This window comes from Rana temporaria, chromosome 2 (assembly GCF_905171775.1).
Source record: "Rana temporaria chromosome 2, aRanTem1.1, whole genome shotgun sequence".
NCBI lineage: Eukaryota > Metazoa > Chordata > Amphibia > Anura > Ranidae > Rana > Rana temporaria.
Window position 1 is genome coordinate 100810243 of NC_053490.1, and position 72089 is coordinate 100882331.

The following is a 72089-nucleotide window of genomic DNA, read 5'->3' on the forward strand; positions in this document are numbered from 1 at the left end:
CTGATAAACTTCAATAAAAATATTGAACAAGAAACATATATTTTCAAAGGTCATTTTTTTATTTTAATTTTTTTAATGTTTAGCTCTCATTCAAATATTATCTGGTGATCCTGCCATCATGGTCTTTTTTCTGGTACTTCCTTTTATAGGGTGATACTCGGTCTCTCAATTGCTTTCCTGTGTTTCACCCTGCCAAATGTGCTTTCAGTGGAGACTATGGGCCATATCCACAAAAGAGATACTCCGGCGTAAGCCGTCGTATCTCTGGTTCTAACTTTGGAACTGATCCTCAGAAGCAGTTTTCCTAAGTTAGGCAGAAGATCCGACATCTGTAAGGGACTTACACTGCCGGATCTTAGGATGCAGTACCGCATCCGCCACTGGGGGCATTTCGAGTCGAAATGCCTCTGTTAGTATGCAAATTAGCACTTAGGGCGATCCTCAAAGCTTTTGTACCTAGTTTTTACGCCGTAAGTGTTAGTTTGCCTGGTGTAAAACTAGGGCTGCTTTTACAAAGTGTAAAGTTAGTCACACCTTGTAAAGGCCCATTCAAGCGACGGCATTTGGTATGCATTCCCGAGGGAGAACTCCATGCCAATTTTCAATGAAAAAAACGGCATGGGTTCCCCCTCAGGAGCATACCAGGCCCTTAGGTCTGTTATGGGTTGTAAGGAGACCCCCCCTCCGCCGCAAAATTGACGTAGGGGGTCCCCCTACAATCCATACCAGACCCGTATCCAAAGCACGCTACCCGGCCAGCCAGGAAGGGAGTGGGGACGAGCGAGCGCCCCCCCCCCCCTCCTGAGCCGTGCCAGGCCGCATGCCCTCAACATGGGGGGGTTGGGTGCTCTGGGGCAGGGGGGCGCACTGCGGGCCCCCCCACCCCAGAGCACCCTGTCCCCATGTTGATGAGGACAGGACCTCTTCCCGACAACCCTTGCCATTGGTTGTCGGGGTCTGCGGGCGGAGGCTTATCGGAATCTGGGAGTCCCCTCAAATAAGGGGGCCCCCAGATACCGGCCCCCCACCCTAAGTGAATGGATATGGGGTACATCGTACCCCTATCCATTCACCTGGAGGCAAAAAGTAAAAGTTAATAAACACACAACACAAGGCTTTTTGAAATATTTTATTATTCTGCTCCGGACGCCCCCCCTGTCTTCGTTATTAGCTCAATTACCAGGGGGGGCTTCTTCTTCCACTCTCCGGGGGTCTTCTCCGCTCTCCGGGGGTGTTCCGCTCTCCGGGGGGGGCTTCTCCGGACTCCGGGGGGGCTTCTCCGGACTCCGGGGGGCTTCTTCCATCTTCTCCCCTCTTCCGCTCTTGACTCGGCGAACCCCGGTTCTTCTGCAGCTCTCCGGTGCCTTCTTCTTCAGCGCTGGCTGCCTGCTATGTTTGTGTGTTAGCTCGATTTCAAACAGGCAGCCGGCGCGGTCTTCTGTGACGTCAGGGTCTTCTGGTCTTCTGTTCTTCCTATGTTGCCTCGTCGCCTCTTGTCGCTGTAATGATGGAAGCGCGCCTTGCATCACATTTATATAGGCATCGCCGTCCCATCATGCTCCGGTAGGTACCCACGTGGTGGGTGCCTACCCACGTGCACCCACCACGTGGGTACCTACCGGAGCATGATGGGACGGCGATGCCTATATAAATGTGATGCAAGGCGCGCTTCCATCATTACAGCGACAAGAGGCGACGAGGCAACATAGGAAGAACAGAAGACCAGAAGACCCTGACGTCACAGAAGACCGCGCCGGCTGCCTGTTTGAAATCGAGCTAACACACAAACATAGCAGGCAGCCAGCGCTGAAGAAGAAGGCACCGGAGAGCTGCAGAAGAACCGGGGTTCGCCGAGTCAAGAGCGGAAGAGGGGAGAAGATGGAAGAAGCCCCCCGGAGTCCGGAGAAGCCCCCCCGGAGTCCGGAGAAGCCCCCCCCGGAGAGCGGAACACCCCCGGAGAGCGGAGAAGACCCCCGGAGAGTGGAAGAAGAAGCCCCCCCTGGTAATTGAGCTAATAACGAAGACAGGGGGGGCGTCCGGAGCAGAATAATAAAATATTTCAAAAAGCCTTGTGTTGTGTGTTTATTAACTTTTACTTTTTGCCTCCAGGTGAATGGATAGGGGTACGATGTACCCCATATCCATTCACTTAGGGTGGGGGGCCGGTATCTGGGGGCCCCCTTATTTGAGGGGACTCCCAGATTCCGATAAGCCTCCGCCCGCAGACCCCGACAACCAATGGCAAGGGTTGTCGGGAAGAGGTCCTGTCCTCATCAACATGGGGACAGGGTGCTCTGGGGTGGGGGGGCCCGCAGTGCGCCCCCCTGCCCCAGAGCACCCAACCCCCCCATGTTGAGGGCATGCGGCCTGGCACGGCTCAGGAGGGGGGGGGGGCGCTCGCTCGTCCCCACTCCCTTCCTGGCTGGCCGGGTAGCGTGCTTTGGATACGGGTCTGGTATGGATTGTAGGGGGACCCCCTACGTCAATTTTGCGGCGGAGGGGGGTCTCCTTACAACCCATACCAGACCTAAGGGCCTGGTATGCTCCTGAGGGGGAACCCATGCCGTTTTTTTCATTGAAAATTGGCATGGAGTTCTCCCTCAGGAATGCATGCCGAGCGACGCTGTCATTTTTTTTTAAAATTATTTGTTTTCCCGGCGCGTCTTTTTTTCACCCGTCGTAACTTTAGTGTCCCGTCGCAATCCACAAAGCCGCCCGGCGTCAATTACGTTCGCGCGATGCACGTCGGGAAAATGACGTCACGCGCATGCGCAGTACGGCCGGCGCGGGAGCGCGCCTCATTTAAATTGTAAACGCCCCCCGGAGAGGAGGAACGCCTTACGACGGCGGCACTTAACTTACACTGCTTGAAATTTTTACGTAAGTGCTTTGAGGATCAGGCACTTAGGTAAAAACTTTAAGTCAGTGTAACTTAACTGCTGAAAGTTAAGTTACGCCGCCTGGCTGAGGATTTGGCCCAATGATCTCATTGTGCAGGCACTGTCCATCATTGTCACTATGTAAATGAAGATAAAATTGAAAATAGTATTTTCCAAATAGAAAATGCTAATATTTATGTCCTTTAACGAAACTGAATATCATGAAGTTAAGGTTTATATCTCAACTTCACCTTTATACAGTCTTATAAGGTGACCATTAATCTAATATACCTTTGTCCAGGATTGGTATGGACTTTATTGTAAACCACAATATAAACTATCCACCTAGGTTAGTGGAAAATGTAAGGTTATGTACACTTTGAATATCTAATTGTGTAAGGGAAATTAAAGAAAATCCTTTTTACTTGTACAAGATTGGATGACTGAAGTGAATTTAGCTGCACCTCATTTACCAAGTGAATTTTTTTTCCTTAAATAATCTTTATGTATTTAGAAATTGGAGGGAGGTAAATTGATACTTTCCTTCAGCATTTCAGTTCATATTAGACATGTGCATTCGTTTTCTTCAGAATGCATTTTCGTCCGAATTTCAGGGATTTTCGTGTTCGTTTTAACAAACAATAACGAATGCGCAGAATCCGAAATCCGATCATTCCATAAAAAAAATGCTTTATTTTCGTATCATTGTGACAACAGTTCGATATGGATAGAAGATTCGACATGACAGTGACAATAGCGATTTGTGTCTGTCGAACCTGCGGTTGAATGTGCCTAACCTAACTCTATTAGTCCAAGATTATTCAACATAGAGAGAAAAGATTAGACACTATAGAAACATGAAGATTCGACGAAGCAGCTAAAAACATACGATTGCCCCGAGCGGATATTTACAGTCAAATGCTCCGCCCATAGGCTATAGAAGAATTCTAACCTTGTTTGACTAGTAATAATAATTAATTAATATAATTATTACTAGTCATGCAACATTAGAATTCTACTCTAGCTTGTGGGCAGAGCATTCAACCAGAAAAGTATGATTGCAGCGTCGTACAGTTTAGCTGCTTCGTCAAATCTTCTTAGAACATTCGACAGACACCATAAGCCTTCAATGACAGATTTAATTTGGATTTACGGACTAATGCATTTTTTAATGAAACAAAATAAATAAAAACGAATTTCGGGAGTAACTAAATAAATGTATTTTTCGTCCGAAATCTAAATTCCGAAACATATATCATATTTTAAGAGCAGTTGCTCACCACTACAGTGATGCATTACAATATTTCAGCTTTGGAGTCCTGGGTTCACTTGTAACTTTTCTCTGTCAGTATGTAATTGTTTCCTTCCACAATAAAAAAACAAAAACATAATGGCAGTGCTGGCAATTCTGAAATGTTTCAGAATTCCTGGACTGGTCAGGCCCAAGATTCTATACATACAAAAAACTAAAATAACAGAATAAATGACATGCAAATTCATCTATGTATTTCCCGCTTAAAGGGGAGCTACACCCAAAAGGTGAAGTTCCGCTTTAAAGCCTCATTCCAATTTTCGCTCTGACTGCTTAGGCAATCAGAAGCTGAAGTTCTCCTCCTCCCCTCCCTCTTGCAGTCCTCTGGCACACATGACAGGTCCCAGAAGACTGCAGGACCATTTTCAATGTGCAGCGCTGCTCGCGCATGCGCAGTGGGCACGCAGTTGTCAAGCTGCAAGATGTCAAAGTCGGGTGACCATAGTTAAAATACCAGAACCAGGAACAGAGGATACAAGACAAAAACAATGTAACCTACCTATATTTGAGACCCAGGGAAGATCAATTTTATATACCGGTACCCTTTGTTCTATGCATCAACATTATTTTCAATTATAATCTTAAAATGAAAATAATAATAATAATCTTAGCAGGAATCCTAGGGTGCCACAGAACCATGTTAGAGAAAGGTTATTCTAGAGCTGATTGTTAGCCCCATTCTGGTCCGGCTGCAGTGGCGTCTCCAGCTTTCATATTTAGGGGGGGGCACATGGGGGGACAGGGACAAAAGTAGGGGGGCCAACTATAAAATGCAATTATATATATATATATATATATATATATATATATATATATATCCTGGGGCCCTTTACTACGATCCCACTATGGGCCCTTTCACATGTTCTGCAGTGAGCTCCCTTCCTACTATACTGGGGCCCCCCAGGGTGGCAGAAAACAAGAGATATGTCACCAGCACACCAAGAAAATATAAGGGTCCAAAGCAGTGGGAGAACTATCAGGGTTGCAAAGGTTGTCTTGCCACCGGGCCCTGGTGTTCTGCCACTCCCCAGCTGTCCTGTCCCTGCTATCTGGTCTGGCGTCTGTCTCCTTGGCAGCGGCAGCAGTCTATTAGGACCTAGTGCTGGTGACATTATGGGTGCATGCAGGGGAAGGCTGGCACTATTGGTTATAGAGAGCCGAGCCCCCAGCTGGTCACCTAGCAGCAGTAATGCTGTATAACCTTCTCTGTTGACATGCTGATCGGCATGTGATCCAGGTAATGCTCCCAGTCAGATCTAATAAACACAGTATTTATTAGCATCAAGAGTACAACCACATAAATATAATCAACCGTATGATCAGCAGCCATGTGGGCTCTATGCCTGTAAAGTGTGGGCTTTGATCAATAAAATCACTGATATTTATGACTAGGATTTGACTGGGAGCATCACCTGGATTGCATCCCGATCAGCATGTCAGAGAAGGTCCACTGCTGCTAAGCAACCTGCAGGGAGCTCAACTGTCTACAACCAATAGAGATGGGCTCGGGTGTGTTTGAAATCCCACATGCCCGATCACGCCAGGAAGCCGACACTCCACAGGGCTAATCAATGTATGGGCTGCCTAAGAGCTAAGACCAGCCATAGACAGTTTAAATCTCAGCAGAAACTGGCTGAGATTTGAACCATTAATGAGCAGATTCTCTTATAATTATCACTAGTGGTTGCTGTATAGCCACTAGTGATAATCACTGTTTGTCGGGAGAATACAATTGCTGGGCAGGAGGGATACCACTGCCTGTTGATGGGGGAATCATGCAAGTTTCTTTCCTGCAATCTGTGGATGCAGGAAAGAAATTTGCACCATATATTATCTGCCTAACTGAAAGTGAAAGTAAATTGTGAATGTTTTGAAAGAACAGAAGAGGGGGAGGGAGACAGATCAGGGGGGACAGAAGGGATGGAAATAATGTAGTTCAGTGATTACAGTGTACTGCAGTCTGCAGTGCACACACTTAAACACGGCCCAGGCTAGAATATCTGGTTGTGTGAGTGCTCGCATTATGCAGTGTCGGCGAGCACAGGGAGGGGGAGGAATTCCCCGCAGAGCTTACCGGGGACACTCTCCCTCTCGGGGAGAAAAATATAAAAATTGAAAAAAAAAAAAAATTTTTGGGGGGGGCACATGGTGGGGCACAGCATGATGTTGGGGGGGGTCAGGGCCCCCTCTGCCCCCCCCTAGGGACGCCTCTGTCCGGCTGGTAGGTTAATCTGCATCTACCAGGGCATGCACTAAAGTGTGTGAATGGGACATGAAACAGTAGACTTTAATGGGACAAGAATTACTGACAATGGTAAAATATGCTTAGCAGACATGCATAATATGTGTTTTCTGTATAAATGTGGGTAATATAAAGGGGGAATGAGCTGAGCTTGTCTCTTCATCCATTTTTATATTCCCAGTGGTCAAAATTAGAATTGTAAATCAGCAACTACTGTAAATGTTCTCTGGGAAATGTAATTTAAGCTAGTGTCAAAATTTATAATTACAGCAGTTGTCGGAACATGGATTACTGTTTATTGAAGCATTTACAGCATACAATGTCACAAATATATACAGCAAACATTATATTTAGACTACACTAATAAGCAAGCCAGCACCCCTGATTCATATATACACATAATATGAAAATGAGATTTCTACATTTCTAAGTAGGCTTTTATGCCTTGCATATATTGAGCAGCTTCATCATATCTCTGTATATAGGTCTTCACTTTAGCAGTGATGTCTATGGCTGGAGTGATGCTTGCTTATGGGGACATGGCTTCTGGAGCTGAACCCTCCCTTATGATGATGGTGGTGCTGGTGGTGGTGGCCACTAGCTTCATGGGACTTTCCTGAAGAATGGTGTTTTCCTCCACAACTGGAGTGCAGGACAGCTGAAATAAATGGATAGGTTATGTCAATATGGTAAGATTTGTCAATTCAGGCAATATGTAAACATGTCTAGGCAATGTAATTCAGAAGACAATGTGCTACTTTAATTAAAGATTCATTAACCCACCCTCCCTAGTCCTTTTATCTCTATATTTTAGAATATAAAGATAGATGTAGTTAGTTTCAGGTGGCCTGTGGTTGGCTGAAATTAAAAACTGTACATCATGATCTGTGCACAGTATTATTAATCCCAAAATCATTAACACATAATAGTTTAAAGTATAGTATCTGTGGTAAAAATAATTAATATAAATGATAAATTATTCATTAGTAAATAAACTATAATTCCAAATTTTCCAACACTAATGCCGCGTACAGACGGTCGTTTTTTGTGATGAAAAAAAACGACGTTTTAAAAAACGTCATTTAAAATGATCGTGTGTGGGCAAAACGTCGTTTTATGTCTTCAAAAAAACGACCAAAAAAAAATTCGAACATGCTCGAATTTTTTGTGTCGTTTTTCAAAACGTCGTTTTTGTTTCACAGAAATTGACCGTGTGTAGCAAAAAACGACGTTTAAAACGACGTTTTTAAACCCGCGCATGCCCAGAAGCTAGTTATGAAGTGAGCTTCAATGGAAAAAAGTGGTGAAACGTAACCTCACTTTGCTAGAGCATTGTGAAAAAACGATGGTGTGTAGGCAACATCGTTTTTGAAAATGATGTTTCAAAAACGTCGTTTTATTTCATGATTTAAAACTTCGTTTTTTTTCATCACAAAAAACGACCGTCTGTATGCGGCATAAATGTGGGAGGCATAGAATTCACATCAATACTGTATGTGAATTCGCACATAGGTTTTTATTATAAATGGAACTAATCGTTTTACTTACAAATGTTTACATGTCCCTCTGCACTTATCCTGAAAAAAGAGAAAATTTATAAAAAAAATTAGCATGAATTTAATTTTGTAAAAAAATTCTTACACCTATGAACATTAACTGGTAAATAACAAATAAACAGACTATCAGGCAGAAATCCAGATAACAAGCAATTGTGCTGCAAGTTTGAAAATGACTTGCTAAGCTATGGCTAGACTTGCCGGGCTTCACAACTTTGTTGCACAATTGCAGCAAGTCCGCATTGCAGGGCTCCAGATCAACTTTCTTTGCAAACATTCTGCAGTTCTGCTGCAAGTTCTGGTTCAGTTATGTTGTGCAATAATCATCCCACCACAGGGGTCACTGTGGCTAAATGTTCATGCTGTAGACTTGCAGAGCTCTTGCAGTAGACTCACCAATGCAACTTTGCTCTTGTTAGAGAATTGCGATGCTAATTTGCTACAAATTGGAAGTGTCAACTCGAACTTGTGCTTCAAGTGCTCTGCAAGTGTACAACTTGCCGGTGAAAATTTGCAGCAAGTTAACAGACTTACAAATCAACACTGCCACAAATTTGTGGCAAGTTATATTTGCTATCTTACACATAAGAAAATACAGACTCCTCGCTTCTGACCCTTACATACAGTACCTGTCCATTTGAATATTGCTGCCCAATTGTGACAGATTAGCAAACATATTTATGTCTGGAGGAATTTATAACTTTTGCAGACCCCCAGATTATTACTCTTGAGGTCCATACTGACATTTACATTCTGGCTCTGCCACACAGCACAGTCAGGATGGTGACCTGACTTTCTCTGATGCAGCTAAATAACACAGCTAGGCCAACTCCCTACCCCAATCCAGGCATTGGATATTAAAAGAGCAGCAGAAGACTGATGAAGTAATCTCTTTGTTTTATCTCCCAGTTAGCATGTTCCTTGCCTGACATCTGAAGTACATACCTGTGCTCTTCTCCTTCCAGCATTTTCTTATATGTGGCAATCTCAATATCCAGAGCCAGTTTAACATTCATCAGTTCCTGGTATTCTCTTAGTTGGCGAGCCATGTCCTGTTTGGCCTTCTGTAGGGCAGCTTCCAATTCAGACAATTTTTGCTTGGCATCCCTGACAGCAGCTTCACCACTTTCCTCAGCTTCCCTGATGGCAGCTTCAATTGCAGCACGCTAGAAATGATTAAATAACATGTATTCTTTTTTTAATCTGATAAATTGAGTATCTCCTGTTTTGTTTTATTTGTGTTCAATAAGCTTAACAAAATATTGATGAGCAAAAATTATCTCAATAAAACAAGTGCTGAAAATGTTCCATTTATATCAACAAGAAAACAATAAACTACAAATTACAAAGAAATTATACTTTTTTATATATCCAATCTAAAAATGTGAAACAAAAGACATTTCTGGTCAGTCTAAATCTGGAAAAAGATAACATTAAACATTTATCTAAACAAGCGCAGTGAAACTGTTAAAAAAATGAAATCAGAGGCGCTAACAATATTGTAAAGTTGGTCATACAATTATAAAACAAACTCTGGATTTATACCTGTGATTTGGCACATTCAATTTCACTTTTAAGTTTCTGAATTCTCCGATTGAGATCCGCAATCTCATTTTGGCTGTTCTGTAGATCATTTCCATTTCTTCCAGCTGCCATTCGCAGATCTTCAAACTGTGGATAATAAAAAAAAAAAAAGAAGAAAATTCTGAATATTTGTGGACACCAAATGTTTTATTTCCATTTGTTATTCCATGCACCATTTTATTTGAAGGCTCATGTCTTATAGGAAAACTGTTTTTTTTTTTTTATTATATCAAGATATAAAACTACTATTTTATATTGAATTATCATAGGTAGAAGATATCACCAGAAAAAAAGATTAACCCGGATGTTTAAATTATATCTAACCCACCCCCCTCCCAATATATATATGTATCAGATTACCAGTACTTTGATGTGGTGGCTGCATTCATTTTTCTTTTTCATGCTGAAAACATTTTCAGAAAGTAAAGAAAATGTGTTGGTCTTGCCAGAAATGCAGTGTCTTGGTTACTTCTAGTGAGTTGAACTGAGCGCACAAACAATGTTTTCTTCATTCTGTAAACTACTAATCCCATCCACTTACATGTAATAGAGATAGATATTTGAAGTAATGGTAAAAACTATGGCTCCCTGCATAGAAACAGTAGAGTGAGGGAAAGAATAGTTTTTTTTGCAGTATTGCCAAGTGAAAAAAAAGGAAAAAAAGGGCAAAATTAAAACAAATGCAGGCATCACATCTATGGGTCTGTAAAATGTGGTATAATAAATGTTTTGGAAGAGTTGCTCTTTAATGCATTTTAACTTTGGGCTGAACTATACATAGCATATTATGTTGTTTTTAAGGAAAAGGGTTGCCTGAAATCAAAATTTTAAATTATGATCTATTATACAGATGGGCTCAAGCTACCCGGGTGGCAGCACATTAATAATGTTTTTACACTGGATAACTGTACTGACAGCATTAGTCTCATTAAATTATTATACTGTTTTAAAATAAACCATGGCAGAATATCGGCAGTGGTGAACATATACCATTTTTCTCTCAAGCACTTATTCAAACTATTCAACTATTCATAACTGCTTACATCTATTCTGAATTACAATGAATGGTGATACCTGTTGCCTTGTAGCTCCAATTGTAACAAACTCACCCTGGATTGGTACATGGCTTCAGCCTCGGCTCTACTTCTGTTAGCAATCTCTTCATATTGAGCTCTGACCTCAGCGATGATACCATTGATGTCTAGGTCTCGGCTGTTGTCCATGGACACAAGAACTGAGGTGTCTGAAATCTGAGCTTGGAGTTGATTGATTTCCTGCAAATTTAGAAAATATGTACAGCAACTACAGTACAGCTTTATAAATAAATTAAGAAATGTGCTTATGACACGAAAGGATCAATATTTACCGCATCATACAGGGTCCTAAGAAAGCTGATCTCATCGCTCAGGGAGTCAGCCTTAGCCTGAAGTTCAGCTTTAGTCATGAAAGCAGCATCAACATCCTAAAGTTAGATATACAGAGTTATTTGTTTTATTAGTGTTGCTTTAACAGACAATACAGAAAGCTGTGACTAATTTTAAAATGCTTACCCTCTTCAGAGAAACAAACTCTTTCTCGGCACCTGTTCTTCTGTTGATTTCATCTTCATATCTGTAAAAAGACAAATTTTTATTTTTACATATGTCCTTTACATACTAAACAATCTGTAAATTATTAACTGTTTCTAAACCACTTGAGTCCCCAGTGCCAAATTAAAATGGTGTGAGTAGAGTGACTATTTGTAACAGCACTGGTGAAGGGGAGTGAACCACAACTGCGGATGCAAGGATTTCAATGCGATTCTCTATGTGACAACTCAGTATTAGCCCCAGGCGTCACTCCTCACAAACAGGAGCCTGGGGGATCTCTACATCATCTCTCTGTCACATAAAGAAAGGCGTTGAGCTACTAAAAATGGACGCATTACAACATGCGACCAGAGGTTAGCGTTTAAAATTATATTATGCACTAAAAGATTGCAATGCACAATTGTACGCTAGTGATTATGAGTGTTAAATAGCATCGTGCATTAGGTGACTAAGGGAGAAGGTATAGTATACGTCAACCCCTAGCATAGAAAGTTTAGGCGAACATGTTCCGCAACTTTAGGGGATAGGCCCATATACACGTAGCACTTATGTCAGCACGTAGTAAATAAGCGTTGTTGAGACAACTAGTAGTTACATATTAGTAGCAATTTATAGTTTAGGTACTTTGAGAGTACACATAGTAAATAGGAGTTGTAGCGACAACTAATAATTGCATCTAGGAGGCAATATAGCTCAGGTAATAATAGTTGCATTTGAGAAGCAAATATAGCTGAGTTAGTAATAGTTGCACATGAGCGGCAAATATCGCACAGATTATTTGAGGGTAAATGTCCCTTTAAGATAATCATTAGAAAACAGTCCTTAGCACAACAGTATATCCAAAATAGTATGTTGATAGCCACAAGACATAATAAATAACAGCAATTGTTTTAGATGGAACACAAGCAGTAGATCTTCCTATGGCACAATAGCTACTTATCCGTGTGTAGGCTTCAGTGTAGAGGATAGGGATTCCGTGGTGTAGGGTATTCAGCAAAGGCCTCAAGGTTGTCCCCAGCAATGTTGTGTAGTAGTAGGTGCAATAGCACTAAAGAGGTAGTTGTTGCCTGGAGCGGTGTTGCAGCATGGGGAGCGAAGGCCGCCTCGACTCAATAAGGCTCTGATGCTAGCTGGCCATAATGTTGCCCATTGTAGTAGCGTGGCCGGAACGGCTGACAATAATAGAACAGGGGCTGTATCTCCTTTGGATGCCTTTATAGGCAGGAGATCAGGTGCAGTGCATCGCACTGAATTCAAACAAAGCGCCATGTACGGGGCACGTCCGCGTTCCACGCTGGAACGCTTCATGGTGCGGGGCGATGACGTCATTGCATGAGCGCCGTATGCGCTCCAGCATGGAACGCATTACGGCGCCGAAGGCGCCTGTTAATAGAAGGAACAGCCAGCGAAGGAGCGGCTGTTACACTATTTGTCCCAGTGCTGAAACTGAAGGCTGTCAATGACAGTCAGCATTCAGTTCTAAGCCCTGGAGCTAAAATGATCATCTCCTGGACCTCTGATGCTTCTATAGTCAATTCCTTAGCAGCGTACTGCAGAAACGAATGCCAACACTATGGGGTTGATTTACTAAAGGCAAAAATACTGTGCACTTTGCAAAGTGTAGTTGCACTCTGCAAGTGCAATTGCTCTGGAGCTTAGTAAATGAGCAGAAGCTCGTCTGACTTCCATCATCCAATCAGGTGCAAGCAAAAATGCATTTTTTTACTAAGCTCTGGGGCAACTGCACTTTTCAAAGTGCACAGTCTACTTGCATTTAGTAAATCAACCCCTATGCTTCTGTTTAGTATTTACTTCGGAAGTGAAATGTCACGTCACTGCACTTATTCTTAGTATGTAGGCCCAGCCAGGGCTGTTGCAGACAGCAATAAATCACTATTAAAAATGATCTGCGGCTGCACAGCTGCATGATGGTGTGGATCTGGTCTCTACTTCATAGATCCAGACCCCCCTTCATGGAGAAAAAAATTGTTAATAAAAATTAAACAAAAAATTATTTTCCCTTCCAAAATCCTTACAACAATGATGGTTGGATGATTGGGATGATGTTTGCATCAATTGCGAATGTAAGTGAATACAATGTCATCTTCAATTTTAATTTGGAAGCAAATATGAAAATGTCGCCATTGTAATCATTTGTGCCCACGTCAACAAGATTTAATCTTACTGTAATATTGTGCAAATTATTTCTGTAAGCCAATTTCCCCCTGCATGCATTGTAGCATCAACAAGGAATAAAGATTTACTAAATTGTATATGAGTTTTACCATATTGCTACATTACCTGAAAGTTGCACTTTGATATGATTTTAATCAGCAGACTTGAATCAACATATTTTGTGGTAAATATCTGGGGATTCTCAAATTCTGGGGCTACACAGCTATAACACCCACCATTTGAGTGAAAGTTATGCTGAGAGCTGACATAAACACACTGGCAAATGTGACAGTTACCACCAGAGGCATGCCTTAAATGTAGCATACACTGTAGGTGTTTCATTTAAGGATTTTGATTAAGGATTTAATAACATAAGGAACATTTCTAACAAGCTTTATTTTGGGAAGCAGTTTAATTGTGAGCTTAGTTCTGCTTTAAGAATTAGATGCTAGGATTTAAGGACTAATACTAGAATTTCCACATTGCCAGTCTGAGCCTGGCCCCAAAACATGGAGAGGGTAAAGCTTTACCGTTAGATGCAGGGTACTCCATAAATGTATGCATTAGTGTGTAATAGTATTGGTACCTTCTCCTTATTTCTTCTACAGTCCCCTCCATGCTGTTCCTCTCTGCATCCAGGCGAGCTCTCTCACATTCCAGATTCTCCAGCTGTCTTCTGAGGTTGCCAATAAAAGCCTCAAACAAAGGTTCAATCTGAGATCTTGCTGTGTTCTGATCTTGTAGAATAGACCATTTGGTCTCCAGCATCTTGTTCTGCTGTTCCAAAAATCTTACCTGTGTTGAGAGTATAAAATAATTGTCTATGGGTATAGAAATGGAGTAACATACAATAATATTCTGTATGTACTTTCACATGAACCTAAACCAGATTGGATTGGCAAAAGCATTTTATTAGAATATTTTCTATGTTCTTTGTCTGAGACAGTACAATTTACTACAGAGAATGCACATCTATTTTTCCATTAATAAAACAGTTCACTAGAATGAACTGCATATCACTCATGTGGAAATTGGTTCATTTAGGAGGCTGAAGAACTTATGTTTTCATATTTTGATTTAAAGTCAATGAGGCTGATTTACTAAAGGAGTTCAAAATCTTCACTAAAATTATATTTACTTTAATTATTCAATAACGTGAAAAGCAAATTCCTGTTAATTATAAATATACAATAATGTGCAGGTGCTTTTCACGTGTTTGGATAATTGAGGTGAATAGTAACACAACTTTTGAATTACAGTTCTCAAACCCTTTAGTAAATCAGCCCTATTGAATTCATAGTCACTATATTAAGGGCAGTATATTTTCATAGACATGCTGTGTATGACATTTTAAGTAAAGTATATACTGGGAAATAATGTTAAGTAATTTGCAGAAACCTGCTGATAATTGTGGGGACAGTTATACATAATAACATCAAACTGCACTGGTTGATTATGCAAAATAAATTGTACATTTAGGGACACAACTTTAGGACTTTAACCACTTCCGTACAGGGCACTTATACACCCTCCCGCCCAGACCAATTTCAGCGCTGTTGCACTTTGAATGACAATTGTGCGGCCATGTTACACTGTACCCAAACTAAATTTGTATCATTTTGTTCCCACAAATAGAGCTTTCTTTTGCTGGTATTTGATCACCTCTGGGATTTTTATTTTCTGCAAAAAAAAATAAAAAATGACAGAAAATGTTGAAATTTTTTTTTTTGTTTCAGTTATAAAACATTGTAAATAAGTACGTTTTCTCTTTCACGGATGGGCACTGATGGTACTGCACTGACGGGCACTGATGGGCACCGATGAGGTGGCACTGATGTGGTGGCATTGATGGGCACTGATGATGGGCACTAATATGCGTCACTGATAGGTGGCACAGATGGGCACTGATAGGCGGCACAGATGGGCACTGATAGGCGGCACGGATGGGCACGGATAGGTGGCATGGATGGGCACGGATAGGTGGCATGGATGGGCACGGATTGGCGGCATGAATGGGCACGGATAGGCGGCATGGATGGGCACTGATAGGCGGCATGGATGCGCACTGATTGGCGGCATGGATGGGCACTGATAGGTGGCACAGATGGGCATAGATGGGCACTGATAGGTGGCACTAATGTATGTGTTGTACTAATGGATGCCAATGAGTTCCAAACAATAATGCCTGCCAATCAGTGATGCCCATTGTGGGCACTGATTGGCATCCATTATTTGTGATTGTCATCCCTGGTGGTCTAGGTTGGCATACCTGTGGTGGGCATCCCTGGTGGTCCAGTGTGGGCATCCTCAGGGGGGCTGTTCTGATAATCGATTAGCACAAACCCCCCCTGTCAGAGGAGCAATCGACCGGCTCTCCTCTACTCGCATCTGTGCTTCTGTAAAGATAAAAAAGATAAAAGATAAAAGCAGACGGCTCCCCACACACAGAGGCGCACACCCAGGATTGACAGACATCAGGCAGGAAGTAATATATGGACTTAGGTCAAGATAATGACTGCAAGTGAGAAGAGAGTGAAGTGCAAATTCCTGGACAATTATAGCCAGATTCAGTAAGACTGGCTTAAGTTTGTGCGGGCGTAGCGTATCTCAGATACACTACGCCAACGTAACATAGTGAGGCAAGTACTGTATTCACAAAGCACTTGCCTCCTAAGTTACATCGGCGTAGCGCAAATGGCCCGGCGTAACCCCGCCTAATTCAAAATAGGCAGGTAGGGAGCGTGTTGTATGTTAATGATTCGTGACCCCATGTAAATGAGGGCCATTGGTACGACGCATGCGCGCGCATGCTCAGAATCATGTCGCAAACACTCCTTGCTTTCAACGTGAACGTAACCTACGCCCAGCCCCATTCACGTATGACTTACGCAAACGACGTAAACGACGTGAAATACGACAGCTGTTCCGATGTCCATACTTAACATTTGCTGCGCCATCTTTTTGGTGGTTTATCTTTACGCCTGAAAAACGCCTTACGTAAACAGCGTATCGGGCGCAAGTACGTTCGTGAATAGGCGTATCTTGCTCATTTACATATTCTAGGCGTAAATCAGCGTACACGCCCCTAGCAGCCAGCGTAAATATGCAGCTAAGATACGACGGCGTAGGAGACACGCCAGTCGTATCTTAGCAACATTTAAGCGTATCTCAGTTTGAGAATACGCTTAAAGATACGACGGCGCAGATTCGGACTTACGACGGCGTATCTACTGATACGCCATCGTAAGTGATACTGAATCTGGCTATTTGTGTTTGAAAGAAAAAGACAAAAAGAAAGAAAGAGGGAGTAAAAGAGAAGAGGGAAAAAGGTGCCTAAAAGGAGAAGGAATTGCTGTAAAGCTGAGTGCGTGTCAGTGAGAAAAACTAATGTGGAAAATACCTGTAGAGTCAATAATGATGCGTGTATGCTGTGCAGTGCAATAAGCCGAATGCCTGAAATGAACAGGATGGACAGGCATCAGGCAGGAAGTAATATACTGTATAGACTTGGGTCAAGAAAATGACTGCAGGTGAGAAGAAAGTGAAGTGCAAATTGCTGGACAATTAGACCCGGATTCACATACATTGGCGCATATTTATGCCGGCGTATCGTATCGTTTTTACGCTACTCCGGCGCAGCGCGGAGAGGCATGCACTGCATTCAGCAAGCCATTGCTCACCAAGATGAGCCAGCGAAGGCGCAGGCCAGAGTAAGTGTAAGCGGGCGTGACCCCATGCAAATGATGGTCCGAGCGTGTCGCAGTGGTTTACGTCCGGTGTATCTTAAACGGCACATGTGCCGTGACGTGAACGTATGTCCCGCACCCCTCTGCGCATGCTCACAACTACGCATGGCATAACCCCTAAGATACGCCAGCCCACTGCCTACGCCCAGAGCATAAATACACCCAGACATGCGCCCGTCGAGCGCAAAAGTACACCAGCAGCTTGTCTTCCGTGGTGTAGGTACTTTTGCGTTCTGAGTGATGTCTGCTCCAGAGACTGAGAGGGAGAGGAGGAAAAAAATATTTTCAGCTGAGGAGAAGGCAATCCTGATCTCTGCCATCTCAAGGTACGATGTGTACCTCCATGGGGCACAGCGTGGCATGACCAGCAAGGTCAGGAAAGAAGAGATCCTCCAGGAGGTCACCCTGGAGGTCAATGCCCTTGGACATGAGCGAAGAACCTCTAAGGACATTGGTAAAAAAAATAAATGACCTGCGTCGTCTGGTCAGAGATAAGCTGGCCAGGATGAAGAGGCACACCAGGGGCACGGGAGGCGGACCAGCCAGTACTATCAGGCTCACTGCCGGTGAGGAGGTGATTGCCAGATGTCTGGAGAGGGAGCAGTTGGGCCTGGAGGGCTTTGACTCCGGTGACCAGGCCTTGAGGACAGGTAAGTGTGTTTTATCCCCTATCCGGTGTGTAGCATGTGAGGGGGTAGAAGGGAACATGTGACAAGTGTGTGGGTCCACCAACATGTGAATGCTTTGTGTCATCCACAGATGTGCTGGAGGGAGCGTGGCCATCGTCAGCTGCTGGACGACCCACGCCATCCCCGGAGGAGAGTGCCCACACCTCTCTAGAGGAAGTTGAGAAGGAGCATGTGGATCTTGAGGGATGTGTCTACCTCGAGGAAGAGAACATCTTCCCTGGACCCTCCCAAACCTCCCCCCCATCAGGTAAAGCCCGTCAACCTCCCCCCCATCAGGGAAAGCCCCTCAAGGGCCTCCCCCATCAGGGAAAGCCCCTCAAGGGCCTCCCCGTACAGACGGGCCCAAGCCTCTCCCCCCATGAAGGCTTTGCATAAGACAAGGGGTGTTCCCGAATCCCTACAACAAGGGCTTGCGAGGGAACAGGCCCGCCAGACGCGCCACATGGATGCTATTGCCTGTGAACTGCGCCGTGTGGCAGACAGCTTGGCCTCTTCAGCCAAGACCCAGGCTGAATGCACAGTGGCTGTGCAGGGCACCGCAGCCACTGTGCAGCAGTGCCTCACACAGCAGGCTGAGCAGAGCACCTCAATCTCTGACAGCCTGCAGGATGTGAGTGCTAACTGCGCTGCTATGGTGACCTGCATTGGGGAGCTGCAGGCCACAGCAGCAGGCCTTGTGGCAGAGGTGAAGAGCCTGGGAGTGGCTATACAGGCCAACACTGCTGCAATGGAGGCGGAGGGACAGCAGACCAGGCACCACCAGCGGCACACCACCACCCGCCAGCTGCGGATGCAGGCGCAGACGAACGCTGTCTTCACCCGCATTGCCCTTGCGTTGGAGGGCAGGCAGCCAGCATCTGCCAGGAGTGACAGACCAGGGGATGATCCTCCTCCTGATTCCCCCCCACCCGAGGCTCCCCCCAGACAACTGAGGAGCCGGAGCCGTGGCACCAGGCCTGGCCCACGACAGGGCAAATGAGTGCTTTTTTTTGTTTGCTCAGATTATGAGCTTTTTTATTTTTGTAGTGACTGCACACGGTCAGCAGTGCAGGCTACAGTGTGACTGGTGTGTGAAAGCTTCCGGCACTGCGTCGCTTTAACTGACAATTGCGCGGTCGTACGACGTGGCTCCCAAACAAAATTGACGTCCATTTTTCCCCACAAATAGAGCTTTCTTTTGGTGGTATTTGATCACCTCTGCAGTTTTTATTTTTTGCGCTATAAACAAAAAAAGAGTGACAATTTTGAAAAAACCCACAATGGCCCGGATTCAGATAGGAGAGCGGATCTTTATATTGGCGTAACGTATGTCATTTACGTTACGCCGCAAGTTTTTCAGGCAAGTGCTTTATTCACAAAGCACTTGCCTGTAAAGTTGAGGCGGCGTAGCGTAAATCACCGGGCGGAATTCAAAGTCGGCGGGTAGGGGGCGTGTATCATTTAAATCAAGCGCGTCCCCCCGCCGAACGAACTGCACATGCGCCGGCCGGTCGACGTAAAAAAAAAAAGCGCCGGGTGGTCGTTCGTTTCTGAATGTACGTAAATAGTAATTTGCATATTCCTCGCGTAAACAAACGGAAGCGCCACCTAGCGGCCAGCGTGAAATTGCAGCCTAAGATACGACGATGTAAGACATATCTATGCGTAACTGATTCTATAAATCAGGCGCATAGATACGACGGTCGGACTCAGAGATACGACGGCGTATCAGGAGATACGCCGTCGTATCTCCTATCTGAATCCGGGCCAATATTTTTTACTTTTTGCTATAATAAATATCCCAATTTTTTTTTTTCAAAAATATTTTTTATCTCAGTTTAGGCCAATACGTATTCTTCTACATATTTTTGGTAAAAAAAAAATCGCAATAAGCGACTGGTTTGCGCAAAAGTTATATCGCCTACAAAATAGGGGACAGAATTCTGATTTTATAAAAACATTTTTTTTACTAGTAATGGCGGCGATCTGCAATTTTTATTGGGACTGCGACATTATGGCGGACACATCCGACACTTTTGACACATTTTTGTGACCATTCACGTTTATACAGCGATCAGTGCTATAAAAATGCACTGGTTACTGTATAAATGTGACTGGCAGGGAAGGGGTTAACACTAGGGGGCGAGGAAGGGGTTAAATGTGTGCACTGCATAGTGTTTATAACTGTGGGGGAAGGGGACTGACTGGGGGAGGTGACCGATCTGTGTCCCTATGTACAAGGGACACAGCATCGGTCTTCTCTCCCTGACAGGACGTGGATCTGTGTGTTTACACACACAGATCCACGTCCTTGTCTGTGTACCTGCCGATCGCGGGTACCCGGCGGACATCGCGGCCACCAGGCATGCGCATCGATACCGCAGTGATGCGGCGGGCGCGCGCGCCCCCCAGTGGCCGGAGGAGTCATAGATCAGAGCGGCTGTTCTGCTGATTCATCGTTCTTATAGGCGACGGGAGGGGACATCTCTCTCCCGCCGCCATCCGGTGCTTCTCCGGGCTCTCCCGTGCCATCGGAGGGGCCCGGAGAAAGAATCGGATGGCGAGCACAGAGATTTCCAGTCATCTCTATGACCGTCGTTGTACTGCGGTAGGTTGGCTCTCCTGGACAAATCGCCATAATTGTACGTCGGCAGCTTTAAGAGCTCTAGGGGGGCACGCGGGCCACGGCACGACGCCGGAGCTGATGCACGTGGCCGGGAGCTACGATGTGCGCCGACCACCCATGATCGCTCCTGAGAGAGACATAATGGGGATCCCTGTTCTGTCAGGGGAGGAGAGACAGATCTGCTGTTCCTGGTGATCAGGAACAGCGCTCTTTCCTCCTCCAGTCACTGCACTCCCACCACAGTTAGAAACACCTCCCTAGGCAACACTTACACCTATTTTTAGCACTGATCACTATATTAATGTCACTGGTCCCAAAAAAGTGTCAAAAGTGTCCGACCTGTCCGCCGCAATGTCGCAGTCCCGCTAAAAATCGCTGATCACTGCTATTACTAGTAAAAAAAAATAATAATAATAAAAATGCCATAAATCTATCTATTTTAACTTTTGAGCAAACCAATGAATATACGGTTATTTAGATTTTTTTAAGAAAAATATGTAGAAGAATACATATTGGCCTAAACTGATGAAGATTTTTTATTTTATTTTATTTTACATTTTTGGGGGATATTTATTATAGCAAAAAGTAAAAAATATTGTTTTATTTTTTTCAAAATTGTCAGTCTTTTTTTGTTTATAGCACCAAAAAAAATGCAGAGGTGATCAAATACCACCAAAAGAAAGCTCCATTAACTAGTTAATATAAAATGATGATACTGAGCTGAACCCCTATTGCTATCACTGTTATTGATATTTCATACAGAAAGTTGCTAGTGTGCTTTATATTCTGGATCCTTTTCAACTTTTTTGACCTGGGAGAATCCTTCAAATATCGTCCAGGCCTTGTGAAACCCCTGATAACAATAATTATACCTGTAGGCTATAGCACATTACTATGGTCCAAAGGTAGCAAAAAAAAAAGATTAAACAATGTAACCTATCTATCATATTTGACACCCAGGGAAGATCATTTACCCTTTGTTCTATGCATCAACATTATTTTCAATAATAATCTTAAAATTAAATGAATAATAATAATCTTAGCAGGAATTCTAGGGTGCCACAGAACCCTGGTAGAGAAAGGTTAGTCTAGAGCTGATTGTTAGCCCCATTCTGGTCCGGCTGGTAGATTAATCTGCATCTACCAGGGCATGCACTAAAGCAGGGGTGCCCAACCTTTTGAAGTGCGAGGGCCACTTAAGCGACTTGGTAAATGGTCGCGGGCCACAATCAGTGGGGCAGGCGGATGGCAGGTCCATGTCTGCTCTGCATTTGCAGAGCAGACACGGACACAGCCGGATCAGATTGGAGGTAGGACACAAGTCAGTTTACATCTGCCACTTAGAGGTGAATGAAGGGTCCAATTGGGTCGGGCTGCTTTCACACTGACGCGCTGAGGTTTACCCGTACATCGGGTCCAATGCAGTGTACCTTTGGCTTTTCTGCACTTGGCAATAGACTTCTATTATATTCTGCAGGTTTGTTGCACTTTCAGAAAACTCACCGAACTCGCAGGTAATAACAGAAGTGTATGGCTTAGTGCAGGTAACCCACAGGAGTGCTGCTCTGCACCTGCGGATCAGTCTGAAAGCAGCCCAGTAACCATTTCAGAACAGATATGCCCATACATACACTGTGATTTTAGTAATAAACTGACCTTTAATAACAGTATTCTATTTAATCCCAGAGCAGGAGGTCGCGGGCCACATCAGAGGGCTCCGCGGGCCACATGTGGCCCCCGGGCCACTGGTTGGGCACCCATTCACTAAAGTGTGTGAATGGGACATGAAACAGTAGACTTTAATGGGACAAGAATTACTGGCAATGGTAAAATATGCTTAGCAGACATACATAATATGTGTTTTCTGTATAAATGTGGGTAATATAAAGGGGGGAATGAGCTGAGCTTGTCTCTTCATCCATTTTTATATTCCCAGTGGTCAAAATTAGAATTGTAAATCAGAAACTACTGTAAATGTTCTGTGGGAAATGTAATTTGAGCTAGTGTCAGTATTTATAATTACAGGAGATGATGGAACATGGATTACTGTTTATTGAAGCATTTACAGCATACAATGTCACAAATATATACAGCAAACATTATATTTAGACTACACTAATAAGCAAGCCAGCACCCCTGATTCATATATACACATAATATGAAAAGGAGATTTCTACATTTCTAAGTAGGCTTTTATGCCATGCATATATTGAGCAGCTTCATCATATCTCTGTATATAGGTCTTCACTTTAGCAGTGATGTCCATGGCTGGAGTGATGCTTGCTTATGGGGACATGGCTTCTGGAGCTGAATCCTCCCTTATGATGATGGTGGTGTTGGTGGTGCTGGTGGTGGCCACTAGCTTCATGGGATTTTCCTGAAGAATGGTGTTTTCCTCCAGTACTGGAGTGCAGGACAGCTGAAATAAATGGATAGGTTATGTCAATATGGTAAGATTTGCCATTTCAGGCAATATGTAAATACATGTCTAGGCAATGTAATTTAGAAGACAATGTGCTATTATGAATCCAGCAAGTCTACTCAAATTTTCTTCAATGGCAAGTATACTTTAATTAAAGATTCATTAACCCACCCTCCCTAGTCCTTTTATCTCTATATTTTAGAATATACAGATACATGTAGTTAGTTTTGGATGGCCTGTGATTGGCTGAAATTAGAAACTGCACATCTTGATCTGTGCACAGTATTATTAATCCCAAAAACATTAACACATAATAGTTTAGAGTATAGAATCTGTGGTAAAAATAATTAATATAAATAATAAATTATTCATTAGTAAATAAACTATATTTAAAATATTCAACACTAAATGTGGGAGGCGTATAATTCACATTAATACTGTATGTGAATTCGCACATAGGTTTTTATTATATATGGAACAAATTGTTTTACTTACAAATGTTTACATGTCCCTCTGCACCTATCCTGAAAAAGAGAAAAATTATAAAAAAATGTAGCATGAATTTCATTTTGTAAAAAAAAAATCTTACACCTATGAACATTAACTGGTAAATAACAAATAACCCAGCTATCAGGCAGAAACCCAGATATCAAGCTATTGTGCTGCAAGTTTTAAAATGACTTGCTAAGCTATTGCTAGACTTGCCGGGCTTCACAACTTTGTTACACAATTGCAGCAAGTCCGCATTGCAGGGCTCCAGATCAACTTTCTTTGCAAACATTCTGCAGTAATGCTGCAAGTTCTGGTTCAGTTATGTTGTGCAATCATCATCCCACCACAGGGGTCACTGTGGCTAAATTTTCATGCTGTAGACTTGCAAAGCCCTTGCTGTAGACTTACCAATGAAACTTTGCTCTTGTTAGAGAATTGTGATTCAAATTTGCTACAAATTGGAAAAGTGTCAACTCGAACTTGTGCTTCAAGTGCTCTGCAAGTGTAGAACTTGCCGGTGAAAATGTGCAGCAAGTTAACAGACTTAGGCCCCTTTCACACCTGTGGACCGTATGTCCACTTTTTCATCCATCCATCGCGGATGAAAAAGGGACATACATTGGTCCCTATGAGATTGCGGGTGTCACCGGATGAACATCCCCCTCCGCAATGATCCAATTCTGCAGACGGAAGAAAACCCTATTTTTCCTTCCGTCCGCGGATCGGATGAACACGGACATGCGGTCCGTGTTCATCCATAGGGGAGAGCGGAGAAAAGACAGGGCGGTCCCTGCACAGTGTGCGGGGACTGCCCTGTCATCCGCCGGCTCAGCAGGGATCAACGGAGCAATCCCCACTGAGCATACGGAGCATACAGTGGCAGATCATTAGTGATCCGCCCAATGTGAAAGGGGCCTTACAATTCAACACTGCCACAAATTTGTGGCAAGTTATAAAGAAAATACAGACTCCTCGGTTCTGACCCTTACATACAGTACCTGTCCATTTGAATATTGCTGCCCAATTATGACAGATTAGCAAACATATTTATGTCTGTAGGAATTTATAACTTTTGCAGACCCCCAGACTATTACTCTTGAGGTCCATACTGACATTTACAATCTGGCTCTGGCACACAGCACAGTCAGGATGGTGACCTGACTTTTCTCTGATGCAGCTAAATAATGTTTTATCTTCCAGTTAGCATGTTCCTTGTCTGACATATGAAGTATATACCTGTGCTCTTCTCCTTCCAGCATTTTCTTATATGTGGCAATCTCAATATCCAGAGCCAGTTTAACATTCATCAGTTCCTGGTATTCTCTTAGTTGGCGAGCCATGTCCTGTTTGGCCTTCTGTAGAGCACCCTCCAATTCAGACAATTTTTGCTTGGCATCCCTGACAGCAGCTTCACCACTTTCCTCAGCTTCCCTGATGGCAGCTTCAAGTGCAGCACGCTAGAAATGATTAAATATCATGCATTCTTTTTTAAATCTGATAAATTGAGTATCTCCTGTTTTGTTTTATTTGCTTTAAATAAGCTTGACAAAATATTGATGAGCAAAAAGGATCTCAATAAAACAAGTGCTGAAAATGTTCTATTTATATCAACAAGAAAACAATAAATTACAAATTACAAAGAAATTATACTTTTTTATATATCCAATCTAAAAATGTGAAACAAAAGACATTTCTGGTCAGTCTAAATCTGGAAAAATATAACATTAAACATTTATCTAAACAAGCGCTGTTAAAAAAACGAAATAAGAGGCGCTAACAATATTGTAACGTTGGTCATAAAATTATAAAGCAAACTCTGGATTTATACCTGGGATTTGGCACATTCAATTTCACTTTTAAGTTTCTGAATTGTCCGATTGAGATCCGCAATCTCATTTTGGCTGTTCTGCAGATCGTTTCCATTTCTTCCAGCTGCCATTCGCAGATCTTCAAACTGTGGATAATAAAAAAAAAAAGAAGAAGAAAATTCTGAATATTTGTGGAAACCAAATGTTTTATTTCTATTTGTTATTCCATGCACAATTTTATTTGAAGGCTCATGTCTCATAGGAAAACTGCATTTTTTTTTATTATATCAAGATATAAAACTACTATTTTATATTGAATTATCATAGGTAGAAGATATCACCAGAAAAAAAGATATAAAACTACTATTTTATATTGAATTATCATAGGTAGAAGATATCGCCAGAAAAAAAGATTAACCTGGATGTTTAAATTATATCTATCCCACCCCCTCCCAATATATATATGTATATATATATCAGATTACCAGTACTTTGATGTGGTGGCTGCATTAATTTTTATTTTTCATGCTGAAAACATTTTCAGCAAGTAAAGAAAATGCAGTGTCTTGGTTACTTCTAGTGAGTTGAACTGAGCGCACAAACAATGTTTTCTTCATTCTGTAAACTACTAATCCCATCCACTAACATGTAATAGAGATGGACATTTGAAGTAATGGTAAAAACTATGGCTCCCTGCATAGAAACAGTAGAGTGAGGGAAAGAATTGTTTTTTTGCCGCATTGCCAAGTGAAAAAAAAGGAAAAAAAGGGCAAAATTAAAACAAATGCAGGCATCACATCTATGGATCTGTAAAATGCGGTATAATAAATATTTTGGGAAGGAAGAGTTGCTCTTTAATGCATTTTAACTTTGGGCTGAACTATACATAGCATATTATGTTGTTTTTAAGCAAAAGGGTTAGCTGAAATCAAAATGTTAAATTATGATCTATTATACAGATGGCCTCAAGCTACCCGGGTGGCAGCACATTAATAATGTTTTTACACTGGATAACTGTAAGGGGTTAGTGATCGAAAGTCCTCGTGAAGATACAGCACCTCATCCCTGGGTTAACTGGATAACTGTACTGACAGCATTAGTCTCATTAAATTAATATACTGTTTTAAAATAAACCATGGCAGAATATCGGCAGTGGTGAACATATACCGTTTTCCTCTCAAGCACTTATTCAAACTATTCAACTATTCATAGCTGCTTACATCTATTCTGAATTTTAATGAATGGTGATACCTGTTGCCTTGTAGCTCCAATTATAACACACTCACCCTGGATTGGTACATGGCTTCAGCCTCGGCTCTGCTTCTGTTAGCGACCTCTTCATATTGAGCTCTGACCTCAGCGATGATACCATTGATGTCTAGGTCTCGGCTGTTGTCCATGGACACAAGAACTGAGGTGTCTGAAATCTGAGCTTGGAGTTGATTGATTTCCTGCAAATTTAGAAAATATGTACAGCAATTACAGTACATCTTTATAAATGAATTAAGAAATGTGCTTATGACCCAAAAGTAGCAATATTTACCGCATCATACAGGGTCCTAAGGAAGCTGATCTCATCGCTCAGGGAGTCGGCCTTGGCCTGAAGTTCAGCTTTAGTCATGAAAGCAGCATCAACATCCTAAAGTTAGAAATACAGAGTTATTAGTTGTATTAGTGTTGCTTTAACAGACAATACAGAAAGCTGTGACTAATTTTAAAATGCTTACCCTCTTCAGAGAAACAAACTCATTCTCGGCACCTGTTCTTCTGTTTATTTCATCTTCATATCTGTAAAAAGACACATTTTTATTTTTACATATGTCCTTTACATACTAAACAATCTGTAAATTATTAACTGTTTCTAAACCACTTGAGTCCCCAGTGCCAAATTAAAATGGTGTGAGTAGAGTGACTATTTGTAACGGCACTGGTGAAGGGGAGTGAACCACAACTGCGGATGCAAGGATTTCAATGCGATTCTCTATGTGACAACTCAGTATTAGCCCCAGGCGTCACTCCTCACAAACAGGAGCTTGGGGGATCTCTACATCATCTCTCTGTCACATAAAGAAAGGCGTTGAGCTACTAAAAATGGACGCATTACAACATGCGACCAGAGCTTAGCGTTTAAAATTATATTATTCACTAAAAGATTGCAATGCACAATTGTACGCTAGTGATTATGAGTATTACATAGCGTCGTGCATTAGGTGACTAAGGGAGAAGGTATAGAATACGTCAACCCCTAGCATAGAAAGTTTAGGCGAACATGTTCCGCAACTTTAGGGGATAGGCCCATATACAAGTAGCACTTATGTCAGCACGTAGTAAATAAGCGTTGTTGAGACAACTAGTAGTTACATATTAGTAGCAATTTATAGCTTAGGTACTTTGAGAGTACACGTAGTAAATAAGATTTGTAGCGACAACTAATAATTGCATCTAGGAGGCAATATAGCTCAGGTAATAATAGTTGCATTTGAGAAGCAAATATAGCTGAGTTAATAATAGTTGCACATGAGCGGCAAATATCGCACAGGTTATTTGAGGGTAAATGTCCCTTTAAGATAATCATTAGCAAACAGTCCTTAGCACAACAGTATATCCAAAATAGTATGTTGATAGCCACAAGACATAATAAATAACAGCAATTGTTTTAGATGGAACACAAGCAGTAGATCTTCTTATAACACTAAAAGTGACACAATAGCTACTTATCCGTGTGTAGGCTTCAGTGTAGAGGATAGGGATTCCGTGGTGTAGGGTATTCAGCAAAGGCCTCAAGGTTGTCCCCAGCAATGTTGTGTAGTAGTAGGTGCAATAGCACTAAAGAGGTTGTTGTTGCTTGGAGCGGGGTTGCAGCATGGGGAGCGAAGGCCGCCTGGACTCAATAAGGCTCTGATGCTAGCTGGCCATAATGTTGCCCCTTGTAGTAGCGTGGCCGGAACGGCTGACAATAATAGAACAGGGGCTGTATCTCCTTTAGATGCCTTTATAGGCAGGAGATCAGGTGCAGTGCATCGCACTGAATTCAAACAAAGCGCCATGTACTGGGGACTTCCGCGTTCCACGCTGGAGTGCATCATGGTGCCGGGCGATGACGTCATTGCACGAGCGCCGTATGCGCTCCAGCATGGAACGCATTACGGCGCCGAAGGCGCCTGTTAATAGAAGGAACAGCCAGCGGAGAAGCGGCTGTTACACTATTTGTCCCAGTGCTGAAACTGAAGGCTGTCAATGACAGTCAGCATTCAGTTCTAAGCCCTGGAGCTAAAATGATCATCTCCTGGACTTCTGTTGCTTCTATAGTCAATTCCTTAGCAGCGTACTACAGAAACGAATGCCAACACTATGGGGTTGATTTACTAAAGGCAAAAATACTGTGCACTTTGCAAAGTGTAGTTGCACTCTGAAAGTGCAATTGCTCTGGAGCTTAGTAAATGAGCAGAAGCTCTACTGACTTCCATCATCCAATCATGTGCAAGCAAAAATTCATTTTTTTACTAAGCTCTGGGGCAATTGCACTTTTCAAAGTGCACAGGCTATTTGCATTTAGTAAATCAACCCCTATGCTTCTGTTTAGTATTTACTTCGGAAGTGAAATGTCATCACATGTCACGTCACTGCACTTATTCTTAGTATGTAGGCCCAGCCAGAGCTGTTGCAGACAGCAATAAATCACTATTACAAATGATCTGCGGCTGCACAGCTGCATGAGGGTGTGGATCTGGTCTCTACTTAATAGATCCAGACCCCCCTTCATGGAGAAAAAAATTGTTAATAAAAATTAAACAAAAAATTATTTTCCCTTCCAAAATCCTTACAACAATGATGGTTGGATGATTGGGATGATGTTTGCATCAATTGCGAATGTAAGTGAATACAATGTCATCTTCATTTTTAATTTGGAAGCAAATATGAAAAAGTCGCCATTGTAATCATTTGTGCCCACGTCAACAAGATTTAATCTTACTGTATTATTGTGCAAATTATTTCTGTAAGCCAATTTCCCCCTGCATGCATTGTAGCATCAACAAGGAATAAAGATTTACTAAATTGTATATGAGTTTTACCATATTGCTACATTACCTGAAAGTTGCACTTTGATATGATTTTAATCAGCAGACTTGAATCAACATATTTTGTGGTAAATATCTGGGGATTCTCAAATTCTGGGGCTACACAGCTATAACACCCACCATTTGAGTGAAATTTATGCTGAGAGCTGACATAAACACACTGGCAAATGTGACAGTTACCACCAGAGGCATGCCTTAAATGTAGCATACACTGTAGGTGTTTCATTTAAGGATTTTGATTAAGGATTTAATAACATAAGGAACATTTCTAACAAGCTTTATTTTGAGAAACAGTTTAATTGTGAGCTTTAGTTCTGCTTTAAGAATTAGATGCTAAGATTTAAGGACTAATACTAGAATTTCCACGTTGCCAGTCTGAGCCTGGCCCCAAAACATGGAGAGGGTAAAGCTTTACCGTTAGATGCAGGGTACTCCATAAATGTATGCATTAGTGTGTAATAGTATTGGTACCTTCTCCTTATTTCTTCTACAGTCCCCTCCATGCTGTTCCTCTCTGCATCCAGGCGAGCTCTCTCACATTCCAGATTCTCCAGCTGTCTTCTGAGGTTGCCAATAAAAGCCTCAAACAAAGGTTCAATCTGAGATCTTGCTGTATTCTGATCTTGTAGAATAGACCATTTGGTCTCCAGCATCTTGTTCTGCTGTTCCAAAAATCTTACCTGTGTTGAGAGTATAAAATAATTGTCTATGGGTATAGAAATGGAGTAACATACAATAATATACTGTATGTACTTTCACATGAACCTAAACCAGATTGGATTGGCAAAATTATTTTATTAGAATATTTCCCATGTTCTTTGTCTGAGACAGTACTACTACAGAGAATCCACATTCTATTTTTCCATTAATAAAACAGTTCACTAGAATGAACTGCATATCACTCATGTGGAAATTGGTTCATTTAGGAGGCTGAAGAACTTATGCTTTCATACTTTAATTTAAAGTCAATGAGGCTGATTTACTAAAGGAGTTCAAAATCTTCACTAAAATGATATTTACTTTAATTATTCAATAACGTAAAAAAAAGCAAATTCCTGTTAATTATAAATATACAATAATGAGCAGGTGCTTTTCTCGTGTTTGGATAATTGAGGTGAATAGTAACACAACTTTTGAATTACAGTTCTCAAACCCTTTAGTAAATCAGCCCTATTGAATTCATAGTCACTATATTAAGGGCAGTATATTTTCATAGACATGCTGTGTATGACATTTTAAGTAAAGTATATACTGGGAAATAATGTTAAGTAATTTGCAGAAACCTGCAGATCATTGTGGGGACAGTTATACATAATAACATCAAACTGCACTGGTTGATTATGCAAAATAAATTGTACATTTAGGCACACAACTTTAGGACTTTAACCACCATACCAGGCACTTATACACCCTCCCGCCCAGACCAATTTTTAGCTTTCAGCGCTGTTGCACTTTGAATGACAATTGCGCGGCCATGCTACACTGTACCCAAACTAAATTTGTATCATTTTGTTCCCACAAATAGAGCTTTATTTTGGTGGTATTTGATCACCTCTGGGATTTTAATTTTCTGCAAAAAAAATAAAAAAATTATTGAAAATTTAGAAAAAAAAAAGTTTTTGTTGTTTGTTATAAAACATTGTAAATAAGTACGTTTTCTCTTTCACGGATGGGCACTGATGAGGTGGCACTGATGTGGTGGCATTGATGGGCACTGATAGGCGGCACGGATGGGCACTGATAGGCGGCATGGATGGGCATGGATAGGCGGCATGGATGGGCATGGATAGGTGGCATGGATGGGCACAGATAGGCGGCATGGATGGGCACTGATAGGCGGCATGGATGGGCACTGATTGGCGGCATGGATGGACACTGATAGGTGGCACAGATGGGCATAGATGGGAATTGATAGGTGGCACTAATGTATGTGTTGTACTAATGGATGCCAATCAGTGCCAAACAATAATGCCTGCCAATCAGTGATGCCCATTGTGGGCACTGATTGGCATCCATTGTGGGCACTGATTGGCATCCATTATTTGTGGTGGGCATCCCTGGTGGCCTAGTGGCATCCCTGGTGGTCCAGTGTGGGCATCCTCGGGGGGGCTGTTCTGATAATCGATCAGCTTGTGCTGTCAGGCGAGTGAGGAAAAGCAGATTACCGGCTTTTCCTGTTTACATCGTGATCAGCCGTGATTGGACACGGCTGATCACGTGGTAGAGTGTCCGTCGGAGACACTTTACTTAGATCGGTGTTCCAGGGTGTCAGACTGACACCCTGCAACAACGATCACCGCAATGAGCGCCCCCGGGGGCGCGCAACGGCTCAATATCCTGAGGACGTCATATGACGTCCACTCAAGATATTGAAACCACTTTGCCGACGTCTTTTTGCATAAGGCGGGCGGCAAGTGGTTAATTAAACACAACATAACACATACACCTTGATGTGCCTTTCTTTTTTACCTTATAAATATTGTCGACCACTTAATCATATATACATACACCTTTTCCTTTCATTATAAATGAACTTGACAATTCTCACCTTGTCGATAAAAGAGGCAAATTTATTATTCAGGCCCTTAATTTGGTTCTTTTCTTCTGTTCTAACTCTTTGAATGTTTGGGTTAATTTCCAGATTCAGAGGAGCCAGAAGACCCTGGTTTACAGTAACTGATGTGATCCCTCCAGAACCAGACATTCCTTTAAATCCATGACCATGTCCAACAATACCAAATCCAGATCCATGTCCATGTCCACTTTTTCCTACATGGAAACTTCCCATTGAAATCTTAGGTCCCTTTGACCCAACAGAATGGTCACTCTTGCTGCTGAAACAATGCTTGGTCTGGTGAACATTTTTAGAAGAGTGTGATAGGAAGCTGTGTGAGCTGGAATGTTTGGGTAAAGAAACAGAACCAGAACTGAAGTGCTTGTGTCCAGATGAGGCCAGGATTGAGCGGTGAGACATGATGGATCTCCTCTTAGAGTTGATACACAGAGAATCTAAGGTGCTGTCTACTCTCCAGAGCAATGTTTAATGCACTGACACTTGCTAGGCTCTTTTTATAATAAACTGGGTGTAGATAGTAATATTGACATTGTTATGACTTCCTATGATTTTAGCTTGATCATAATAGTTCATCCGTTTGTCACAGAAAATAAAACAGTAACCCACCTATATTTTCAAAGCTGTGACACATTTACTAGTGGCTAATAATATAATAAAACAATGTTATATTAGTATAAGCAATATGAGCTAATGTTATTACAAGAATTAATTACCATGTCTTGTATATGCCCCAGTAATGCCTTAGTTTGTTCTACTTGGAATAGTCCAATATTAAAAAAAATCAAGATATTGAATTTCAGGGATTTCAATGTTATTCATGTTAAGGTTATGTAGCACACCCCATAGGGACTGCTAATGAACTTGGATCCCCACTCTTTCACAAGCACCCAAAAACAGAGCAGAGTATGTGACTTTGTTTTTGTTGTTTATTAGGAGGTTAATAACTTGGATAGGGATGGGAGGTTATGGGATGCCCACTTGATTTCAGCAAACTTTCATCAAAACTTCAGGGACACCTTCCTATATGCAGTCTATATACAGTCTACTTTACTTTCCTCCTGCACAGCTTTTGCTTACTCCATCTGAATCACTTTAATTTATCTGACAGGCTCCCAGTCAGATTAGCAATAGCCATTTACAGGCAGGAACTCGTAGCTCCATTTGTGTAGCACAGTGTAGTGAAACAGCTTGTAACTATTCCTCTGTTGTCACTGATCCCAGCACCACCTTATCAGTAGGGATGGGCCAAATGGACCCCTGTTCGGTTCGCAATTAAAGTCAATAGGACCCGAACATAAAAAATCAAAAGTGCCCATTTTGAAGGCTTATATGCAAGTAATTGGGAATACAATGCTTATAGGGGTCTGGGTCCTGCCCCGGGGGACCTGTAGTAATAAATTTTTTTTTTGTGAAAAACGTAATTTTTAAATGAGCAGTGATTTTTAAAGTGAAAGCATAAAAATTTAAAAATCCTTCCAATATAGTGCCTGGGGGTCCCCTTAGTCTACCTGTAAAGTTGAAGATCTGTACCATGCCTAGAATTTGCTTCAACAATAATTGCATTTATAACGCCCCAACAAAATGAAATTATCACTGCAAGCTGCCTTTATTTTGCTTAGCAACAGCTGGGGAGCCAGTGTGTATGATGAGGCCACAATGTAGTGCACTGGGAACAATATTAGAGATTTTTTGGATACATTCTGGTGTCACTTTGACTTTGGATAGAAGTAACGTGTGCGTAAAAATTGGTCTTTGGTTGTCAGTGGCGCCTACCCACCATAACACTATAGACGTACTCTTGGCCTTGATGTAAAAAATAATGTGCACCTATCAAACAGGTGCAGAAAATTTGGTCTTTGAGTGTCAGTGGCGCCTTCCCACTGTAGCCATATAGAGGTACTCTTGATAAAAGCAAGAATTGGCCTTGCTGTAGAAAACTGCAATGATATGCACCTGTCAAACAGGTGCAGAAAAATGACTCTTTGATGTCGGGCTGCCTTTCCACTGTAAGCCTATATAGGTACTCTTGATGAAGGCAAAAGAAAATTGCAATGCTACAGTATGCACCTGTCAAACAGGTGCTGAAAATTTTGTCTTTGGGTGTTAATATTGTGCCCATGAAACCTATATCAAAAACATTCCTCCAGATGAAATGATTAAACACCCTCAAAGCTTTGGGTAATTTGAAGTCCTGCAGAGATTCCACATCCCAAAAAGACTTAATCAAAACGGTCAAACGGTTTACAGAGTCTGTGGACAGACGCGTTCTATGATCAGTTATGAAACCTCCTGCAGCACTGAATCTGAAAACACGCTGGATGCAGGGCAGCCCAACAACTCAATAGCATACTGGGAAAGTTCTGGCCAGTGGTCTAGTCTCATGACCCAGTAAGTCAGTGGATCATCAGCTGGAAAGCTCTCCATCTCTGTTTTGGCCCTGAGTTAATCCTCCACCATGTGATGCAGACATTGCTGATGGGATGTGGAAGCTGAAAGCCCTGGGCGGCGAGGACTAAAAAAATTCCAAAATGCCTCACCTAGGCTGACGCTATCTCCAACGCTCCTCTCTTGACCAACAGAAGACTCAAAACAACGTTTTCCACGACACTGTAACCTACTAGAGTCCGAAAAAACGTTCAATAAAATCCTCTTTAACATGTCCTCAAGAGATTTTATCTCCTGCACACTCTGTGGGGACGGGATGCCTTCTGAGATCTCCTTCTTATAATGGTGGTCAAGGAGGGTTTCCAATCAGTAATCATCCGTCTCCTTTATACCATGTATTCTTGGGTCCTTTCGCAGGCTTTGAAGCATGAGGTTGTCCATGCGCCTCAAATTTGCAGAGGCTTGATAAGCAGACTCCTCTGGGTCACTCAGGATGACAGCATCTGGAAATTCCTCCTCCCAGCCACGTACTACTCCCAAGGGTTCTGGGGTTTGAAAGCAATTGCTTACAGATTACATAGTTACATAGTAGGTGAGGTTAAAAAAAGACACAAGTCCATCAAGTCCAACCTATGTGTGTGATTATATGTCAGTATTACCTTGTATATCCCTGTATGTTGTGGTCGTTCAGGTGCTTATTTCTTGAAACTATTGAGGCCCCCTACTGAGACCTCTGCCTGTGGAATGGAATGCCACATCATTGCTGCTCTTACAGTAAAGAACCCTCTACGTAGTTTAAGGTTAAACCTCTTTCTTCTCAATTTAATGAGTGGCCACATGTCTTGTTAAACTCCTTTCCACAAAAAAACGTTTTATCCCTATTCTGGGATTTGTAAATTGAAATCATATCCCCTCTCAAGTATCGCTTCTCCAGAGAGAATAAGTTCAGTCATATCCTCCAGACCCTTTTTTAGCTTTGTTGCACTTCTTTGTACTCGCTCCATTTCCAGTACATCCTTCCTGAGGACTGGTGCCCAGAACGGGACAGCATACTCTGGGTGCAGGTGCAGCCAGACCAGAGCCTTGTCAAGAGGGAGAATTATCATTTTATCTCTGGAGTTAATCCTATTTTTGATGCATCCCAATATTCTGTTTGCTTTGTTAGCAGCAGCTTGGCATTGCATACCATTGCTGAGCCTATCATCTGCAAGGACCCCCAGGTCCTTGTCCATCCTAGATTCTCCCAGAGGTTCTCCCCCCAGATACTATATTCTTGGGAAATAAATTAAAGATATTGTTTTTACTAGCAGCAGTGTGTGTGTGTTTTCATAACTAACTTTACATTATTGTGCTTATCAGAATCATAATCAGGGCTTTTTTTCAGGGGGAACTTGGGGGAACTCAGTTCCACCACCTTTGGCTCAGACCCTTTGGTGCCCGCTCACCACAATCACTTGTAAACACAGAAGTCTGGTTTCTGTGTTTACAAGTGACAGCTCTGCACTCTGTGTGTAACCCCCTGAACTCTGCACTCTGTATGTAATGCAATCCTGGTATTTAATGCCCCTTTAAGACCCTTCTACTGTTTGTGAAATCTGAACGGGGTCGTGGTTGAGTTCCTGCACCTATTTTCTGATAAAAAAAGCTCTGATCATAATAGAGTAGCTAATTATAGGCGTAGATAAATCAACACATTTATGCAATAGATAGAGGGAATCCGTAAACGCCTTTCGGGATAATAATTATATAGTTTATATATTGTGGGCTAGATTCATATAGAACTACAAGGGCATATCAGTAGATGCACCATTGTAAATCCGAATCTGCGCCGTTGTATCTTTAAGCGGTATGCTCAAATTGAGATACGCTTAAATAGTGCTAAGATACGACCGGCGTAAGTCTCCTACGCTGTCGTATCTTAGTTGCATATTTACGCTGGCCGCTAGGGGCGTGTATGTCGATTTACACCGAGAATATGTAAATGACGTAGATACTCCTATTCACGAACATACGCTCGCCTGTCGCATTTAAGATACGCCGTTTACGTAAGGCGTTTTCAGGCGTAAAGATAAACCACCAAAAAGATGGCGCAGCCAATGTTAAGTATGGACGTCGGACAGCCGTCGAATTTCACGTCGTTTACATCGTTTGCGTAAGTCGATTCAGAATGGGGCTGGGCGTAGGTTACGTTCACGTCAAAAGCAAGGAGTATTTCCGACGTGATACTGAGCATGCGCGCGCATGCCATGTATGATCGGCGCTTCATTTACATGTATGGTAATGAATCGTGAATTCATTACCATACAACACGCCCCCTACCTGCCTATTTTGAATTAGGCGGGGTTACGCCGGGCCATTTGCGCTACGCCAACGTAATTTAGGAGGAAGACCTGTATAAAGGTCGAAATGCGTCAGTTGTTATATGCTTGTATATACAAATGTCAAGCTGTTCGACAGTTGTTGTTTTTTGTCATTTACTTACATGTATGGGAATTTTAACCACTTTTGTACCTTTGTAACTTCTATCTTAACTATTTGAATATCCCCCTTGTATGTGTCATCACATAATAAAAACTTCCTTATTTTTACATACGTTGTCTATAATCCATTAATTGAGCTGCCCAAAAACCCCACTGGGGAAAATACCCTTGACAATAATTTCGGGGTGAGCAGCATTATCTCTCTGCAAAATGTGATTTTTTGTTTTTCTAAACTGGCAGTAATGCACACAGAACTATATGGCTTTAAAGGAAGAACGAAGGAGAGCGGGACTTTAAATGAAGTGTGTGCGGGAAAAGCTTGAAATGGTAAATGATGATTGAAGTAGATTATGATCATTTAATACTTTCATATAATGTATCGTACATAACTGTATTACATTATTGAAGAAGATCATAATTATACAGTATTAAATACTTATATAGATAGATTCAAATTCATGTCAACAAAAATACAAAGATAAGGTTAAAATACATAGGGGCAGATCCACAGAACAATTACGCCGGCGTATCTCTTGATACGCCGCGTAATTTTTACATTTCCCGCGTCGTATCTTTGTTTTGTATCCACAAAACAAGATACGACGGCATCTCGCATGGATCTGACAGGCGTACGTCTTAGTACGCCGTCGGATCAGCTTCTACAGAGGGCCCTCTGTAGAAGCTGATTGGACAGCGAAACTGGTCAGGGTGGGATCCTAAACGGCGACCCGGAAGTGACGCGTGCGCTCCAAGCGTGCGTTCCAAAGTGTACTCTCCCTAGGCGGCGTTTTCCTGCAACTTTTTCAGCAAGTTTGGTTGTAAAGTTTACCTGGGGAATCGGATGCCGGTCAGAGGACACCTTCACTTACCGAGGATATACGTTTGTTATCATCTATTTTGCGGTACGTGCATTTAGAGCAGGGATCTGGTGTTTTAAAGGGAATGCTTCTTTTTGTGAAATAAAAACGGGATTACACTATTGTTTGGTACCCTTTGTGTTTCTATGTGGAGCCTTTCCTTTACCTGATACCTACTTGAGAAACGGAGGATCCAGAGAGAAAAGATACCTTTCAGTGTATATTATATTTTACCTTCTGGTGAGTGAGTACCCCGAAGGGGAGTGTGCCCCACAAGTGGTGTCTTATCCTGGGAAGAGGTGTAGGATATTCTATCAACTTTCTCCACTACCCTGATCTTCTAAATCCGTTTCCAGATGAATGCTTTTATTCTATTGAAATTGGACATTTACAACCAATTTTTTAGCGCTATTTGACCATATCGAACTTTTTTTTTTTTTATAGTGGTCCTTTCATCCTTATGTCTTGATGCATACGTCTTTTGATAGTATGTTTTAAATAGCTGCTTTCACACAACATTTGCCTATTTTTAGTCTAATTTGGTAAATACTAATATATCTATATTGGTCTAACTGTTTAGAGGTTATTTGTTAGATTACTAACCTCTGGGTGATTGATTTATTTGTCAACATATCATTTGTGGCTGTGCAACCTGGCGCTGAGGTGTGCCACTAGGCTTAGTGTGGCATTGTTTTAAATTTCTTGGCGTAGGAGACACGCCAGTCGTATCTAAGTAACATTTAAGCGTATCTCAACTTGAGAATACGCTTAAAGATACGACGGCGCAGATTCGGATTTACGACGGCGTATCTACTGATCTAGGCGTTGTGTCATCCACAGATGTGCTGCAGGGAGCAGGGCCATCGTCAGCTGCTGGACGACCCACTCCATCCCCGGAGGAGAGTGCCCACACCTCTCTAGAGGAAGTTGAGAAGGAGCATGTGGATCTTGAGGGATGTGTCTACCTCGAGGAGGAGAACATCTTCCCTGGACCCTCCCAAACCCCCCCATCAGGGCAAGCCCCTCAACCTCCCCCCATCAGGGGAAGCCCCTCAACCTCCCCCCATCAGGGAAAGCCCCTCAAGGGCCTCTCCCATCAGGGAAAGCCCCTCAAGGGCCTCCCCGTACAGACGGGCCCAAGCCTCTCCAGCCCCCAGGAAGGCTTTGCGTAAGACAAGGGGTGTTCCCGAATCCCTACAACAAGGGCTTGCGAGGGAACAGGCCCGCCAGACGCGCCACATGGGTGCTATTGCCTGTGACCTGCGCTGTGTGGCAGACAGCCTGGCCTCTTCAGCCAAGACCCAGGCTGAATGCACAGTGGCTGTGCAGGGCACCGCAGCCACTGTGCAGCAGTGCCTCACACAGCAGGCTGAGCAGAGCACCTCAATCTCTGACAGCCTGCAGGATGTGAGTGCTAACTGCGCTGCTATGGTGACCTGCATTGGGGAGCTGCAGGCCACAGCAGCAGGCCTTGTGGCAGAGGTGAAGAGCCAACACTGCTGCCATGGAGGTGGAGGGACGGCAGACCAGGCGCCACCAGCCGCACACCACCACCCGCCAGCTGCGAATGCAGGCGCAGACGAACGCTGTCCTCACCCGCATTGCCCTTGTGTTGGAGGGCAGGCAGCCAGCATCTGCCAGGAGTGACAGACCAGGGGATGATCCTCCTCCTGATGCCCCCCACCCGAGGCTCCCCCCAGACAACTGAGGAGCGGAGCTGTGGCGCCAGGCCTGGCCCACGACAGGGCAAATTAGTGTTTTTTTTGCTCAGATTATGAGCTTTTTTATTTTTGTAGTGACTGCACACGGTCAGTAGTGCAGGCTACAGTGTGACTGGTGTGTGAAAGCTGTTGGCTGGTGCAGATGATGCAAAGAGTAATCAGACATATATGGATGGCTGTAGTTTACTTGGATTCATTTGTATTGAAGAGACATACAGCAGAGAGCATGGTGCCCATGTTAGCACACGAGATATAGAAGAACAACAACCATAAATAACAGGAAAATGCAGTAACAGATAGTTAACACAAAGAACATTATGATAGAGTATCTGTGTATAGTGACATCTAGTGGTCATACTCCAAATACACAGGGAAATAAACCAAGCAATGTATAACATAGCATGAAACAATGTTCAGTCTCCAACACCCCTTCTCATTGTGAAGTGCTTAATTAGACAAACCGATTCTTCTTGTTAGATCCATATGTCTCTTTGCAGGCAAAGGCTTAGTAAGGATGTCTGCTAACATTTCCTCAGTGGGACAGTATCGTAGATCCATCTGTCCTTGCTCTTGTAAGTCTCTTAAGAAGTGATATCTCACGTCTATGTGTTTGGTTCTCGGGTTTATCCGCTCTGTCTGTGCGAGTGCTATACATCCTTGATTGTCCTCATAGATTGGCGTGGACTCTTTCTGGTTCTGATCTAGATCTTCCAGCAATTGTCTCAACCAGATTACCTCTTGCCCTGCTTGTGATGCAGCCACGTATTCTGCTTCGGTGGAGGACAGTGTCACTGTGGACTGTTTTCTGGTGGTCCAGCTGGTCAGGCAGTCTTTAAATAGAAACAGGTGTCCACTGGTGGATTTCCGATCACTGGGGTCACCTGCCCAGTCTGCATCCACATATCCAGTCAGACCACTCTTCCCTGTTGATGAAAATTTCAGTTTAAAGTCTATTGTTCCCTTCAAATAGCGTATGATCCTTTTTGCTGCGTTCCAGTCCATCTGGGTTGGCTGGGATACTTTTCTGCATAAGAATCCCACTGCTGTAGCTATGTCAGGCCTTGCCACTGTAGCAATGTATAGTAACTTCCCCATTGCCCTTCTGAATTGTGAGTCATTTTGCAAGGGGTTAATTGAGTTGTTTAATTCTTTAAGATAATTTGTCTCCATAGGCGAGTTGACTGGTTTGGCATCATTGAGCCCAAAAGTTTCAATTACTTCCTGTATTTTGTGATTCTGGTTAATAAGAAAACTACCATCTTCTTCTCTTTCTATCTGCATGCCTAGGAAGTGTTTGACATCACCTAGATCTTTTGTTTCAAAGTCCATGTTTAAGACCTCCAGCAGTCTGGAACAATCCCCTTCTTGCTCATAACATACTAACAGATCATCTACATAAATGAGTACAAAGATCCACCTACCATTTAATTTCTTGGTGTATAGGCAGGGATAAGCCTTGCTCCTCTGAAAGGATTCTCTCAAAAGCACCTCATTAATCTTCATGTTCCATGCTCTGGCTGCTTGCTTGAGCCCGTAGATCCCCTTCTTAAGTTTACACACCTGTTCTGGCTTTTGTGGGTCTACAAAGCCCTCTGGTTGCTCCATGTAGATGTCTTCTGTTAAGTCACTGTGTAGGAAAGCGTTTTTTACATCAAAGTGCTTTACTAGCATTTGTTTTGTAGTTGCAACTGTGAGTAGAGCTCTGATTGTGGTATGTTTGACGACTGGGGCAAATGTCTCGTCGTAGTCTTCTCCATATTTTTGGGAGTATCCTTTGGCTACGAGTCTCGCTTTATATCTCTCAACTGTGCCATCAGTGTTGTACTTGACCTTGAAAGTCCATTTACACCCAATTGCCCTCTTTTTGGCCGGCAGTTGCGTTAGTACCCAAGCCTGCGTGTCCTGTAGTGAGATGATTTCTTCCTCAGCTGCCTTTATCCATCTCTTGGCTTCCCTCTCTGGGAGTTGTGTTATGTCTTTCCAACCAGTGGGTTCTCTTACGCAGGATGTTTCTACTTTGTACGAGAGTCTGTTGGGGGGTTTACCTTTGTTTTCCCTCATTGAGCGTCTTGGTTCAGCGTCATTAGCTGGTTCAGTTTGTTCCAGTCTTTTCTGTGACACAGTATCACTTTCGGGGGTTCGTTCCATAGGAAAGAAAACCTGCTCAGCGTTATTTGGTTCTTCTGCTCTTGGCATGGCTGGCTCCGTTACTTCATTTCTCGGGTCCTCGATAAATGTTACGCTGCTGCTGATTGTCACTTTATCGGTCTTCGGGTCTATGATTCTGTATCCTTTGGTGTTGTCGGCATAACCAACAAAGACACCTTCAATTGCTCGATTCTGGAGCTTGCTGCGCTTTTCTCCCGGAATGTAAGCAAAAGCTTTGCTTCCAAATACCTTGAGGTGTCCTATGCTTGGTTTTCGACTGTGCCATAGCTCGTATGGAGTTTTGGTTGTTGCCTTGGAGTGTAATCTGTTTTGTAAGTAGGTGGCCGTTTGTGCTGCTTCTCCCCAATATTTTTCAGGGAGTCCAGAATCAGTCAACATGCATCTGATCATTTCAGTCAGGGATCTGTTTTTCCTCCCTGCTACCCCGTTCTGCTCTGGAGTATATGGGACAGTCTTTTGATGTTCTATTCCTAGTTCCCTGAGTGTATTCTCAACTTGAAACCCGGTGTACTCCCCACCATTATCACTTCTGAGTACTAATGGTTTTCTGTGAAATTTATTGCTTACTTTGGTAACATAGTCCTGTTCTGCTTCAGATCTTGTCTCTAATGCATTAATCAGAGGGTTGTATGACTCTGGCAGGCTGCATAAAAGTATTGCTGTCACATGGTTATCTTTGATCTCCTCTCCGAGGTCCCTGAGTTGTGCAACAATCTCCAGCACGCTTCTTATATGTTCTTGCATATCCCCTTCTGGAGTCAGTTTTGACTGGTACAGCTTCCTTAGTAAATATAACTTGTTGTTTAAGCTAGAGCTCTCATGTAATCTACGGAGTGCATTCCACATACCTTTGGCAGTATCTTCCCCTTTTATGTGGATAAGCTGTTCATCTTCTACCAGTAGGGCTATTGTGGCTCTTGCCTGCCTGTTTTTCTTATCCCACTCCTGGTTGTCTACATCCAGCCTGTCTGTGGTGAGGACATCCCATGTGTCATCTTTGCTCAGCAACATCTCCATCTTGAACTTCCACATCTGGTAGTTGTCACTATTTAGCTTAGTGATCCCCAGTTTAAGATCCCCGCTGCTAGCCATGATTGATGTACCTTGCTCGTATTCCAAGCGCCTGGATACCTCAGAGCAGATTTTCTCCGCAGCTTGATCAAAGATGGTGTGCAGGTGAAGACTAGGCCTCTGTTCCGGCTGTCTGATGATTCACGTTGTCTGGGCCCATAACCTTTGTTGGCTGGTGCAGATGATGCAAAGAGTAATCAGACATATATGGATGGCTGTAGTTTACTTGGATTCATTTGTATTGAAGAGACATACAGCAGAGAGCATGGTGCTCATGTTAGCACACGAGATATAGAAGAACAACAACCATAGATAACAGGAAAATGCAGTAACAGATAGTTAACACAAAGAACATTATGATAGAGTATCTGTGTATAGTGACATCTAGTGGTCATACTCCAAATACACAGGGAAATAAACCAAGCAATGTATAACATAGCATGAAACAATGTTCAGTCTCCAACAAAAGCTTCCGGCACTGCGTCGCTTTAACTGACAATTGCACGGTCGTATGACGTGGCTCGTCCATTTTCCCCCACAAATAGAGCTTTCTTTTGGTGGTATTTGATTACCTCTGCAGTTTTTATTTTTTGCGCTATAAACAAAAAAAGTGTGACAAGTTTGAAAAAAAAACACAATGGCCCGGTTTCAGATAGGAGAGCGGATCTTTATATTGGCGTAACGTATGTCATTTACGTTACGCCGCCGCAAGTTTTTCAGGCAAGTGCTTTATTCACAAAGCACTTGCCTGTAAAGTTGAGGCGGCGTAGCGTAAATCACCCGGCGGAATTCAAATTGAATGAACTGCGCATGCGCTGGCCGCGACTGAATCCCAGTGCGCATGCTCCAAATGACGTTGGCAAATCGTCATGCTTTCGACGTGAACGTAAATTACGTCCAGCCGTATTCGCGAACGACTTACGCAAACAACGTAAACATTTCAAATTTCGTCACGGGAACGACGGCCATACTTAACATTAGCTACGCCTCATATAGCAGGGGTAACTATACGCCGGAAAAAGCCGAACGCAAACGACGTAAATAAAAGAGCGCCGGGCGGTTGTTCGTTTCTGAATCGACGTAAATAGTAATTTGCATATTTCTCGCGTAAACAAACGGAAGCGCCACCTAGAGGCCAGCGTGAAATTGCAGCCTAAGATACGACGATGTAAGACATATCTATGCGTAACTGATTCTATGAATCAGGCGCATAGATACGACGGCCGGACTTTTTGCTATAATAAATATCCCAATTTTTTTTTTCAAAAATATTTTTTATCTCAGTTTAGGCCAATACGTATTCTTCTACATATTTTTGGTAAAAAAAAAATCGCAATAAGCGACTGGTTTGCGCAAAAGTTATATCGCCTACAAAATAGGGGAATTATGATTTTATCAAATTTTTTTTTTTTTTACTAGTAGTGGCGGCGATCTGCAATTTTTATTGGGACTGCGACATTATGGCGGACACATCCGACACTTTTGACACATTTTTGGGACCATTCACGTTTATACAGCGATCGGTGCTATAAAAATGCACTGGTTACTGTATAAATGTGACTGGCAGGGAAGGGGTTAACACTAGGGGGCGAGGAAGGGGTTAAATGTGTGCCCTGCATAGTGTTTATAACTGTGGGGGAAGGGGACTGACTGGGGACGGTGACCGATCTGTGTCCCTATGTACAAGGGACACAGCATCGGTCTTCTCTCCCTGACAGGACGTGGATCTGTGTGTTTACACACACAGATCCACGTCCTTGTCTGTGTACAAGGCACGCGCATCGGCACCGCAGTGATGCGGCGGGCGTGCGCCCCAGTGGCCGGAGGAGTCATAGATCAGAGCGGCAGTTCCACTGATTGATCGTTCTTATAGGCGACGGGAGGGGACATCCCTCTCCCGCCGCCATCCGGTGCTTCTCCGGGCTCTCCCGTGCCATCGGGGGCCCGGAAAAAGAATCAGATGGCGAGCACAGAGATTTCTGGTGACCAGATGGTCACCGGTCATCTCTATGACCGTCGGAGGCCGGGCGCGACATTATGACGTCACGCTCGGGTTCCCGGAAGTAAACAAAGCCGCGATTGCGGCTAGTAAGCCTGTAGGAGAGATGTGGGGTCTTATTGACCGCCATATCTCTCCATAAGAAGTACCTGTCACACACCATTCCTATTACAAGGGATGTTTACATTCCTTGTAATAGGAATAAAAGTGATAAAAAATGTAAAAAAAAGTATAAAAAATAAATAAAAATAAGTAAAAAAAATAATAATAAAAAAATTAAAATGCCCCTGTCCCCGGTAGCTCACACTCAGAAGCGAACGCACATGTAAGTCCCGCCCACATATGTAAATGTCGTTCAAACCACATGTGTGAGGTATCACTGCATGCGTTAGAGCATGTGCAACAATTCTAGCACTAGACCTCCTCAGTAACTCTAAACTGGTAACCTGTAAAAAAATTCAAAGCGTCGCCTATGGAAATTTTTCAGTGCCAAAGTTTGGCACCATTCCATGAGAGTGCGCAATTTTAAAGCGTGACATGTTAGGTATCTATTTACTCGGCATAACATCATCTTTCATATGTTACAAAAAAATTGGGCTAACTTTACTGTTTTGTTATTTTTTAATAATAAAAAAAAGGCATTTGAAAAATTATTGCACAAATACCGTGCAAGATAAAAAGTTGCAATGACCGTCATTTTATTCCCTAGGGTGTCTGCTAAAAAAATATTTATAATGTTTGGGGGTTATGAGTAATTTTCTAGCAAAACAATGATGATTTGTACATGTAGGAGAGAAGTGCCAGAATAGGCCCGGTATTGAGGTGGTATAAAAGCCCTGTATTGAGGTGGTATAACAGCCCTGTATTGAAGTGGTTAAAGGGGAGCTACACCCAAAAGGTGAAGTTCCGCTTTAAGGCCTCATCCCTGGGTAAGAAATGGAGCTTCTGGGGAAGAGGGGGGGGCGGGTACCCCATTTTTCCAGATTTTGCTCTGACTACTTAGGTGATCGGAAGCTGAAGTTCTCCTCCTTCCCTCCCTCTTGCAGTCCTCTGGGACACATGACAGGTCCCAGAAGACTGCGGGACCGTTTACAATGCGCAGCGGTGCTCGTGCATGCGCAGTGGGCACCCAGTTGTCAAGCTGCAAGATGTCAAAGTCGGGTGACCATAGTTAAAATACCAGCACCAGGAACAGAGGATACAAGATAAAAACGCCCGGGCTGAGCACATTGTTGGATAGTGGGATAGGAGAGTGCCTGTTTATAAAAAGTCAGCAGCTACAGTTTTCATAGCTGCTGACTTTTAATTTTTACACAGGGGCCTGTATCTCCACTTGAACCACTTTAAGACCAGCTCCCGCAGTTGTACTGCGGTAGGTTGGCTCTCCAGGACGAATCACCATAATTGTATGTCGGCAGCTTTAAGAGCTCTAGGGGGGCACGCGGGCCACGGCACGATGCCGGAGCTGATGCACGTGGCCAGGAGCTACGATGTGCGCCGACCACCCATGATCGCTCCTGAGAGAGACATAATGGGGATCCCTGTTCTGTCAGGGGAGGAGAGACAGATCTGCTGTTCCTGGTGATCAGGAACAGCGCTCTTTCCTCCTCCAGTCACTGCACTCCCCCCACAGTTAGAAACACCTCCCTAGGCAACACTTACACCTATTTTTAGCACTGATCACTATATAAATGTCACTGGTCCCAAAAAAGTGTCAAAAGTGTCCGACCTGTCCGCCGCAATGTCGCAGTCCCGCTAAAAATCGCTGATCACTGCCATTACTAGTAAAAAAAATAATAATAATAAAAATGCCATAAATCTATCCACTATTTAAACTTTTGAGCAAACCAATGAATATACGGTTATTTAGATTTTTTTAAGAAAAATATGTAGAAGAATACATATTGGCCTAAACTGATGAAGATTTTTTTTTTTTTTTTTACATTTTTGGGGGATAATTATTATAGCAAAAAGTAAAAAATATTGTTTTATTTTTTTCAAAATTGTCAATCTTTTTTTGTTTATAGCACAAAAAAAAATGCAGAGGTGATCAAATACCACCAAAAGAAAGCTCCATTAAGGGGGCAAATCCTTCCAGTCCTTAACTAGTTAATATAAAATGATGATACTGAGCTGAATCCCTATTGCTATCGCTGTTATTGATATTTCATACAGAAAGTTGCTAGTGTGCTTTATATTCCGGATCCTTTTCAACTTTTTTGACCTGGGGGAATCCTTCAAATATTGTCCAGGCCTTGTGGAACCCCTGATAACAATAATTATACCTGTAGGCTATAGCACATTACTATGGTCTAAAGGTAGCAACAAAAAAAAGATTAAACAATGTAACCTCTCTATCATATTTGACACCCAGGGAAGATCATTTACCCTTTGTTCTATGCATCAACATTATTTTCAATAATGATCTTAAAATTAAATTAATATTAATGATCTTAGCAGGAATTCTAGGGTGCCACAGAACCATGTTAGAGAAAGGTTATTCTAGAGCTGATTGTTAGCCCCATTCTGGTCCGGCTGGTAGATTAATCTGCATCTACCAGGGCATGCACTAAAGTGTGTGAATGGGACATTAAACAGTAGACTTTAATGGGACAAGAATTACTGACAATGGTAAAATATGCTTAGCAGACATACATAATATGTGTTTTCTGTATACATGTGGGTAATATAAAGGGGGAATGAGCTGAGCTTGTCTCTTCATCCATTTTTATATTCCCAGTGGTCAAAATTAGAATTGTAAATCAGAAACTACTGTAAATGTTCTGTGGGAAATGTAATTTGAGCTAGTGTCAGTATTTATAATTACAGGAGATGATGGAACATGGATTACTGTTTATTGAAGCATTTACAGCATACAATGTCACAAATATATACAGCAAACATTATATTTAGACTATACTAATAAGCAAGCCAGCACCCCTGATTCATATATACACATAATATGAAAAGGAGATTTCTACATTTCTAAGTAGGCTTTTATGCCATGCATATATTGAGCAGCTTCATCATATCTCTGTATATAGGTCTTCACTTTAGCAGTGATGTCCATGGCTGGAGTGATGCTTGCTTGTGGGGACATGGCTTCTGGAGCTGAACCCTCCCTTATGATGATGGTGGTGTTGGTGGTGCTGGTGGTGGCCACTGGCTTCATGGGATTTTCCTGAAGAATGGTGTTTTCCTCCAGTACTGGAGTGCAGGACAGCTGAAATAAATGGATAGGTTATGTCAATATGGTAAGATTTGCCATTTCAGGCAATATGTAAATACATGTCTAGGCAATGTAATTCAGAAGACAATGTGCTATTATGAATCCAGCAAGTCTACTTAAATTTTCTTCAATGGCAAGTATACTTTAATTAAAGATTCATTAACCCACCCTCCCTAGTCCTTTTATCTCTATATTTTAGAATATACAGATAGATGTAGTTAGTTTTGGATGGCCTGTGATTGGCTGAAATTAGAAACTGCACATCTTGATCTGTGCACAGTATTATTAATCCCAAAATCATTAACACATAATAGTTTAGAGTATAGTATCTGTGGTAAAAATAATTAATATAAATAATAAATTATTCATTTGGAAATAAACTATATTTAAAATATTTCAACACTAAATGTGGGAGGCATCTAATTCACATTAATACTGTATGTGAATTCGCACATAGGTTTTTATTATATATGGAACAAATTGTTTTACTTACAAATGTTTACATGTCCCTCTGCACCTATCCTGAAAAAGAGAAAAATTATAAAAAAAATTAGCATGAATTTCATTTTGTAAAAAAAAAATCTTACACCTATGAACATTAACTGGTAAATAACAAATAACCCAGCTATCAGGCAGAAACCCAGATATCAAGCTATTGTGCTGCAAGTTTGAAAATGACTTGCTAAGCTATGGCTAGACTTGCCGGGCTTCACAACTTTGTTGCACAATTGCAGCAAATCCGCATTGCAGGGCTCCAGATCAACATTCTGCAGTAATGCTGCAAGTTCTGGTTCAGTTATGTTAGGCAATAATCATCCCAACACAGGGGTCACTGTGGCTAAATTTCCATGCTGTAGACTTGCAAAGCTCTTGGTGTAGACTCACCAATGCAACTTTGCTCTTGTTAGAGAATTGCGATGCAAATTTTCTACAAATTGGAAACGTGTCAACCCGAACTTGTGCTTCAAGCGCACTGCAAGTGTACAACTTGCCGGTGAAAATGTGCAGCAAGTTAACAGACTTAGGCCCCTTTCACACCTGCGGACCGTATGTCCACTTTTTCATCTATCCGTTTGCAGATGAAAAAGGGACATACATTGGTCCCTATGAGATTGCGGGGGTCAGCAGATGACAACCCTCTTTTTCCTTCTGTCTGTGGATCGGATCGGATGAACACGGAAATATGGTCCGTGTTCATCCGATCCCCCCATAGGGGAGAGCGGAGAAAAGACAGGGCGGTCCCCGCGATCATTACTGATCTGCCCCGTGTGAAAGGGGCCTTACAATTCAACACTGCCACAAATTTGTGGCAAGTTATATTTGCTATCTGGGTAGAGAACTAAAATGTATTTCTTACCTATAAAGAAAATACAGACTCCTCGGTTCTGACCCTTACATACAGTACCTGTCCATTTGAATATTGCTGCCCAATTGTGACAGATTAACAAAAATATTTATGTCTGTAGGAATTTATAACTTTTGCAGACCCCCAGATTATTACTCTTGAGGTCCATACTGACATTTACATTCTGGCTCTGCCACACAGCACAGTCATCCTGGTGACCTGACTATTCTCTGATGCAGCTAAATAACACAGCTAGGCCACCTCCCTACCCCAAGCCTGGCAATGGATATAAAAAGAGCAGCAGAAGACTGATGAGGTCATCTCTTTGTTTTATCTTCCAGTTAGTATGTCCCTTGCCTGACATCTGAAGTACATACCTATGCTCTTCTCCTTCCAGCATTTTCTTATAAGTGGCAATCTCAATATCCAGAGCCAGTTTAACATTCATCAGTTCCTGGTATTCTCTTAGTTGGCGAGCCATGTCCTGTTTGGCCTTCTGTAGGGCAGCCTCCAATTCAGACAATTTTTGCTTGGCATCCCTGACAGCAGCTTCACCACTTTCCTCAGCTTCCCTGATGGCAGCTTCAAGTGCAGCACGCTAGAAATGATTAAATAACATGCATTCTTTTTTTAATCTGATAAATTGAGTATCTCCTGTTTTGTTTTATTTGCGTTCAATAAGCTTGACAAAATATTCATGAGCAAAAAGGATCTCAATAAAACAAGTGCTGAAAATGTTCTATTTATATCAACAAGAAAACAATAGATTACAAATTACAAAGAAATTATACTTTTTTATATATCCAGTCTAAAAATGTAAAAATGTGAAACAAAAGACATTTCTGGTCAGTCTAAATCTGGAAAAAGATAACATTAAACATTTATCTAAACAAGCGCTATGAAACTGTTAAAAACCCTAAATCAGAGGTGCTAACAATATTGTAAAATTGGCCATAAAATTATAAAACAAACTCTGGATTTATACCTGAGATTTGGCACATTCAATTTCACCCTTAAGTTTCTGAATTGTCCGATTGAGATCCGCAATCTCATTTTGGCTGTTCTGCAGATCATTTCCATTTCTTCCAGCTGCCATTCGCAGATCTTCAAACTGTGGATAATAAAAAAAAAAAGAAGAAGAAAATTCTGAATATTTGTGGAAACCAAATGTTTTATTTCCATTTGTTATTCCATGCACCATTTTATTTAAAGGGTCATGTCTCATAGCAAACTGCATTTTTTTTTATTATATCAAGATTTAAAACTACTATTTTATATTGAATTATCATAAGTAGAACATATCGCCAGAAAAAAGATTAACACGGATGTTAAAATGATATCTAACCCACCCCCTCCCAATATATATATATACTGTATCAGATTACCAGTACTTTGATGTGGTGGCTGCATTCATTTTCCTTTTTCATGCTGAAAACATTTTCAGCAAGTAATGAATTGTGTTTTTTCAGTATTGCCAAGTGAAAAAAAAGAAAAAAAAGGCCAAAATGAAAACAAATGCAGGCACCACATCTATGGAGCTGTATTCAGTATATATATATATATATATATATGCAGTATAATAAATGTTTTAGGAAGGAACAGATGCTCTTTAATGCATTTTAACTTTGGGCTAAACTATATGTAGCATATTATGTTGTTTTTAAGGAAAAGGGTTGGCTGAAATCAAAATTTTAAATTATGATCTATTATACCGATGGCCTCAAGCTACCCGGGTGGCAGCACATTAATAATGTTTTTACACTGGATAACTGTACTGACAGCATTAGTCTCATTAAATGTATATACTGTTTTAAAACAAACCATGGCAGAATATCGGCTGTGGTGAACATATACCGTTTTCCTCTCAATCACTTATTCAAACTATTCAACTATTCATAGCTGCTTACATCAATTCTGAATTACAATGAATGGTGATACCTGTTGCCTTGTATCTCCAATTATAACACACTCACCCTGGATTGGTACATGGCTTCAGCCTCGGCTCTGCTTCTGTTTGCGACCTCTTCATATTGAGCTCTGACCTCAGCGATGATACCATTGATGTCTAGGTCTCGGCTGTTGTCCATGGACACAAGAACTGAAGTGTCTGAAATCTGAGCTTGGAGTTGATTGATTTCCTGCAAATTTAGAAAATATTTACAGCAACTACAGTACAGCTTTATAAATTAATTAAGAAATGTGCTTATGACCCAAAAAGATCAATATTTACCGCATCATACAGGGTCCTAAGGAAGCTGATCTCATCGCTCAGGGAGTCGGCCTTGGCCTGAAGTTCAGCTTTGTTCATGAAAGCAGCATCAACATCCTAAAGTTAGAAATACAGAGTTATTTGTTTTATCAGTGTTGCTTTAACAGACAATACAGAAAGCTGTGACTAATTTTAAAATGTTTACCCTCTTCAGAGAAACAAACTCATTCTCGGCACCTGTTCTTCTGTTGACTTCCTCTTCATATCTGTAAAAATAAACGTTTTTATTTTCTTATATGTCATTTAAATACTATCAAATACTATTAAAAACAATCTGTAAATTATTAACATTTTTTTTTATATATTTTTTTATATTTTTTTGTAATATTTGTATTGCTAGTCTTTATGCCTTGAACTCCTGTTTAGTTTTTTAACATTCTAAACCACTTGAGTCCCCATTGCCAATTTAAAATGTTGTGAGTAGAGTGACTATTTGTCCCCGTGCTGTTTTAAAATGTTTCTGGGAATCAGAAGCTCCTGTGCGTCCCAGCGGAGGTTTTGGCTGAAACCGAAGGCTGTCAATCACAGTATTCAGTCCTAAGCCCATGAGGGTTTTGCTCTAGTGTCTACTTAATAGATCCAACCCCCCCCCCCTGAGGAAAAAATAAATAAATAAAAATTGAACAAAAAAAAAATCCCCTCCAAAATCCTCACAACAGTGACGTTGGATGTCAATCATTTTGGATGATTGGCATAATGTTTTTATCAATTGCTAATGTAAATTAATACAATGTCATGTGAATTTGTAAAGGTGGCAAATATGAAAAAATCACCGTTGTAATCATTTGTGCCCTCTTCAACAAGAATTAATCTTCTTGTAATATTGTGCAAATGATTTCTGCAAACCATTTTCCCCCCTGCATGCCTTTTAGCATCGTAAAAGGAATAAAGCTCTCCTAAAATGTATATGTCCACTGTGAGTTTTACCATATTGCTACATTACCTAAAAGTTGCACTGTGATATGGTTTTAATCAGCAGACTTTCATTAATATATTTTGTGGTAAATATCTGGGGGTTCTCAAATTCTGTAAATATTGTGTTGCGAAAAACTATAGGAAGATGCATTTTTTCTTATTTTTATACTATTCATGTTCAATACATTTCCAAGGAAACAAATATTTTTATATATAGGAATTCCCCCCCCCCCCCCCCCGCTGTAGCAAATTGGATAATGCTTTGCTGGGGTTTTTCATCTTCCTCTGGATCAACTGTGGGTATAGAGTTGGGTATATGGGATTGTTTGATATTTTTTATTTATTTTTATGGTTGAACTGGATGGACTTTTGTCTTTTTTCAACCTGACTAACTATGTAACTATGTAACAATTTAACCTCCTTACATAGTTAATCTGTTGAAAAAAGATACAAGTCCATCCAGTTCAACCAATAAAAAGGAAAAAATAAATAAAAAAGCAGCTGAAGACGTGGCAATCATTGCCTTTATTTAGAACTGCAGTTGCCATGGTGCTACACAGCTATAACTCTCACAATTTGAGTGAAAGTTCTGTTGAGAGCTGACATAAACACACTGGCAACTGTGACAGTTACCGCCAGAGGCATGCCTTAAATGTAGCATACACTGTATGTATTTGATTTAAGGATTTTTGATGAAGGATTTAAGAATATAAAGAACATTTCTAGCTTGAGCTTTATTTTGGGAAGCAGTTTAATTGTGAGCTTATATCTGCTTTAAGAACTAGATGCTAAGATTTAAGGACTAATACTAGAATTTCCATATTACCAGTCTGAGCCTGGCCCCAAAACATAGAGAGGGTAAAGCTTTACCGTTAGATGCAGGGTACTCCATACATTAATAAATTGGTGTGTAATAGTATTGGTACCTTCTCCTTTGTTCTTCTACAGTGCCCTCCATGCTGTTCCTCTCTGCATCCAGACGAGCTCTCTCACATTCCAGATTCTCCAGCTGTCTCCTGAGGTTGCCAATAAAAGCCTCAAACAAAGGTTCAATCTGACATCTTGCTGTCTTCTGCTCTTGTAGAATAGACCATTTGGTATCCAGCATCTTGTTCTGCTGTTCCAAAAATCTTACCTATGTTGGGAGTATGAAATAATTGTGTATGGGTATAGAAATGGAGTAACATACCTTAATATACATGCTTTAAAGGGGTTGTAAACAAAATGTATTTTTTTTTAAATAACAAACATGTTATACTTACCTCCACTCTGCAGCTCGTTTTGCACAGAGTGGCCCAGTCCACGTCTTCTGGGGTCCCTCGGCGGCTGTCTCTGGTCCTCTGGAACTCCACACATTCATGCAAGCTCCCTCGCATTGTGTGGAGTCCTTGCGGGCGCGTTCCCGTGATACAGCGAGCAGCCATAGCCACTCGCTGTATCACCCTAGCTCCTCCCCTCGGCGCGCTGCATCATTGGATGTGATTGACAGCAGCGCCAGCCAATGGCTGTGCTGCTTTCAATCCATCCGCTCTAGCCAATCAACGGCCAGACTGAGCAGCGAAGAGGATGTCGGGGCCGAGCGTGGGACTTTCAAGGGGTCAGGTAAGTATAACGGGGGGCCAAGGGGGGGGTGGTATAGTCGGAAGTTTTTTCACCTTAATGCATAGAATGCATTAAGGTGAAAAAACTTTTACCTTTACAACCCCTTTAACAGGAACCTAAGCCAGATTGGATTGGCAAAAGCATTTTTCACTACTCTTTTATTCGACCTGGACAGTGTAATTTAGTACAGAGTATGTACATCTATTTTTTGCATTAATAACACAGTTCACTAGAATGAACTGCATATCGCTCACATGGAAATTGCTTAATTTAGGATGCTGAAAAATGGATGTTTCCGTACTTTAATTTAAAGATAATGAGGCTGATTTACTAAAGGAGTTAAAAATATTCACTCAAAAAAATTGTGTAAATACTTTTTTCAATTATTCAATAATATGAAAAACAAATGTCTGCTAATTATGAATACACAGGTGCTTTTCACATGTTTGGATAATTGAGGTGAATATTCACACAACTTTTGAAATAATATCCTCTACCGCTTTAGTAAATCAACCCTATTGCATTAATATTACCTATATTAAGGGCATATTATGTTCATAGACATATTGTGCATGACAATTTAAGTAAAGTATATACTAGGAAATAATGTGCAGAAACCTGCAAATCATTGTGGGGACAGTCAATCATACATGCACTGGTTGTTTATGCAAAAAAAATTGCACATTTTGGAACACAACTTTAGGACTTTAATCAAACATAAAATTACACATATGCTTTGATGTTGTGTTCTTTATTTATTTTTTACCTTATAAATACTGCTGACCACTTAATCATATATACATACACCTTTTCCTTTCCATTATAAATTAATTTGACAATTCTCACCTTGTCAATGAAGGAGGCAAATTTATTATTCAGGCCCTTAATTTGGTTCTTTTCTTCTGTTCTAACTCTTTGGATGTTTGGGTCAATTTCCAAATTAAGAGGAGCCAGAAGACCCTGGTTTACAGTAACTGATGTGATCCCTCCAGAACCAGACATTCCTTTAAATCCATGACCAATACCAAATCCAGATTGATGACCATGTCCACTTTTTCCTGTATGGAAACTTCCCATTGAAATCTTAGGTCCCTTTGACCCAACAGAATGGTCACTCTTGCTGCTGAAACAATGCTTGGTCTGGTGAACATTTTTAGAAGAGTGTGATAAGAAGCTGTGTGAGCTGGAATGTTTGGGTAAAGAAACAGAACCAGAACTGAAGTGCTTGTGTCCAGATGAGGCCAGGATGGAGCGGTGAGACATGATGGATCTCCTCTTAGAGTTGATACACAGAGAATCTAAGGTGCTGTCTACTCTTCAAAGCAATGTTTAATGCACTGACACTTGCTAGGCTCTTTTTATACTACACTAGGTGTAGTTAGTAATATTGACATTTTTATGACTTCCTATGATTTTAGCTTGATGATAATAGTTCATCTGTTTGTCACAGCAAATAAAACAGTAACCCACCTATATTTTCAAAGCTGTGACACGTTTACTAGTGGCTAATAATATAATAAAACAATGTTTAATTACCATAGTATAAGCAATATGAGCTGATGTTATAACTAGAAACAATTACCATTTCTTGTATATGTCCCAGTAATGCCTTAAAAGCTGGTTCTGCTTGGAATGGCCCAATATTAAAAAAATATCAAGATATTGAAATTAAAGCTTTTCCAGTATATTCATGGTAAGGTTATTTTTACTTTTTCTACCTGCAAAAGACTTCCACACTTACAGTGCCTGGAAAAAGTATTCATATACCTTGACATTTTCCACATTACAACCAAAAACATAAATACATTTTAATGGGATTGTATGTGATAGACCAACACAGTGGCACATAATTGTGAAGTGTAAGGAAAATGATAAATGGTTTTCCAAATTTTGTACTAATAAATTTGTGAAAAATGTGGCGTGCATTTATATTCAGCCCCCTTTACTCTGATAACTAAAATCTAGTGGAACCAATTGCCTTCAGAAGTCCCCTTATTAGTAAATAGAGTCCACCCGTGTGTAATTTAATCTCAGTATAAATACAGCTGTACTGTAAAGCCCTCAGAGGTTTGTTAGAGAACCTTAGTGAACAAAGAACATCCTGAAGGCCATGGAACACAGCAGACAGGTCAGGGATAAAGTGGGGAAGTTTAAAGCAGGGTTATACGGTAAGAGAGTTGCTGGCGCAAGTGAAAAAACAAAATTGTTCTATAATGGTGGGTGTGCTGCAATCAGAAAAAAAGGTGCAAGACACTCTATGGTGTCTCGTCCAAAATGAAAATGGGTGTAGTATATGGATTGCGCTACCCTGGTGGTTAATCTATGTCCACCTACTTCTAGGCAATAGTTGCAATTGTTAGCCCCTATATATATCACCTCTATTGACAATCCACCGAATATATGTGTGTATATAGATGTGTACCAAGTTCTCATATACAAATATTCTTCTCAGAACAATGCAAAAAAACTCATACATATGTGTGCCATACACATATTAAATAGTGCTCTTAAAAAACGTGCATTCCCCTATATCAGATTCAAAAGATCCTTACCACAAAAACAAACAACTTTTATAATAAAAAAATTTAAAATGAATATGGAAAAATTATACATATATGACGAAAAAATTGAGGATTTCTAGGTTGATCCTCTTCCCTTTAAAGTCCCAATATGATAGCCAAGTGCTCATAAAACGATCAATGCTTCTCCTGTGAGATGTTAAAACACAACGTGATTTCACCACAGTCCCCTCACCATTAAGAATGGCCACTCACCAGATCTCATTTAATGAATGCCTTTGGTTCATTCCCAGGATAACCACTCCTCTTTTGCGTTTCCACAACTGTCAGGTGTCTTGTGTGTACTAGTGTGGTCTCTTTTTTTCTACAAAAGCTCACAGAAAAAGTGTACCCCTCATAGTGTAGTGTGTAAAAAAAATATTATTTTAAAATCAAAAAGTAGGTATTGCACTCACATTTAGTATGCCGTATGCCGGCACCAAGCTTCTCCAGCCGTGTATGGAAACATGTAAAGGATAAAAGCCGTTCCTCTCTTGTGTTCCCCCTACGCCTGTCTTACGGTCAGCGTGTGGTCCCGTGGGTGTCAGCAGCCTCTACGCATTTCGCAAGGTATATTGCGTCCTCAGGAAGTAGGTGGACATAGATTAATCACCAGGGTAGCGCAATCCATATACTACACCCATTTTTTTAAAGCAGGGTTAGGTTATAAAAAAATATCCCAAGCTTTGAATATCTCTCTCTTATCAAAGAGTGGCAAGAAGAAAACCATTGTTGAAAGAAAGCCATAAAAAGTCCCATTTGTAGCTTGCAAGAAGCCATGTGGGGAACACAGCAAACATGTGGAAGAAGGTATTCTGGTCAGGTGAGACCAAAATGTATCTTTTTGGCCTAAGAGCAACTGCTATGTGTGTTGGAAAACTAACACTGCACATCACCCTGAACACATAGGCCCGGGTTCAGAAAGAAGATACGACGGCGTATCTCCTGATACGACCGTCGTATCTCTGAGTCTGGCCGTCGTATCTATGCGCCTGATTCATAGAATCAGGTTACGCATAGATCTCCCTAAGATCCGACAGGTGTAAGTGACTTACATCGTCGGATCTTAGGCTGCAATCTCACGCTGGCCGCTAGGTGGCGCTTCCGTTTGTATACACAAGGAATATGCAAATGAGGAGTTACGCCGATTCAGAAACGAAAGACCGCCCGGCGCTTTTTTTTTCGTCGTTTGCGTTCGGCTTTTTCCGGCGTATAATTACCCCTGCTATATGCTGCGTATCCTATGTTAAGTATGGCCGTCGTTCCCAGGTCGAATTTTGAATTTTTTACGTTGTTTGCGTAAGTCGTTTGCGAATACGGATGGACGTAATTTACGTTAATGTCGAAACCAATGACGTCCTAGCGACGTCATTTAGAGTAATGCACGCTGGGAAATTTTACGGACGGCGCATGCGCCGTTCGTTCGGCGCGGGGACGCGCCTGATTTAAATTTTACACGCCCCCTAATTTGAATTCCGCCGGGGGATTTACGAGACGCCGCCACAAATTTACAGGCTGAATAAAGCCTGCCTTTCTGAATAAAGCACTTGCCTCAAAAACTTGCGGCGGCGTATCGTAATTGAGATAGGTTACGTGGATCTAAAGATCCGCTAACCTATCTGAATCTAGCCCACAGAGTGTGGGCGCACATTACGCCAAAGACAACAACGCACAATTTCTAGAGTAATCATGGCATAATACAATGCGCATAATCAATGGTTAAAATATCAAAAAAGCTATAAATTGTAAGGGTCCTTTCACACTAGCGGACCGTTCGTCTGCTCATTACAAGTCCGTTAACGGACTTGTAATGAATCCCTATGGGAACGCGTCCGTTAGCGGATGGAGCATCCGCTAGCGTCCGCGTCAGTCGGGATCCGCTTTTCCGAATGGAAGAAACCCTATTTTTCTTCCGTTCGGCGGAGCGGAACTGATGCAGACGGACAGACGGTCCGTCTGCATCAGGTTCCCCATAGGGGACAGCGGAGCAGAGACAGGGCAGTCCCCGCACTGTGTGCGGGGACCGCCCTATCCGCCGACAGCTGAGCGGGGATCCCCGCTGAGCCGACGGAGACACCCGCGGGCCAATCGCAGACCACGGCCCGGTTTTGAACGGCCCACCTGGTGATCTACACATATATATCTTTTATATATATATCTTTTGTGACCCCCGACAATCTCCCAACGCCGGGGCCACAAAAGATATACCGTATTTATCGGCGTATGACACACACTTTTGTGCGTGTTATACGCCAATCCCTGCTGCCTGTGGGTGAAGGGAAAGTGAGTGCCGCCGAAATAGCCCGAGCCGAGTATACTGTGTACTCAGCTAGGCTCGGCTCCACTCGCAGTCAGTGGGCACACTGGCTGCAGATGTACACTTGGGCACACTCACTGGCTGCAGATGGACACTTGGGCACACTCACTGGCTGCAGATGGACACTTGGGCACACTCACTGGCTGCAGATGGACACTTGGGCACACTGGCTGCAGATTGACACTTGGGCACACTCACTGGCTGCAGATGGACACTTGGGCACACTGGCTGCAGATGGACACTTGGGCACACTCAATGGCTGCAGATGGACACATGGGCACACTCACTGACTGCAGATGGACACTTGGGCACACTCATTGACTGCAGATGGACACTTGGGCACACTCACTGGCTGCAGATAGACACTTGGGCACACTCACTGGCTTCAGATGGACACTTGGGCACACTGGCTGTAGATGGACACTTGGGAACACTCACTGGCTGCAGATGGACACTTGGGCACACTCACTGGCTACAGATGGACACTTGGGCACACTGGCTGCAGATGGACACTTGGGCACACTCACTGGTTGCAGATGGACACTTGGGCACACTCACTATCTGCAGATGGACACTTGGGCACACTGGCTGCAGATGGACAATTGGGCACACTGGCTGCAGGTGGACAATTGGGCATGCTGGCTGCAGATGGACACTTGGGCACTGCTGATCATTCCTGGCAATGGTGAGTGCATTCCTGGCAATGATAGGTGATGCATTCTCGGCAACGATAGGTGCTGCATTCTCGGCAATGATAGGTGCTGCATTCCCGGCAATGATAGGTGCTGCATTCTCGGCAATGGTGAGTTCATTCCCGGCAACGATAAGTGCTGCATTCCTGGCAATGGTGAGTGCATTCCTGGCAATGGTGAGTGCATTACTGGCAATGATGGGTGCTGCATTCCTGGCAATGGTGAGTGCTGCATTCTTGGCAAGGGTGAGTGCATTCCTGGCAATGATGGGTGCTACATTCCTGGCAATAGTGACTTCTGCATTATTGGCAATGATGGGTGCTGCATTCCTGGCAATGGTGGGTGCTGCATTCCTGGCAATGATGGATGATGCATTCCTGGCAATGGTGGGTGCTGCATTCCTAGCAATTGGGGGTCTGCAGATGGGCACTGCCCCTTATTTTGCTTCACATTCTTTATTGAATTTTTTTTAGTTTTTTTCCCCTGAAACTTCACTCTTAAAGTAAAGGTGCGTGTTATACACCAATAAATACAGTATACCCAAATAACACGCCTGAGCTCATCTCTTCACCACACACAGCCACAATGGCAAGAGAATTCTTGTTGGGCAGTGTATTAGTGCTCGAACGAACACACTTAGACCAAATTTTAATGTTTCAAAGAATGTCAGGCAAAATGGTCGGCCCTCGAGCATGTTCACTTTATCAGATCTGGCCCTCTTTGAAAAAAGTTTGGACACCCCTGCCGTATGGCATGCATTCCCTGTCAAAGAACGAGCCTGTCCACCGCTTAATTTGTGAGGGCTCGGTCCCGGTGCATCTAGCCATGAAGACCAAACCCTCTTAAATTTACCTGCACACCCACTTGTTGATATACCATATCTCACAAAAGTGAGTTCACCCCTCACATTTTTGTAAATATTTTATTATATCTTTTAATGTGACAAGACTGAAGAAATGAAACTTTGCTACAATGTAAAGTAGTGAGTGTACAGCTTGTACAACAGTGTGGATTTGCAGTGCAGTGTTTTATTGTGTGTTTTTTGTCGTTTTAATAATAAACGCAAGATTTCTAAGCTTTAATACACTATGGAGTGTTTTTTCCTTCCCCTGGACTGCATGTGTCTGGAGACAACATTCACAATGGAGAAAAGATTGGAGAAACTGGATTAACAGCCCCAGAGATCCCTAGCTAATTCATAGAAGGATATTTTGCACTTCCTACCTTCTATTTGTAATTTGGACTCCCTTACCTCTGCCTTTCCCTCTCATCTCTGTTTGCTTGCTTTGGAGGTGAACCTTTTTTGGATTAAGAACCTTATTTGTCAGAACTTCAGTTCATTATTGTGTTTTTTGTTGTTTTAATAATAAACACAAGACTTTTAAGCTGTAATACACTATGGAGTGTACTTTTGCTTGCCTTTGACTTCATGTTTCTGGAGACAACTTCCCCAACGGAGAAAAGATTGGAGAAACTGGATAAACAGCCGAAGAGATCCCTAGCTCTGATATCTGGAGGAGGATACAACAACCGTGTTCGGTGACTGTAACAGGCGCTCCCTGCACCATCGTAATGCGCTCCGGTGTTGAGCACCTGCGGTGACCACGCGATGACGTTCTTTTGAATTAGTTCTTATGCACTGCAGCTGCCTCGATACTATAAACAGAGTGGTGTGCTGACTGCACACCATTCTATTATTGTCAGCCGTAGCTCAGCCATGCTACAAAATGGTGCCATCGCTCCCCATGCTGCAACAACTGACCAGTAGGAACTTCTGCATTAATGCTGCTGCATTAACTGCAACAGACTGCCATTGCCGGGGACAACCTTTGAGACCTTCCTTGCTGATACCCTACACTACGGAATACCTTGTTGCTACACTGAAGCCCTGAAAATGGATAAGTAGCAATTGTGTCACTTGTAGTACTATAGAAAGATCTGCTGCATACTTTCCACCTAAAACAATTGCTGTTATTTATTATGGCTTGTGGCTATTAACATACTACTTGGGATAGACTGCTGTGCCTATCACTGTTTGCTAAGGAATATCTTAAAGGGACATCTACTCTTAAATACCTGAGCTATATTTGCCTCTCACATGCCACTATTAGTTGTCTTTACAACTCCTATTTACTACGTGCTTGACATAAGTGTTATTTGCTTATGGGCCTTGCCCTAACTCGCTGAACATGTTCGCTTTAACTTTTCTATGCTAAGGGTTGATGGCATTTTCATACCAACTCCCTTAGTGGCCTAATGCATTACTATATGTATAAGTGATATGATGTAGAGAACCCCCAAACTCCTGTTTGTGTGGAGTGATGCCTGGGGTCCCATACTGATAATCACTTGCATATAGAAGTGCATTGGAATATTTAAGTGTATGCTATAATTTTAAACACTAAGCTCTGGTCCCATGTTGTAATGCGTCCATCATTAGTAGCTCAATGCCTTTCTTTATGTGAGAGATGATGTAGAGAACCCCCAAACTCCTGTTTGGGTGGAGTGACGCCTGGGGTCCAATACTGAATTCTCACACAAAGTGCATTGAAATCCTTGCTAACTGCAGTTGTGGTTCACTCTACGTTCACCAGAGCTGTTACAGTGACTGGTATTGCTTGATGCATCATTTGACCCATTGGGGTCTTTCCTTAACCTGCCTGGCGGTATTCCCGAGTCTGACTCGGGGTTAGATTTTCATGCTGCGAGCGGTAACCCCGAGTCAGACTCGGGCTCGCCTCTCTGGATCCACAGGGAGTGTTTACTTACCTTGTCCCTGGATCCAGCGATGCCACCGCGCTGTGTGAGCGAGCGGGACCTCGCTCGATTCACACCTGTGCCGCCGATCTCCATTCCCTGCGATGTTACGGCGCACGGGAGCGGAGAACGGCGCCAAATTCAAAAACTTAAACAAACACATTACATACAGTATACTGTAATCTTATAGATTACAGTACTGTATGTAAAAAATACACACCCCCCTTGTCCCTAGTGGTCTGCCCAGTGCCCTACATGTACTTTTATATAATAAAAACTTTTCTTTCTGCCTGCAAACTGTAGATTGTCCATAGCAACCAAAAGTGTCCCTTTATGTCAAAAATAGTTTTAGAGCAGCTAAAAAACAGCGATAATAAATTATAATCACTTGCAGAATTGTGCGATAGCGATTTGTGGGGAAATTCGTCATAAAAAAAAAAAAAATGACAGCAACAATTCTGCAACTGAGCAAATTTCAGTGATTTTTATTTGATTACATTATTGAATAATTTTTATTATAATTATATTATTATTTGTTATAATTATTTATAATTATTTATTATATTATAATTTATAATTTTGTTTTTAAAAAAATTTCATACCCGGGATGCCTATTAGAATCTTGTTTGGTCAGATTTAAGTGAGTTATTTCTAAAAATTACAGACCTACAATATAAAACGCCAAATTTCCTTGCAAATAATGGTACCGCTTTCAGCACCTTTTTTCTGAAAGAATCATACCGCCAGGGAGGTTAAGGTGAGAGACTAGCATTACTGGGGGAGGATCCAGGATATTTTGCACTTCCTACCTTCCATTTGTAATTTGGACTCCCTTACCTCACCCTTTCCTACTCATCTCAGTTTGCTTGCTTTGGAGGTGAACCTTTTTTGGATTAAGAACTGTATTGGTCATAACTCCAGTTCATTGCTGGATGCACTTTACAAATGGACTATATCATTGTTTATTATCTATATCGTTTATAGATTCAAGATTGGTATTGTTATTTTTATAATAACTTTTTTTTAATATTTCATTACCAGTTTACTTTGGATGCACCTTAAATACGGACTTTAGCACTGTCACATTGCACTTGTTACACTGCAATTCATCTATATATGTTTTTATTGTTATATTTATGAGTTTATTTTCCTAGATTTTTGCTCATTAGCACTTTGATACTTATTGTGCACTGTTTGTGTCACATTATTTATTTAGTAGTTTTACTTTATTTATTAGGCTAATACATATACAATGCACATATAGAGCAATTAGCGCTACTTCATTATCTTACACAATTTATCGGTATTGGCAACACTACAGAAGTTTGGCTGCTGTGTCACCTTTCACTCTAGCATTGTAGCACTTTATGCATTATTAATTACTGTTGAACACGTTGGTAGCGCATTAGTACTTTACTGTTTATTCAGTGTCAAACCTGTGTCATACCAGACCACAGAATCCTAGCCATCTATAGACACAATGTCATACCAGAAACCTAAATGTGGATATTCAATGAGGATTCATTAAGAAAATTGTATTTAAAAGGCCTGTGTGCACCTTTTTGGGAAGGGAGTTCAGGAGTGGCAGACTACCCCAGTCTGTTTTACATTTATCTTGTGCCCTTTGCATCAGACTGAGCCACTTTGTGACATATGCATAACCATCTGTATGCATCCTGTCTTTACTGCCACCTTTGATACATCTCTGGAGATTTTTTTTATCACACATGAATGGAGCATTGTGCACTCCTGTGATATTGATTGTCACTACATACAACTTGAGCAGCTTACATCACCACTAGTGATTTTAGCAGCTGGATTGGGCTACTAAAATGTAATTTTTATATCAAGCCTTTCCAGATGACTGCCAGCATGTAGTTAACAAGCAATAAAAGAGCTTTAACAAAAGCCACATCTGACCTATCAAGCTGCTTGCAACGTGAGGTAAATTGTTCTGAAAGATACTCAAAGTTAACAACAAAGACTGTAAATTGGCATCAGGTCCAGTTCACACTAGAACACGGTATGCTCTGTGCACGTTTCCTGCAACCTGTTGTGCTCTGCAACAGATGTCAATATTAACTTAATGACATTCCAAATGCAGTTTGCAAATGCAGTGAGTTTGCCTGCACTGGATTGCATGGTACAGTAGTAGTATATAAGTAGTATATGCATGAATGGGTTGAAATTGCACTGCACCCAGATTGCACGCTTTTGTGCAATTCATGGTGTGAACCGGCCCTTAGTCAGTTTTTAACAGTTTAGAAACTCCTGCTCTGTGCTTACATTAGAAGGCTGTTAGTCTGCCAAGATCTGTTCTTCATTGAAAAAAGTCAGTGTTGTGAAATTTGAAGACACATTTCCCCACAATACTTATAACAAGATCACTAGGTGAATGCAGGCTTGTTTTAAGTGCTTGTTTATGATACGTAAATACTTTAGTCTGGGTTCACTTTAACTTATAAATCTATGACAGAAAAGTCTATTCCCAACTGAAATTTCGGTTTATAGATGTTATATTGTTAAATCAAATAACAGCTTATTACACCTCCCAACGAAAAAGGAAGTGCTTAAGTTTCAGGTCTGAGCCAGTAATGGCCTTTACATGGTAGTATCACTCACCCTGCTCTGTTGTTATTTTTTATTATAAGAGAATGTAATAGGAGCAATCGGACAGAAACCCCAAACTCCAAAGAAATCATTGGAGGGCATTGTGTCGCCCTCCCTAAGGCCTCGTACACACGGATGGACAGTCCGCTGAAAACGGTCCGCCGGACCGTTTTCAGCGGACATGTCCGCCCGGAGATTTCTGTCTGATGGTTGTACACACCATCAGACAGAAATCCGCGCGTAAACAATACGCAGGGACGTGGCCGCGCCGTCGCCGCGACGATGACGCGGCGACGTGGGCAGCCCTGGAAGTTCAAAGCTTCCACGCATGCGTTGAATCAGTACGACGCATGCGAGGTATGGCGGCCGATCGGACGTGTCCGGTGAGTCTGTACAGACGACCGAACACGACCGACGGACAGGTTTCCAGCAGACAGATTTCTTAGCATGCTAAGAAATTTTTGTCCGCTGGAAACTGTCCGATCCGCCGGACAATTGTCCGGTCGGGCCTACACACGACCGAACATGTCTGCTGAAACTGCTCCGTCGGACCAGTTTCAGCGGACAGATCTGGTCGTGTGTATGGGACCTAAGGGAAAGAATATGACTCTGTCCATCAGATCTGCCTGTAAAAAAATTGTGTGGACTGACCCTTTTAGGCCGCGTACACACGGTCGTTCCAAACCGATGAGAATGGTCGTGCCATTTCCATCGGTTCACCGCTGAAGTGGCCTGATGGTCTGAAGTGCGTACACACCATCGTTCCAAAAAACGATCGGGTCAGAACGCGGTGACGTCAAACACACGCCGTGCTGAATAAAATGAAGTTCAATGCTTCCAAGCATGCGTCGACTTGATTCTGAGCATGCGCGGGCTTTGAACCGATTCTTTCTGTACTAACCATCAGTTTGGACCGATCGGGCAGCGGGCCTTCGGTTCGATTTTGAAGCATGTTTTAAAATTTTGGACCGAAGGACAACAGACCGATGGGCTATACACACGGTCGGTTTGGACCGATGAAACTGAACCTCAGGCAATTCTCATCGGTTTTGTCCGACCGTGTGTACGCGGCCTAAGACATCCTGCTAGGCTGCTGTGATGCATCTAAAGCCCTGTACACACGATCGGTTTGTCTGATGAAAATGGACCGATGGACCGTTATTATCGATCGTGTGTGGACCCATCGGTTTCTTTTCCATTGGTGAAAAAAAAATAGAACATGTTTTAAAATTTTCCTATGGATGAAAAACCAATTGAAAAAAACAATCATCTGTGTGGAAGTCCATCGGTCAAAAATCCATGCATGCTCAAAATCAAGTCGATGCATGCTCGAAAGCATTTTTCTCAGCTCGTCGTAGTGTTTTACGTCACCACGTTGGACACGGTCGGATTTTTCACTGATAGTGTGTAGACAAGACTGATGAAAGTCAGCTTTTATCGGAGTAGATTCCATCAGATATCCGATCGTGTGTACAGGGCATAAGAGTTTTTTGAAACTATCAAAACTCTCCACTGACACCACTAACTGTGTAGGAGTTCCACATCCTTACCAATCTGACAGTAAAAAAAAAAAAACCTTACCCAGCTTAAGGTTAAACCGCTTCTTGTCCAGTTTAATTGAGTGGTTACATGTCTTCTTAAGTAACCTGAGTCTGTATAGTTTTCTCTGTATGATAAAATCAATTAGAGTAAATAGCATGCATGCTAATAGTCTGCTGGGTTTGCTTGCTGCAGCTTGGCTTTGCATACTATTGCTGAGCCTGTGATCTACTAGGACCCCCAGATCTTTTTCCATCCTGGATTCCTCAAATATTATGCCCATAGAGAGAGTAAGTGTTCATATCTTTAGCCCCCCAAGTTCGTCTGCAGCCTGTTAACTTACCTGGTATAGGCAGGAAGTGATATAGGAGTCTAAACAGGATGTTCAGGTAAAAGAGGAGTTGGAGGCAAGTAGAGAGGAGACATTGCTGAAACTGGCCACAGAGGAGCTGAACCTGTGTCAGGAACGGCCTGCCAGCAAACCGAGATGGTACCCACAGAAGACGTCCTGGGACTACAATTCCTGTAAAGAGAATGCTGCGGGTGCGCCTGAGTGCATCGGTGCACTCGCATCTTATGACAGTTTGTGGTGCCAAATGGGCTACTTAAACAGGGTCAGCACCCAGATTCAGTGCTGTCTGCTCTACAGCGTTCCCTGGGTGTCCCCGCTATCCATTACCTGATACCTGTTCCCATGGGCGTCCGCTCATAGGGTTAAGGGGGGGCGAGTGACCCCCCCTGGAATCCACAAGGGTCTGCCATGCTTGCATCTGTAGCTGTGCTGAGTGCTGACTCTCTCTCTGTTTGTGTGAGTCGGCTCCACAGTGTCACGGAGCTTACAGAGCTCTTTACTGACACCTCTGGCCGTTTCCTGTATGTGCACCCTCATGTTTGCTTTGCTGCCTGTAATGTATTTTCAAATGGACATGTGGAAACAGGACTTTGGGAGAAGGAAGACCACCGTGACCTTACAAGTGGGGGCTGTGAGTACAAGTGAAGGGAGGAGGCTGTTTGTGTACAGGGGGGGACTGACATATATACAGAGGAGGGGGGCAGCTGAGTGCATACAGGTATGATCAGTGAAGGAGGGGGGGGGGGGGTGCCAGATATAGGAAAGATCATATCATATGTCCTGTATACAGCTATATACACCCATCTTTCTTCCTGTATTCCTCCATCATCAATGAATGCAGATATACATCTGTCCTGTATATAGAGCAATATATACCCACCTTCCTTTCTCTATATACCAATACCATCCACCCCTTCTATATACATATACTGTACACCCTCTGTACAGTGAGGCTGCATATCATGGGCACATGCCTGCGCTTTATAGGATAATGACTAAGCCCATCCCCTCCCCGACATTGTCAAAGAAGCGGTGCATAGGTGATCACAAAATTATGCCCCCCCCTGGAAAAATTTCAGCGGACGCCCATGCCTGTTCCAGTTGTTTGAACCGGCTTATTCCTGACGTTCCTGCTTTCTGCCTGCATCCAACCCCGGCTTGTCTCTGACTCTGCACCTGCCTTCTCCTTCTGCTACTTTGCTGCCAGCCTATTACCGATCCAGACTGTACCCTGACTCCACTCCAGCCTTGGCATCAGTTCCTGACTTGTCTGCCTGTGTATGACCCAGCCTGCCTGTGCCTGCGTTCTCCCATCCCACTTGCAGCTGCATCTGTCCCTCAGCCTGTGGTGTTCCAGTATCAGTCTGTTCCAGCTTCCTGCTAACCGCTGTTTCTGGTCTTTCACTGTGTCGGTGTTCCTCCACCATCCCGCTAGGAGTTCCAGTCCAGCGATCCTGCCAGGCACTCGTGCGACTCTGTACTCCTGCGCCTCCTGTCTGCTCTACCAGGGGCATTGAGTCAGGGGTGTAAGAGAGGCTGTCCTCTGCATATCAGCCTCTACCACCAAGTATGTGACAACCTGGTGGATATTTTTCTGGAGAAGGTAGGAACGATTACCATTTAAAGGTAAGGTGCATCCATCACCATACAAAAGAAGAATAAGAGTGGAAGGAGGATATAAGGATGGAACCAACAATGTTGAGACCCTTGAAAGTGTAAAGTGTACAATAGACCTATAAAAGAGATTTTATGGGTCAATTCCAGAGATGGACATATTTAGCCACTGAGGTGGGGTACATGGATGTATATATGCAGAGGCGGCTCTTTAATTAGGCAAAATAGGCGATCGCCTTAGGCCTCGCCCACAGAAAGGGCCTCGCCGTCGCGCGATTGCCTAATTTGCCTTTAAGGTGTTGTGTCATTGTTGTGCGGGACAGACAGGGACTCGCAAGCGGCGGACGCGTGGCTGCACATAGCCGCAGACTGAGGGAGCTGAGCCACCGCCGTGATCCGCGGCGGCAGACGAGGCGGGCAAACAAGTGACTTTGCTATCGTTCCTGCGGTGGATGGTGGGCAGGCTCAGGCTGCCTGCGTCCAATAGCAGGCCGCCTGGCTCCCAGGCTCCACCTAAAGTCGGCGATGGCGGCCCCAGTGCATGGCGGGAGTTGTAGTTCTCTCACAGAGCACAGGCACACAGACTTCAACTTGGCCGTCTGGTGCCTGTGCTCTGCAGAGAGACTACAACTCCCAGATTGCACTGCAGAGAGCGCGGGAGAGATAGAAGTTGCTTCTCCCTCAAAGTCCTGCTTGGAGGAGGACCAAGTCACCAAGGTGAGGAGCAGAAGGTGGTCTCCGTGTCACCCATTGTGGAGAGGAGTCTGTGGGAGTGGGACTACAATGTCCAGCATGTCTGTGGAGGACTAGCAACTAACTTAGTGCGAGGCTGGAGGGGGAAGCATAGTGTATCAGTCCAGGGTCTCACTCATAGTACAACGTGTCTCAATGGCTTTGCAGTGTGAGGAGGAGCCCTGAACATCCTGATACCCACTGAACACTGTATGCACATATCCCAATTACCACATGTCAGCCCCCCTCCCTCTGCCCCCTAAGCCTCTTATCTCCCCCTTCCATTCCCCCATTATTTTCTTCACCCCCTTTCTCTTCTCTCCTCACTTGCTCCATCCTCTCTCTCCCTCTGTCCTCTCCCCCCTCTGTCCTCTCTACCTACATCCCTCTGTTCACTCTTGCTTCTCCCCCCTCATGCTATCCTCCCCCCATCCACTCTCTCCTCTCCCCATCCCTCTCTCTATCCTCTCCCCTTCCCTCTATCTATCCTTTCCCCCTCCCTCTTTCCACTCTCCTCTCCCCCCTCTTCTATCCTCTTCCCCTCCTCTGTCCACGCTATACTCCCCTATCCACTCCTTCCCTCTCTATTCTCTCCCCCTCCCTCTGTCCAAGCTATCCTCTCCCTCTCTCTATCCTCTCCCCCTCCCTCTCGCTATCCTTTGCCCCTCCTTTTTTCCACTCTCTCCTCTCCACCTCCCTCTTTCTATTCTTTCCCCCTCCCTCTTTCCACTCTCTCCTCTCCCCCCTCTTGTATCCTCTTCCCCTCCCTCTGTCCACGCTATGCTCCCCCTATCCACTCCCTTTCTCTCTCTTCTCTCCCCCCTCCCTCTGTCCACGCTATCCCTCCCCTATCCACTCTTCTATCCTCTCCTTCTCCCTCTCTGTATCCTCTCCCCTCACTCTCTCCCCTCCGTCTACCATCTCTTCCCTCCCTCTAACCTCTCCCCCTCCCTCTCTATCCTCTCTCCCCTCCCTCTCTATCCTCTCCCCCCTCCCTCTGTCCACTCTCTCTTCTCCCTCTCTACCCTCTCCTCCTCCCTTTGTCCACGCTCTTCTCTCCCCCCTCCCTCGCTCTCCTCTCCCTCTTTCTATCCTCTCTATCCCACTTCCCCCTGTCCACTCTGATCTCCCTACACCCTCTCTCTATCCACCCTCCCCTCCCTCTATCCTCTCCCTCCACCCTCTGTCCACTCTCTCCTCTCCCCCTCCTGCTCTCTATTCTCTCCCCCTCCCTCTGTCTACTCTATTCTCTCCCCCTCCCTCTGTCCAAGCTATCCTCCCCCTATCCACTCCATTTATCCTCTCCCTCTCTCTATCCTCTTCCCCTCCTCTGTCCACGCTATACTCCCCTATCCACTCCTTCCATCTCTATTCTCTCCCCCTCCCTCTGTCCAAGCTATCCTCTCCCTCTCTCTATCCTCTCCCCCTCCCTCTCGCTATCCTTTGTCCCTCCTTTTTTCCACTCTCTCCTCTCCACCTCCCTCTTTCTATTCTTTCCCCCTCCCTCTTTCCACTCTCTCCTCTCCCCCCTCTTGTATCCTCTTCCCCTCCCTCTGTCCACGCTATGCTCCCCCTATCCACTCCCTTTCTCTCTCTTCTCTCCCCCCTCCCTCTGTCCACGCTATCCCTCCCCTATCCACTCTTCTATCCTCTCCTTCTCCCTCTCTGTATCCTCTCCCCTCACTCTCTCCCCTCCGTCTACCATCTCTTCCCTCCCTCTAACCTCTCCCCCTCCCTCTCTATTCTCTCTCCCCTCCCTCTCTATCCTCTCCCCCCTCCCTCTGTCCACTCTCTCTTCTCCCTCTCTACCCTCTCCTCCTCCCTTTGTCCACGCTCTTCTCTCCCCCCTCCCTCGCTCTCCTCTCCCTCTTTCTATCCTCTCTATCCCACTTCCCCCTGTCCACTCTGATCTCCCTACACCCTCTCTCTATCCACCCTCCCCTCCCTCTATCCTCTCCCTCCACCCTCTGTCCACTCTCTCCTCTCCCCCTCCTGCTCTCTATTCTCTCCCCCTCCCTCTGTCTACTCTATTCTCTCCCCCTCCCTCTGTCCAAGCTATCCTCCCCCTATCCACTCCATTTATCCTCTCCCTCTCTCTATCCTCTACCCATCCCTCTCTCTAACCTCTCCCCCTTCCTCTCGCTATTCTTTGCCCCTCTCTCTTTCCACTCTCTCCTCTCCACCTCCCTCTTTCTATTCTTTCCCCCTCCCTCTTTCCACTCTCTCCTCTCCCCCCTCTTTTATCCTCTTCCCCTCCCTCTGTCCACGCTATGCTCCCCCTATCCACTCCCTCCCTCTCTATTCTCTCCCCTCTCCCTCTGTCCACGCTATCCCTCCCCTATCCACTCCTTCTATCCTCTCCTTCTCCCTCTCTGTATCCTCTCCCCTCACTCTCTCCCCTCCATCTACCATCTCTCCCCTCCCTCTATCCTCTCTCCCCTCCCTCTCTATCCTCTCTCCCCTCCCTCTCTATCCTCTCTCCCCTCCCTCTCTATCCTCTCCCCCCTCCCTCTGTCCACTCTCTCGTCTCCCTCTCTCTCTATCCTCTCCCCCTCCCTTTGTCCACGCTCTTCTCTCCCCCCTTCCTCGCTCTCCTCTCCCTCTCCCTCTTTCTATCCTCTCTATCTCACTTCCCCCTGTCCACTCTGATCTCCCCACACCCTCTCTCTATCCACCCTCCCCTCCCTCTATCCTCTCCCTCCACTCTCTGTCCACTCTCTCTTCTCCCCCTCCTGCTCTCTATTCTCTCCCCCTCCTCTGTCTACTATATTCTCTCCCCCTCCCTCTGTCCAAGCTATCCTCCCCCTATCCACTCCCTCTATCCTCTCCCTCTCTCTATCCTCTCCCCATCCCTCTCTCTATCCTCTCCCCCTCCCTCTCGCTATCCTTTGCCCCTCCCTCTTTCCACTCTCTCCTCTCCACCTCCCTCTTTCTATTCTTTCCCCCTCCCTCTTTCCACTCTCTCCTCTCCCCCCTCTTGTATCCTCTTCCCCTCCCTCTGTCCACGCTATGCTCCCCCTATCCACTCCCTCCCTCTCTATTCTCTCCCCCTCCCTCTGTCCACGCTATCCCTCCCCTAGCCACTCCTTCTATCCTCTTTTTCTCCCTCTCTGTATCCTCTCC

General features: G+C 43.0%; 3 protein-coding genes across 3 annotated transcripts; all 3 read right to left on the reverse strand.

The window, feature by feature from the left end:
• Positions 1-6896: 6896 nt before the first annotated feature.
• LOC120929286 (keratin, type II cytoskeletal cochleal-like) lies at positions 6897-14157 on the reverse strand. Its single transcript, XM_040340612.1, has 8 exons — positions 13924-14157; positions 11124-11184; positions 10940-11035; positions 10683-10847; positions 9535-9660; positions 8935-9155; positions 7982-8010; positions 6897-7091 (listed from the first exon to the last, which is right to left on the reverse strand). Exons 1-8 carry the CDS (start codon positions 14103-14105, stop codon positions 6928-6930), a joined length of 1044 nt encoding a protein of 347 aa, XP_040196546.1. The 5' UTR covers positions 14106-14157; the 3' UTR covers positions 6897-6927.
• An 8253-nt stretch (positions 14158-22410) lies between these two features.
• On the reverse strand, positions 22411-32223 carry LOC120929283 (keratin, type II cytoskeletal cochleal-like). Its single transcript, XM_040340609.1, has 9 exons — positions 31727-32223; positions 29650-29858; positions 26827-26887; positions 26643-26738; positions 26386-26550; positions 25120-25245; positions 24528-24748; positions 23295-23323; positions 22411-22796 (listed from the first exon to the last, which is right to left on the reverse strand). The coding sequence occupies exons 1-9, from the start codon at positions 32150-32152 to the stop codon at positions 22627-22629; spliced, it is 1503 nt and encodes a 500-aa protein (XP_040196543.1). The 5' UTR covers positions 32153-32223; the 3' UTR covers positions 22411-22626.
• Positions 32224-47424: 15201 nt separating this feature from the next.
• LOC120929285 (keratin, type II cytoskeletal cochleal-like) lies at positions 47425-55127 on the reverse strand. The gene is made up of 9 exons (XM_040340611.1): positions 54642-55127; positions 53120-53328; positions 51424-51484; positions 51240-51335; positions 50983-51147; positions 49995-50120; positions 49387-49607; positions 48158-48186; positions 47425-47658 (listed from the first exon to the last, which is right to left on the reverse strand). Exons 1-9 carry the CDS (start codon positions 55056-55058, stop codon positions 47489-47491), a joined length of 1494 nt encoding a protein of 497 aa, XP_040196545.1. The 5' UTR covers positions 55059-55127; the 3' UTR covers positions 47425-47488.
• Positions 55128-72089: the final 16962 nt, after the last annotated feature.

Coding starts and splice junctions, on each gene's coding strand:
- LOC120929286 (XM_040340612.1), bottom strand. CDS start 14,105: ATGCTGGAGACCAAATGGTCTATTCTACAAGATCAGAACACAGCAAGA. Junction 10,848..10,939: donor TTAGGACCCTGTATGATGCG/GTAAATATTGAT, acceptor CTAAATTTGCAG/GAAATCAATCAACTCCAAGC. Junction 9,156..9,534: donor TTGAATGTGCCAAATCACAG/GTATAAATCCAG, acceptor AATCATTTCTAG/CGTGCTGCAATTGAAGCTGC.
- LOC120929283 (XM_040340609.1), bottom strand. CDS start 32,152: ATGTCTCACCGCTCAATCCTGGCCTCATCTGGACACAAGCACTTCAGT. Junction 25,246..26,385: donor AAGCCATGTACCAATCCAGG/GTGAGTGTGTTA, acceptor TATTATCCACAG/TTTGAAGATCTGCGAATGGC. Junction 23,324..24,527: donor CTGGAAGGAGAAGAGCACAG/GTATATACTTCA, acceptor TCTCTTTTTCAG/GATAGGTGCAGAGGGACATG.
- LOC120929285 (XM_040340611.1), bottom strand. CDS start 55,058: ATGTCTCACCGCTCCATCCTGGCCTCATCTGGACACAAGCACTTCAGT. Junction 53,329..54,641: donor TTGCCTCCTTCATTGACAAG/GTGAGAATTGTC, acceptor CTCCCAACATAG/GTAAGATTTTTGGAACAGCA. Junction 49,608..49,994: donor TTGAATGTGCCAAATCTCAG/GTATAAATCCAG, acceptor AATCATTTCTAG/CGTGCTGCACTTGAAGCTGC.